The 61,764-nt window shown below is 39.2% G+C and overlaps 3 protein-coding genes across 3 annotated transcripts in view; 1 reads left to right on the top strand and 2 right to left on the bottom strand.

Annotated features, from left to right (window-relative positions):
• Nucleotides 1-2,116: 2,116 nt before the first annotated feature.
• LOC137274476 (kinase D-interacting substrate of 220 kDa B-like) lies at nucleotides 2,117-30,102 on the bottom strand. Its single transcript, XM_067807678.1, has 24 exons — nucleotides 30,043-30,102; nucleotides 27,255-27,519; nucleotides 26,698-26,796; nucleotides 26,249-26,347; nucleotides 24,202-24,300; nucleotides 23,280-23,378; nucleotides 22,567-22,665; nucleotides 22,083-22,181; nucleotides 21,266-21,364; nucleotides 19,129-19,227; nucleotides 18,690-18,788; nucleotides 18,254-18,352; nucleotides 17,921-18,098; nucleotides 17,434-17,595; nucleotides 16,830-17,009; nucleotides 15,555-15,723; nucleotides 15,083-15,231; nucleotides 14,400-14,656; nucleotides 13,586-14,023; nucleotides 12,912-13,122; nucleotides 12,538-12,700; nucleotides 11,868-12,055; nucleotides 10,942-11,264; nucleotides 2,117-6,309 (listed from the first exon to the last, which is right to left on the bottom strand). Exons 2-24 carry the CDS (start codon nucleotides 27,363-27,365, stop codon nucleotides 4,966-4,968), a joined length of 4,863 nt encoding a protein of 1,620 aa, XP_067663779.1. The 5' UTR covers nucleotides 27,366-27,519; nucleotides 30,043-30,102; the 3' UTR covers nucleotides 2,117-4,965.
• A 229-nt stretch (nucleotides 30,103-30,331) lies between these two features.
• LOC137272945 (protein POLR1D-like) lies at nucleotides 30,332-33,459 on the top strand. The gene is made up of 3 exons (XM_067805371.1): nucleotides 30,332-30,508; nucleotides 31,507-31,581; nucleotides 31,963-33,459. Exons 1-3 carry the CDS (start codon nucleotides 30,486-30,488, stop codon nucleotides 32,342-32,344), a joined length of 480 nt encoding a protein of 159 aa, XP_067661472.1. The 5' UTR covers nucleotides 30,332-30,485; the 3' UTR covers nucleotides 32,345-33,459.
• Nucleotides 33,460-61,067: 27,608 nt separating this feature from the next.
• The window catches only part of LOC137274475 (uncharacterized), a 9,774-nt gene continuing 9,077 nt past the window's right edge, over nucleotides 61,068-61,764 (bottom strand). Inside the window, exon 4 of the mRNA XM_067807677.1 lies at nucleotides 61,068-61,764. This exon is cut by the window's right edge and continues 289 nt beyond it. The gene's annotated coding sequence lies outside the window, so the exon portion shown is untranslated.

The raw sequence follows: 61,764 nt of genomic DNA, 5'->3' as shown, positions 1-61,764 counted from the left end.
CCAACATATGAACTTGGGTTTAACTTGGGTTTAACTTAGTATCATCCAAAAATGGAACAACTGTTCCACTGCCAACACCACACGAAGTGGGTCTTGGCCTCTGCCCTGTCCCATCTTTCCACCCTCCAATATATTACTCCATGCCAGCTGACCCTGGTGTGTGCTGGTTTAATACATAGAAATATATTGCTTTGTGAATGTCATCAGAGACCACATTCATTGGTAAATGCTCACAATCACCGGATAATCTGGTCCATCCCTGATTGTATGTAGGCTACCACCATACAGCTGGAATACTGCTCATTGTAGCTTAAACAAATGAAATACCTGAATGTCTTTGTCAAATGTATAGGCAGTATAGCATCATAGCATGCAGTACACTGGATTGGGTGGTCAGACTCGCTGACTTGGTTGACAGTTGTCATTGGTTCCCAACAGCGCAGACTGATGCTCTGATCCTGATTATTTACAGACAACAGCATATAGCAGGAATGTTGCTGAGTACTCATTCACTCAAAATAGAATAACCTAGACATTTATGATAACAAGCCGGTTACTGCAGAGAATTGTTCTCAGGAGGCTATTTATCATGTACACAAAACTTAGGAAAAATGAAGAATGACGAAATATGTTTCTGAGGGAGTCCAAAAAAGAGTGCAAAGCTTTGTTTTCAGCAAACTATACAAAAGTAGTTGTAAAAGATTTAACACTGTGGTTATGGACACAAACTGCTGTCAACTGCCAGGCTCCTGTCAAAGTGAACCATGACAATCATTACTCCCATCTTTGTTAACTGGCTTCAAATAGTTATTGTGCTAAGGTGGCTTTGTGCATGTGGGCTCATCTCCTATCAATCTCAGAACCTGACAAGCAAACTTGCAATGATACCTTATTGTATAATACACACCAGTCTTAGAGCAACAGTTATTGTAAGGTTGTTTTGCAGGCAAAGTGGGTGTGCTGTCAAAGGCGCCAGGCTAATAATCCAGCGAGCTTGGAGGTGCCAGTTTCGAGCCCACCTGTGACATGATGCATATGGCTTACGTACAACCATGACAACAGCGAGTAAACAGTCGCTGAAAATAGTGTTTTGGGCAATATTCAAGGATGTTGTCTTGCGGAAATATTAGTTAATGGTAACCATGTCAACAGAAACCCCAAAGCATATATACTGCAGGTCAAATAAATGTTATATGCGGATTTTTGTTTGTGGAGAGATCTGTGTCAGTGACACTGAATATTTTGAAAGTACCTCCGATCCCAAAAATGTAGCGTTGTCTGATTGGTTAAATCTATTTAACCGTCTCCCGTTTGATTGGACAGTTATTGGTTGCTCAAAGGTTACCTGACGCGACCTCCTACTAGGTTTAGTTAGACTCAGTGGTGGAGTGTAACGAAATATACTGAGACTAAGATTACTTAGACTGTGTTCCAGTACACATGACTGTTAGTAGGTACCACATAAGGATGGGACAGCCACATTAAGCTGGTGTGCCTAGTAGACTGCAAGAGTTGTATGATCCCCAGGGAGTTAAGATTGACCATATGATGAGCCATTGTGATGGACATCCAAAGATTGGGGGCAAACAAAGCATCAAGTGCTCTGTTGTGGCAGGTATAATTGAAGAAAATCTTAGCTCCTCCTTTGATGATTTTGATCATAGTGCAAAACCTTTAATGCAAGGTCCATAACACTGCCAAGAGCTGTTAAAAATAGTAAATCAATGAATGACCAATTTTTCAATGTCTCAGCTGTACAAAGCAACTCCAGATGACAGAACAGTCCACATACAGAAGGCAATATAACCAGCTGATGCCTAGCTATTAAAGTATACCATTCCCCAAAATAGGGAATATTCCATTTTCCGAGCATACCACTAGCCAGGGACTATGCGAAAATGAAACATTTCAGATGAAACATTTCAGATGAAACATTTCCAAAGCAATGGAATGATTGGTCACATAATTTCTCTTCATCATCTGTTTCCTCCTTGGCTTCATTATTTGCATTATATTAATCTTGTACATCCAATATCCCTACTTTTTGTGGAATGGTATAGTACAAGTCTTGACAACAATATACCAAATCCAGCATCAAACAACATACAGATGAATGTTTCAATGTTTTCACTTCTGTTTATTCATACATAGGCAGAGATACTTCTTGGGTTAGCTCAAGGGTACTTCACATGGACAATTGACCATTTTATCTGGTTTGCTGTTCGAGCAGCAATACTAACACAGGGCAACTGTATACCAAGGATTACCTCCTTTGGAATACCTATTCAGGAACAACCCATGGCAATTCTGGGAAGAAATCGGTCCCCAGCAACCTGTGCTGGTCAGTGAGGAGACTGAATGTTGGCTTGACAACTTTGCTCATGACATGTCAGTTCACACATGATTGTTTAACAAGGATATTATTGAGGGCGAAGCTGAACACACACTCAGAAATACTGGAATGTCTTGACAAACACATCAACAAAAATCCTCCTGTGCATCATCATCATCATCATCATCATCATCATCATCCACAACAACAACAACGAAACTACCACACTTCACACTGTCTTACACATGCTTACACTGAAAAATAAAGACTTTGAATCTGAGGTTGAAAATATCCAACAATTCTCAGTTTATGACACATAAATGTTGGAGTTTCTGAGATCTTGTTCCTTCAATGAATAATAACAATAAGAGCTATTCTTGAGTCAGAATACTAAAAACAAAATGCTAAGGTCGTATTGACAAAGATGTCTCAGCAATAACATTGTGTTCAAGCTTCAGAGAGACAATTCTTACCTCAGTCTATTCCAGAGGTTGTCTTGGTATGGAGATGCTTAAAATTTAACACAGTGCAGGACCTGTCATAGAAACACAGCCAAAGTGGCTTTGAACTAACCCTTTTTCGAAGTATATTTAGTTCCAAAAGAGCTCTATGTCTTTGCTTGGTGGTTCAAGTTATAAAACGTATAAACAAATTTAAGAATAGCTCTGATGACCATCAAAACTATTTTCCTAAAAACACTGGTGTTTCAACAAACAACCTTGTCAATAGGTTTTTACATCTACAGTGTTCTGGCACAATTCCATGTTGAACTCTCCTATATTCCATTGTACTTCAGCCTTTTACATCCTGCATATCCATCTTTGTATCGCACAAGACTGGAGACCTATCGATGCACTGTACCTGCCATAAGTTACTATGTCTGCCTAAATAGAACTTTTGATCTGCAATCAAATTAATTATGTACAATTAATATAATTAGTAAACTAGTATAACAAACATTTCTCTGAAGTCACACTTTTGTAGATTAAAAATTAGACAGAGGAGATCAGAACAAGAAGTCAGGGATGACTACCTGCAAATGTAAATAATGTACACTGCACTCAGTCTACTTCAGACCAGCTTGGGACCGACTAAAATGTCAGCATTAGACAGCAGTCCAAGTTACACAGAAATTTCTAATATCGATACCTGAAGGCTTGGGCTGTAAGTTCAGTCCAGTTTATACAGCATGCCAAAAAACACATATTCCGAGTTGGACAGAGTTCACTATACCTTGAAATATAAGTTCACAAATAAATAAAACAAAAGGACATGCACATTCATATTAGATATACTTTTCGACATAGAAGGAAGCCCCACAATAACTGGTTTAGTCTCAAAATTACCTTCAAATATTTGATAGCATAAAAGGTTAGTCTTCTACAATAAGAATCATTTTAAGACAATGTTGGGGTTGGTTTTTTTTGTAAAGTTCTCTGGGTGTTTGCTAAAATCTGAACAAAGCAATCTATTGTGAAATGTAAACAATAAAGAACACAAGATAGAAAAACAATCATTTCATCAGCTCAATATGGATAAGTATAAGATAAACAAATCTAATTAAATGGAATTCCAATTAAAAGCATGAATAAATTGTATAAACATTTAACAATACTTGATACAAACAAAACTTATCTCAATATATTACTTGTCATGATAGAGATAACAAGCGACTAACAAACAAAATCTGTCAATTTTAAAACACAAAAAACATTATGCAATAAAAATTTAAAACAAGTTCATACAGTAACACAACTATTCAAACAGACTGAAACATGTGAGATTGCATCAACTTTGATGGAAAAAAATGAACACAGCTTTTGATGAAATATACTAGTAGTATACTGCTACTTCATGTGCATCGCAAATAAGTCATGAGTTCTCATTGTGATAGATCATATTTTTCTCATAAAATGGACATAAAAACACTAACAGTCTTTAGTGTAAGTTGGCCAAAAAGGGCGTAATTTTTTATCATTATTTTGTTATATTTGTAGCACAGATGTTGCTGCAGTGGTGTTGATAGCTCTTCTGCTTAAATAATTGAGGGCTTTAGATGGTTAACACAACCATCTGAAGAGTAACATAATCTATACTTCAAGTTAATTTATGAAACAATGAAACTGCATTACAATCATCAGCAGACAGTCAGAATGTCATTAGCATGATCAGTTACCATAACATTACAGAGAAATGATTTTCACTGGATGGCATATTGAACCTAGACAGAGGCACTGTTTACCTTGTAGGCATTGTTCATTACAGTTTATTACCTCAATTGTAAGAAGAAAGATTTACAGGATATTAGAATCTAACCTATGTCTCTTCCAAGCTCCAATACTTGTTGATAAAAGTATACTCAAAATATCTGTAACAGTTAACAAATAAACTTAAATTTCAACCAAGTCCTGTGTAAGGCAAAAACATTGAGATTTGAAAAAAAAAAATGGTAAGCACTATGTAATAAGATCTGGGATGAAGTAAACATCTGGTTAATGTTCCGACATAATACACTATACAGATCCTACAGAGCCATCAAGGCACTGAATCCATTATAGATACACAAGTCATGTATTTAGGAGATAGTCATTACATTGGAAGTTGCCACAGGAACCTATCCTATCGCTTTGTTCTCACACAAAGGATTCCTTGTCCTCATCAGGCTTTATTCTGTCAGGATGAGAGGCACTTTTAACAATATATGATCCAGAAGACATCTCCGCCGGAACTTCAGATGGGGGGGACTCCAAACTCTTCTTTGCTTTGACTTGTTCTGATGCAGGTGGTGAAGTACGGAAATACTGAATAACACTGTCCTCGAACGACCGTTTCCTAGGTTCTGGGCGACGGGATGGGGCTGTTGGACTTCCCATGGTGTTGTCTGAGGAATCCTCGGATTCGATGCAGAAAGTGGCAATGCGGGGCTCTGACAGGGTAGATTCTTCATGATCCGAATCAGACTTTGATTTATGCTTTGAGGTGTTATTTTGCAAGAGATGGCTCTCAAGTGGAGGGCCTCCTTCGACTGCCGATGACCAAGCAGTTGCTCCTTCAATGACATTATCTGTAGGTATGGTGATGAGAGGGACCCTGTCAGTTTCACTACTGTAGCCCATGGGATGCTCCAAAACTTGAATGAATGGTTTTGCAAGCTTTTCCAAGCTGGAAGACAGTGTCTGTACGTGTCCATGGTCTTGGTTAGGGTGGTGGGCATCATCTTTTTTGTCAATCACAGGATACAACCTCTCACCACCCATGGCTCCCTCTACAGATCTATCAATGGAAGATGGAGTCTCTATTGTTGCAGTGAAAGTTTGGGAGGTGTCTCTCTTGGAGTTATCTATACTGTAACCAGCAGATTCCTCAGACATGGATCTGTTGTACTGAATCGGATAAGCAGTCTCATCATTTCTCTGGTCCATCTCTTCAACATCTGACGTCTCCTCAGTAAATTCCTCCAAAGCTTCCCTCAAGATGGCAGTCTCATAGCTTAGTTGCTGTACTATACTGTCTGTACGTTTGAAGCGCCCCCTTCGCATGATTTCTGCCTCTGAGTGAGCGTTACGATCTGGCATTGACGTGGAGCTATCTTTGCTTCTACTGGATGCTGCAAACTTCTTACTGGATTCCCCAAGGTTTGGTGCTGACTCTCTCTGGTCCATGTACTTGTTGTTGAAAGAACTGCTGTTTACTCCACGGACATCGTTGCTGGTGTTGCTTGAAGCTAGTGATGCTTCTGAATCTATCAAAGACAAGATGGCCACTTTGAAAAGCTGCCAGTCTCCAAACTTCATGCCCATGACTTTGCCCAACTCATCCATATCACAGTTGGCAAGAACTAAACCACTGATGTTGTTGTCACGGATACTGTCGATGTATATTGGAAGCATCTGCTGGTTGACTCCTTGCAGTTTATGGAGCAGGTTGCACACAGAATCAACATCTAGCTGACTCAAACAAACATCTTTTCCAAGGTCCTGAAAAACAGTGAACACAGCTTTGAACAACATTTAATTTATATCATGGCATTGACAAAATGACATCAGACAACACAATAAAGCATGGTACTGTAGTGGAAAACCTAGAACCTTCATCTGAGAGTCTAACCCATCACATTTCATTCATGCCCTAGGCATGCAACTCCACACAGAACATGAGATTAATATTTTCTTACGAATACTGTACCTTGTTTTTTTAAAACATAGATATCAGTTTGTGTCTTAACTGACACCATATCAGCCAAAGCCATGATGAAGTGATTGTGAGAAGATAATGGTACAGAGATGGACAACTTGCTGTTGCAATATTATTATACAGTTGAGAAAGCAAGTGATATAATCATGTTGTAGTTTTGTCTTAACTCTACATCAAGATTTTAGTCGACATATTCTTTGGCAAACAATCATTGTTATGAGGGTGGAAAAAGGAAAAGAAGAAACATTTTTCTGGCGAAAATGTTACAAAACAAAGTTTGTCTCATTAAACATGTTTTCTTGCAACTGATCAGTTTTGCTAAAATCTAAATATTTTAGACATTTAAATACTTACCTTACCATAGGTATATGCATGTTACCTCAAGCTTCGCTTAAAAGAGATGAGACAGTCTTTGATCCGCCATTCCCTTGAATGGCTACCTCATGTACTGACGAGTGTATAGGCACAGAAGTGGCATGATCTCACCCGCGCAAGCATAAATCATCAAAATATCACTTTTACTGGAGAGCTGGTCTGAAGAGCCCAGAGCTGGGAGGAGTGTCCAGCATTGGGAGGGAATCTCAGCCCTATGGTAAGGTAAGTATTTTAATATCTAAAATATTTAGATTTCAGGTTGTTCTAGTTCCTCAATGGGAACTGGGACCATTTTCACCCTAGCCAGTAGGAATGACCCAAGTCAGACCAAGCATTGTCATCTGTTTATCCTTCGGATAGCTTCTGGTAGGAAAACTAGAGGTGGGAACACATAAGCGTTGATTCCTTCAAATAAGATGCATAGAGCAACTGTCGTCTATGCAAATGGATCTGGTACTAGAGAAACGAATGTAGGCATCTGTTGAACCTGGTGGCAAACAGGTCTATTCGCCATGATCTGAATGTCTGACTGATGAGACGAAACACCAATCTGATGTATCCACTTTGTTGGAGATGCTTGTGAAGGACTCAAGACAACGTCTGCCAAGATATTGCATGCACCTTAGACAGGCATGCTTCATGTAGAAGCTACAGTAGTCAACAAAGTCACAGAGTTGAAAGACTAACAGTAGCAGCCTGGGAGATCATGTTGATCCTAGACTGTTTAGGCAAGTGGTGTGGTGTAGACCAACAGTAGCCTGTTCCTCAAAGCAGTCAACCAATGTCGCACTATGCCGATTACAACTTTCATCTCCAGGTGGTAGACATGCAAAGTACGTGCATTGCTTGCCCAAATCCCCCCCTGCAACCTTGTTGTCTGGATGGGCACCCCAACCTTGTAGCAACATATCTACATAGAGATGAATGTTGCAGTTAGTAGTGTCAGATAAGTCTCAGTAACGTAGCAATGGGCGTGATTGAAAACTTATCCGATGGTTCAAATGCTGAGGTGAGTAGGCCAAGAGGACACTGCCACTGTCGTAGTGGTAACATAGAGAGCAGAGCTTACGGTATCATGGCTTGAATCTTGTCTCAATACCATGTGTTGCGATTATTTTCCTTCCCCGGAATGCATCTAATGTGTGTCACATTCAAGTCTGACTTTGTCAATCTACTGGCAATGTGACGCCGTTCTGTGTACGCCACAGTCGTTGCTGCAGGAATGTTTCAGTCAGTTGACTATTCATGAAGAGATAATATGAACAGGTACACTCCTCATCTGTAATGAAGACGTTGGTACCTAAAACACTTCGTCATCAGATCGTTAACATAGTAAGATGTGAAGTCTCCTTACAGCTGACTGTCATAATTATGTTGCTGTTGACACCCAGAAACATGTACAACGCTGAATCAGCTGTGGAAGACCTCTTTGCCTCGTGAAGACAATCAAATGCCGGTTTAGACTGCAGCCTGTCATGCAACCTATCCAACGTTGAAAAGATTGTTTACATCTGTAGATGACTCCCTGACATGCGGCACTAGCATCATTCTGCACAGGGCGTTGACTTCAAGGATCAATCACATTGTAGATGGAGCCAAGAGATCATTGTGAAATCTTGTGCAGTTGGTGATTCCCTCGTTAGCATTCGGTTCTATCCAAACTTTGTCACTGTTCACAAGAGTGAGTATGAGTATAGAAGACTCATTAAAACCGCGCAAATTCTTCTGCCACTTAATACTGCCGTATGTTGACTGCTCTTCAGGTAGTTGTATCAGTGATCTTCCACAGAAGATAACACCATGGTCATTTAATACAGGAGCTGTGAAGCAAATGCCCCGTTTCCCCACATTGATACAGGTTGACTGTACTACACGAGCTTAATGAAGCCTCATAAATAATGTTGTTGAATTCTGGTACATGGGGACCTAATGTTAGTGCCTTGTCGCTAAGAGGATGCAGCCGGTGCTGAACATTGTACCAAAGCCAGTTGACTGTCTTCCCTAACGTTGTAAGAAGTATCTGGAGAACGTGAGCAGTGAAGGTGAGGTGACATCAGGGAGATCTAGGCCTGGATTTATGATGGCATCTCCCACATGTGAGGCACATAGAATGTCTCTCTTTATCTGTAGAGTGTTGAGTAGAACGGGATTTGGACCTCGAGCCACAGCGATGGCTATGACAAGGACTCCGAGAGCAACAGCGCCTGGGGGAGCTGGATTGCCGGGAGTGTTCGGCTTCTACAAACCAAGCATGCTCCTCCACAAGCTGGCACTGTAAGTCTTCCTCCCGAGAGAGGGTATGAGATGAAGACACTCGAGGTATGCAGTAGCCCGAGCTCTGACATCCAGACGGCATAGGCATCGGTGTTGCGTAGGTAGAAGAGGCATCGGCACTGGTACTGGCGCTGGATCCAACAAGTTCAACGCCGTAGTAGGGAGAGGTGTACAGGCGTTGACGCTTATGACACGATGGCTGAAGCAAGGGTCAGTGCTGGCGTCGGTGTTGTGGTCAGTGCTGGCGTCGGTGTCAGTGCAGACATCAGCATACATAGTGGAGACATGAGCATTGGTGTACAAATGCCAGCGCTTATGACACAATGACTGAAACAAGGTCAGCGCCTTTATCGGTGCTTGTACCAGTGCTTGCACCGGCACTGGACCCAACAACAACATCACCGCTGTAGTAGGGGAAGTGCAGGCACTGTCAAATAAGACACAATGACTGAAGCAAGGGACAACGCTGGCATCAGCATCAGGGTGGTGCTGGGCAAGGCAGAACCTGATGACTGCTTCAACAAGAACCGCTTCTGCACCTCCAGGTGACTAAGAACGTCGGGGTGAGAAAAGTCCACATGAGTGTCTGAATACTGTGGCTTCGGTTAATGACTAACAGGTGTAGACTCCTCCTGGTTCAGTACTTACTGGTACAAAAAGAGGACGATGGTCAAGAGTTTCTGGTAGGGATGACTGTGAACCCAACGATGATGCCAGGGGGACATCATCTGTCTTCGCTGTGTGAACTGCTTCTCAAGCCAACAAGGAAAGCCTTGAAAACGGCGACGGATATCAGTGCACAGTGATGATAGCGCTCCTTGACTGTACACACAATCCAGGCACCAAGGGAGAAGGTCCTTGGCTGATATCTGCACTCAGCACACAGTACAAACTGTCAAGTCATACACAAAAAACTGCAACACTTCTTGAGATAAGCAAAATGTAAAGTACGTTAAGCCCAGCAATAAGAAAAAACCCTACACAAAAATGGGAAACACCCCTATAAAACAATAAGCATGCCAAAATAGGCGTGACAGGGACAGTGACAACCAAGATGGAGGCCCCTACAAAACCCCAACATGGGTAGAAAAATAGAAAATAATTAGCAATCATATCAACAAATATGGTGAAAACAAGGCATAATGGTGCAAGAAACTACAACTAATACACCAAGACATACACATGCAGGGAAAATTACGATGAAGGAAACACCCGACATTTAAAAGGAAAAAGACACAAGAGGTAGCCAGGTAAGTGAAGACTGAAGTAAATATATCTTTTCTTAAACTTAAACCCAAACTTAAATAAACCATTCCTACCAAACCATTCCTACCAAATATGAACCAACCTAAAGCAAGAGAAAAAAACCCAAAACAGTAGGTATATTACTAGTGAATCAGAAACACGTCCACACTCGAGGACACTTGAAGTAAAAGTGATTTTTGAATGATCCGCGCTTGCACGGGTGAGGAGATCACGCCACTTCTGTGCCTATACACTCCTCGATACCTGAGGTAGCCATTTGAGGGAATGGCGGATCAACAACTGTCTGATCTCTCTTAAGCAAAGCTTGAGGTAATATGCATAGACCTATGGTAAGGTAAGCTAAAATTCTTTTATCTTCATATTTTGTTGGTTTTGCTGGATTTACAATTCAATAAAGAAAAGATCCCCAACCCTGACCTGATGGTCCATCCGCAACTGCCCCCTCCTACCCCTTCATCACAATAATCAGTCCTGCTGCTTGTGCACAGCACAATACTTACATGAAAGAACACCTGTGGCTGTGATCTTGAACCCTGTGCTGGAGGGTTCACCATGCTCTGAGTCATCTGACTTGGATGGGCCATGTACTGCATCGGCATCATACCCTGCATCCCCATTGGTCCATACTGCATCAAGTGACCAGGCATCATACCAGTGAAGGATGTAGCAGACGGAACTCTCTGCTGTAGACCAACAAAGCTCCCTCTGGTGGGCAGAGTGGAGTCGCTATCTCTCACTCCCAGCAAGGGAGTTGATTGAGGAGGGGGGTACACAGGACCTAGACCAAACTCTGTCCTCTGAATGTCAGCATTGTGTTGCATCTCTAAAGGGAAGGAGAATTTTTTGTTTCAGTTTTATTGCTTGTTTGATCTTTTACAGTTTAACCCTGTTCTCAGGCATATTTCAACTATATGGCAACAGCCTGTAAATAATTGAATCTGGATGAAAGCTGTGATTGATATGGTGAGTATCAGTCCATGACTCTGGAGAACATTAACAAGCAATGAAGTAGTAACCTAGCCTGGTCACCTGATCCACTCAATCACCCTTCATGACAAGAATAAGTTGTAGATGATCAGTTCTAACTAAAATCATATTTATATCATTTGCCCATTTTCATTGGTAAATGAATTGAACCATTCTGACATGTGGTTCCCCAAACAGCATCAATCAGTACTGTTCATATAAGTCTATTACATTATGCCTCTCACAAACACTGTTCAGGACAGAATGGTGCACAACATCCCAGTTGTCAAACCTGACCCACAGCTAATCGGGTCTTACAAGCATATGTCATAACTGTGAAACCTATGGCCAAATTATAATTCATCTGTTAATATACTGTCACCTGTTATTAAACTGTTATTATTGTATGTCTCTATGTTTCTATGAATCACAAATTTCTTATTGCCTACGAAAGAATTACCTCTAATGAGTTTTCGAAGGTAAGGGTCAAGGTTGATTGTACATGGAAGAAACTTCCTCAGATCACCGACGTTGAGAAGTGGTGTGTTTCCAGACTTGCTGGCTAAAAATGCCTCCAGCTTGCGAACATTTCTATCTATCTCTACAAGAGGGTCAACATCCTTTGAAGCAGGCACTCTTGGTGCAATTCTGAAAAATATCATATATGCAGAGTATAATAAAATGTCTCAGTAGCAAGTGGCGGGAGTCAAACAACAGCCTTTTTGTAAACATGACCTGGCAGGTTAACCCTGTCAACAAGCTGACAAATTATGGATTCCACTTGCAAGGAATTAAGTTCAGTTCTGTATTTAAGGTTCCCTTGGATTCACACCAAAGTCTACTTAAACAACGATTAGATACTGGAGAATTATTCTGACCCAAGATCCTAAGACTTGCAAGACGTACTAACAATCTATTCTGCCCTGATGTCTCCAAAAGGGGACAAGTACTGTAGAGACATGACACCTTAAGGCAAGACTATCAAGGTACATGGTATCTATTTTGCAATGTAAATATCCCTAAGGGAGACAAGCAAATGTTACTCGGGACATATTCTGACAAAGTTAGAACACTGTATCAAACACTGATGGGCCACGGCAAGAACTAGACAAAGACTAGAGGAAACTTACTTCTGATAGACAGAGTGCAGGGACTGGGATCTGTCAAGACAGTCGCTCTCCTCAAAATAGTAGATGATCCAGGAGACACGATATGGCCACTGTTCAATGATGTTGATCCATGCCATAAGACGATGCCAGTTGAAGTCGATGTTGTACGCCCGGAGGAGTCGAGCTGGAGACAGAAATTATTACTGTCACTGAAAAACATCTCAAAACTCATCTCTAGCACACCGCATGTTACCATGGTTACCAGAAGAACCAAAAATTCTGAATAAACTGAGGGGATTCACAAACAGATCCATATTTCAATTAACTTAATGGATAATTTAGTTTCATCATCCATCCATTTCAGCATCTATCTTTCAAAGCTAAGGCTTCCATACCTGTGACAGCCACGATGTTCATCAATCTCCTCATACTCCGCGGATTGATGTCACTGAAGTAGTCATTCTTCACAACCTGAGAGGAAAGGTCGAAGGATGATGTGTTGACCCCTCCCTGGGACCCAGTCAAACTCCCGAACTTGGCAGATTTGCTTCTCTTTCTGGGATACTTGGAGGTCTCACTTGATGTGGACAAGATGGAATCCTGGTGCTGAAACAGACCCACCATTACACAGCATTCTGTGTTCACACCATGCTGAAAGGAGGCTTAAATACTGACACTCAATGCACTTAGAAAACACTGTGCATCTATGTGTGTGTGTTACTGCCTCTACTAGTCTGGACTTATGCAGATTTGATACAGTGGGACCCCTGAAAAACCAAGGCAAAATGAAACACAGATACCTACACTGACAATACCTAATCCATCTTTGAACATTAGTATCAGGTGGCCATGTGATTGTACCAATAAGGTCCCTCTCTCTGAACACCACAAGGGTTGTTGTGCTAGAGGAGCGAGCCAAGAAACTACACTGTAAGACATGCCATGGAGTGTGTCTTAGTTCACATGAAACCATTGTCATGGACTTTCTCAGACCTACCAAGACTCTTGTACTTAGCCCCTAGTCTTCAGTAAACTTTCTAGGCTACAACTTTTTTCAAATGCTGCTCACCTTGTACAGTTTGCCTGGGGACTCAGCTTGATTCTCTTGAGAAGAATTACTTGGCCCAACTGATTCCTGTCTCTGAACTCTCACACCCTGACTCTGAAGGTAAAACGGTAGATGTACAACATTCCGCAGGTAATCAAATCCATTGACATTGGTGTCCAGGAACGTTGACTTCAGATTTTGCTCAATGCCCTTGATGATGATATGTGGATCCACAGCAAGGATGGTGATGAATGGAGCATTGTCATCAGAGAACAGTGCTTTGACAGTGTCGAGGACCTGAAGAACCTTATCTTGCTCACAGCTGTCCAGACCATCCACGATGACCACAAGCCGGGTCTGCCGCTTGGTGAAGTTGTCCATGCAGTTAACCATACGTGACATCAGGTCCACCTCCAGCTTCAGCTGCTGCATGAAGCCATCCATCTTCAGCATATCAAGCTACATAAAGAAGATTAAAATGTCTGAGCATTTTCAACAGTCTGATCGGCATTCTAAAAGTTGCTAAGTCCATCAAGTTGTATGCTTCCATCATTATTAATACTATCAGTTATATTACTAGATATCAACAGTGTTTACATGATTTGCACCTTGAAGTTTACTGTGTCAACAATGACCATGGTCACATACAGATGCATGAAAATATATTAATAATTAATAATAAAGATTCACAGTCACAACAATAAGACACTATCAGTCAGGTCATGCATTGTAATAACCTGATCCTAGTGACCAACAGGGGTTGCTGAGGACCTATCCTGACCTGAAATTCCAACAGGGGCAACAAAAGCAAAAGCTCACAACAACACATCCTTACATTATCAGCTGCTTTGAGGACTCGCTTCTTCTGAGAGATAAGCAGTGCCATTGTAGCCTGGGCAATGGTGTAGATATTGCTGATGAGGGTGAGCCCAATGATTGACACAATCGCAATGAGAACAGCATTGACTGCTGTGTTGTTGGAGATGTTGTAGACAACAACCATTGCGATACCGACTGCCACCACCAACAGGAAGATGATGACAAAGATGAAGTTTGGGATACAACAGATGGACTTGAACCTGCCCTTTGAGGCTGCAGAGGACAGAGTTTGTTAAAACTAAAAATGTCTGTTATGCATTATTCACTTGATTGACTGATTGATTGACTATTCAAATAGTCCTAACAACACAATAGTCAAGATGCTATATTTTCGCATAAAATCAAAGCGAAGGTAAATGACTTGACATTACCTAGCACTCAGCATAACCAGGAATCTTTGATGCATTAGGTCTACGAAATACTTTTAACTTTGGCATGTATTAATAGTCAAAAGCACTTTTGGAAACATGTCCATCCATCTTCTCAGGTGCACTCAGTGCTTTATGAAATGTTTCTACAACTGGCATATGCAGTGAGTAATTAAGTGATTATTATGACAGTTAAACAAACCAACTCCATATAACCATCATGTCTAACAAAAGTCTCAGAATGGGTGACAAAGAGTAATTCACAACTTACGATCAGTACGAGGTTTGAAGACACGAAAAAGTCGGGACACCAAGATACCATACTCATTCTCTACAGCCTCACACAAAGTTGCTATCATGGCTGCCAGGGACTTCTCTCCTCCCACACTGGTCAGTCGAGTGCATTCAGAAAACAGAAACCTGTGTGAAGGAAGAAACCTGATTATTTAGTTTCCCATGCAGTGTTTACATTAGCCCACAAGGTACAGATCCATAAAGATCCACATTAGAATTAGGCTTCAGCACCCTATGCTGAAGCTTGCCATGTCAGAAGCAACTTACAGAATTAGGTAGCTACTGACTTGGTTGATGCATTTCACTGTATCATGATCATGTTCATTTTTGCTCATGATATCAATCACTGAATTGACTGGTCCACTCTCGATTATTTACAGACTGTTGTCATATAGCTGCAGCGTTAAACAAACAAAAAACCAAACACAATGTAAACTTAAAATTTTTACCTGACAGAAAAGACAGAGGCAGCCATCTTCTCTGTGGAGGAGCGTCTCTTTTGGTTACAGAACAGCATCTTTATCAGCAACGTGATGAGGTGCTGCTTCTCCCCTAGGGCCTGACTCAGACTTACAGCAAAGTTCATGTCATATCTCTGAGCACAGATGTTCAGGATACCTGACGGACAAAATACAGACTTTTCATGACTATCAAACTCTGACGGGGAAGGTATACAGTGCTTCTTATACATCCTCCGCAATCACATAATGTAATTTTCTGAATAAAATTTCCATTTCATACTTATCATGACTCATGCTTGTTTGCTTGTCTCCCTCTTCTATTCAAACGTTTGTGGAACACTTGAAATTCAATCTTCAAAAGAGGGCATTTAATCACACTCACCCATGGTTAGCCTCCCTTCTATGTTTTTGCACCAATATTGGCCACATGACCAGCCATATTTGCCACTCTCTCCTTCTTTGCCAGTAGGAAGGTTGCATGGGTGACTTGGGGTCCCTATACGGCACTTTCTCTCTTGTTCTGTCAGATTATCATCTAAATTTGGCTGTATATGGTTTTCGGTCTGTATATTTCATTATTTGATTTAATAATACGAGTTATGTATATAATTTACGTATTATATATGTGTTTTCAACTTGTAATCATGGTTCATTACATTTTGATGAAAATTTGTTTGAGATGTAGATGGTTTCTTCTTCCAAAGTCTGCTGTGATCTTTGTCATTATTTGTCAGCTGAAGAATTTAATCAATATCTGTTTCCATTCTTAGAGGCGCAAGGGACAAAGTAAGAACAGAAGATCTTAAGGGGGAGACAAGCAGTATGTTGCGGTTAATTTTTTGCAAACCGGTTCATCTGATAGAATCAGAAATTTTACTGACCATGAGGTAGAGGCAAATACGCATTTTGAGAGAACTGAAAGATAATAACAAGGCCAAAACTTTAAAAAAGGTACAACATAACTTCTGTGCTGTACAGCTACAAAGAGTGGGCAGTTTGATACTTAATGGTTAAATGCGTTCGTTCATCACGCCAAAAACCCAGGTTCAATTCCCCACATTGGCACAATGTGTGAAGCCCATTTTTGGTGTCCCCAACCGTGATATTGTTGAAATATTGCTAAAAGCCACATAAAAGTACACTCACACTCTCACTACAGATAGCTGGTTGAGATGAATACATGTGCATCTTTCTGTAGCACATGTTGAGAACATTTCACAGAGAACAGAGACCATGCTGAGGAAGATATTCAGCATCACTCACCCAGGAATCCATACTCCAGTGGGAAGAGTCCAAGCCCCACTCCAAGGCCAACCTCGAATCTCACTGCCAGACCTAACACTTCTCCAATGATGGCGTTGATCAGGAACAGTATGATGAATAAAACCCAGTTGAAAGAGAAAGGCTCCTGCACATTCTGCATTGTGAATGACTTCATCTCACCTAAAAATAGTTATATCAGACAACTGTTTTCATTCTGATCAATTCTGGTTGATACAGATAAGAGGTTAGGATTATAAACATGACAAAAGCAATGGTTAAAAACAAAGAAAAATTATGAAAGATCAAAACATAAGACTGAAAATGACCAAATACTTAGAAAATAGCTTCCGGTGCTAAACTTTGTTTTCAATGTTATCTAAAACAAGAGTTTGATCAGAAGACCATTTTGAATTGCAATCAAATACTGTAGAATTTGGTTCTTTTATAGTGTTCAAAGGATTCATATTCAAACCATAAGCTTTAGCATTTGTCCTACACAAGGTAATCTCCTATCTTCTCATCAGTGTCATATACTTTTATCGATAATGTACCACAACACTAACAAGTCTATTCAGTAAGGTAACAGTACTGCCACCATTGCTACCTTTCAGTCTGCCAAGAAGGAAGGACTTGCCGCTGCCCCACTTGGCGTACAGACCAGCGGTGATGGGGGTGACGAGTCCTGGCTCACTGAGGATGTCAGCCAGGGCGCTGCTGTAGATTTCATAACCCAACAGATTCTCAGCATCAGTGGCATTCAGATTCCCTGAAACGAGCAGAAACATTAACCTTCTGTAGGACAACCTATACTCATTCCTGAATACTGACGTGATTCCAATAAATGCATATCAATCCCTGAAGTATTAAAACTTATGAAAGCTGTGCTAAAACATTTTGAAAGAGATTAAGAAATTCACATTTAGCAAATGAGAAAAAAAAAAAAATATATCAGGTAGTGCTAAGTGAAGACTGGATCCCACATCAAAATCTACTCTGCAGTGTACATGCTTCAGGAAAATCACAGTGTTGTGATGTGATGGCAAGGAATGCCCTATTCTGATTATTAATGGCCTGAGTAACGTTTGTCTTACTCTGTCCTAAGATCTGGGTAAGTATGCCTCGCTGGTGATACGTGTCCATGTTGTATGGTGTCTCCCCTGACTTGTTGGCCCGGTACAGGAGGCGTCCATTACGGGGATTCCGTAGAAGGAGCTCAGTGATACGCTTGCTCCTTGCACGGATGGCAATGTGCAGAGCTGTGTCACCTCTCTTAGAAACATACAAATGTATAAGTGATAACAACTGATTCTTACATGGATATAGACTGAGTTAAAATTTACTGTCACATCAAAAGTAATATGGCATTGTCGTGACCAAATAAAACATGAACACCAATGAACATCACTGGCAAAAATCTACTGTACCTTATCTGTGGCCGACACCTTAGATCCCTTATTTAGAAGTAACTTGACTATCTCCTCATTCCGGTTACGGACAGCTCTCAGTAGAGGGGTATCACCATCCTGAAACAGTTCAACTTATCACTTGTACTAACACAAATAGTTTCTTTTCTGGTGAATATATAGTTGCAAAGTGTATGCAACCAAACAGTTTTACTCAACTCAAGATGAAAACTACAGACTACACTACAATATTTAAAATTAGATTTAATACTATCATGTAAGGTTTAGGTCTGTTTGTAAGACATTTCCTACAATCCTTTTAAATCAGATTTTCAAACATGTAATGAACAGCTGTTAATGAATCAGAGCTATTTCTCTTAGGGAATTACTGATTTGAACATTTACTTGCAAAATTAAAAAGAATATAGTGACAAAATGGACAATGTATGACCCTGACCTTTGTGCTGATCTCCAGGTCAGGCTGGCTCTCCAGGAGCTGATTGACAATGTCAGTGTGACCTTTTTCCACTGACCAGTACAGTGCTGTCTTCCCCTCCTGTCACAGACACAAAGATGAATGTATGGACGTACTGAAAAAGCTCATATACCAATCCCATTCAGTGTTGTAACTTATTCATTGCTGCCCCCGACACAAAATGAATACAGATCACTAATACCAGTAGTCCTCTGGTTCAAGTTCACAACACAATGTAGTTAAGATTAATGTCTTAAAAGACATTGAGATGTTGATGACAAAAGTTTATTACTTCATATTTGATAGCCTTGGCAACAGATCTGATTTATAATGATGTTATCAAAATATTTTATTTCATGCCTAATTAAGCTGGTACATAATCCAGACCTGCCTAAATGGTCAGTGACAGTGTTCAACTTACTGATCCTTCAACATCAACGTCAGCATACTTCTGCAGCAGAATGCGCACCACCTCAGAGTGTCCTCCTTTAACAGCATGGATGAGCACCGTGTCCCCAGCCTACACATACAGTTCACATTGTAACACTGGCAGCACACACACATACACGCATATTAAAATAGTACCACTTGCAGGACACACAAATGCACACACAGGTAACAGTTCACACTGTAACACTGGCAGTACACACACAATAGTACACACTGTAACAATGGCAGCACACACACATGCACACATGCACACACATGCAAGCACACATTTCACATGAACACTGGCAGAAAATACATACACAGAGTACTGTTTACACACACACGGTTCACACTACAACACTGGCAACACACACACTCACATGCATACTTGACTTGACTGACTTGACTTGCACAGTAGTGTCGGCTACCCATTGGTCAAAACCAGTCACGTGCTGTAGGCATATTTTTCTATGTCAGACTGGACCATGCGCATCCGTAGTAGCATGTCACCAACTGTTATTTCTTGTTTGCATAGTTTGTAAACAAACACTAGACAACGCAGTTTGGTGATGCAACATTTCCATTCTTGGCAGTACTCTCCAGAAACCCAAGCCATCATTAAGCAAGAGAGACAGTCTATCCACAGTGTACACAAGTCATTCTATCTGTGCCACTAGGTCACAGTATTGTTGAGGTGTCACCGGTGCAGCTCAAATTATGGTCATCACTGACCACGAGAGTGTACACATATTGTCTCTCTGTATTTACCCACGGGTTGGCAATTTATTTATCATGTGTCTGAGTTAAAAATCAAACTTGAACTTCATTCTTGTTTGATACTTAACTCAATATTAAACTTGAACTTCGTTCTCATTTGATATTTAACTCAGACACATGATAAATCGAACTTGCGAACACATAGTAATTTATAATACACTTACACCACTGGCATTACACCTACATGCATTTCACAATTCAACACTGGCACAACACATATACACACAGTTTACACTATACCATTGGCAACACACAGAGTTTGAAGAAAACACTGAGATAACATAGATCTCTAGTGACACACAACACAATCATATGGTCAGTAAGCATCCTAGACTTGTGCAGTGGTTAGTAACAGACTAGAAATAAACAATACTTAATAACACCTAGAAATGTACAAAGTTAAGAAATAGACTAGAAATAAACAATGCTTAATAACACCTAGAAATGTACAAAGATAAGAAATAGACTAGAAATAAACAATGCTTAATAACACCTAGAAATGTACAAAGTTAAGAAATAGACTATAAATAAACAATGCTTAATAACACCTTGAAATGTACAAAGTTAAGAAATAGACTAGAAATAAACAATGCTTAATAACACCTTGAAATGTACAAAGTTAAGAAATAGACTAGAAATAAACAATGCTTAATAACACCTAGAAATATACAAAGTTAAGAAATAGACTAGAAATAAACAATGCTTAATAACACCTTGAAATGCACAAAGTTAAGAAATAGACTAGAAATGAACAATGCTTAATAACACCTAGAAATGTACAAAGTTAGGAAATAGACTAGAAATAAACAATGCTTAATAACACCTTGAAATGCACAAAGTTAAGAAATAGACTATAAATAAACAATGCTTAATAACACCTAGAAATGTACAAAGTTAAGAAATAGACTAGAAATAAACAATGCTTAATAACACCTTGAAATGCACAAAGTTAAGAAATAGACTAGAAATGAACAATGCTTAATAACACCTAGAAATGTACAAAGTTAAGAAATAGACTAGAAATAAACAATGCTTAATAACACCTTGAAATGCACAAAGTTAAGAAATAGACTAGAAATGAACAATGCTTAATAACACCTTGAAATGTACAAAGTTTAGTAATAGACCAGAAATACACACTGCTAGTAACAGCCTAGAAATGTTGGGAGAGGAGAAATCAAGTGCTTGTGTGACACTGTTTGGCTTGTATGGGAAACTACAATTGTGTTTGTTTCACTTTCCATGTCTTCACAATTGTATTTGGTATCAGATATGAAAGGGTTCTGGTCAATAACAATAACATTGAGTACAGAATGTAATAGTATGCATCAATTATACAAGACAATAATTACCCGATCTGCTACATTCACATAGGCTCCTTTGGTCATGAGGTCATGTACGATATCCACAAACCCCTCCTTGGCAGCAATAGCCAGAGCTGTCAGCGCATCCTGAAATCACGCCATATGGTAGTTACCTCCCTTCATGTGTCACAAGCCTTTAAAAAGTTGTCACTTTGGTAAATCATGGCAACTTCTTGTCATTTCATGACAAAGTGGTCCCTATAATAGCCCCTCATCCTAAAATTATTTCCAGTGCTCCAAATACTCTACATGCAAACAGTATTGCGTTTTTGCTCACCACCCCATTAATTGTGTGTCAGTGAGTGTGCGTGGTTTTATGTCACTTTAAGTCATAATTCTTAGCATTATCATAGTGAGGGCCCCTGAAATGGCCCTACGGTTCATTACATATGGACATGTGTTCCCTGATGCATAATATTCAAGATTGTTTTACAGATTTTTAACTTCCAATAGAAACATAAATACAGATACAATCTTATCATGAAAAAACCCCCAAAAAACATTAACTGACGTAATCACATGCAACACACCATTATCAGGTTATTGTTAATATAGAACTAAATTACTCCACAACTAATTAAAATATACTTTAATATTGTTCCATATACTCTGCATGCATATTCCCAACAGTTTATGATCCATTTCAGTACAAAGCAAACAAAACAGAAATTAGTTGACACAGTAATGAACATGATGAATGAATCAAAAGTGTGTAAAACACTGTTACCATGGTAGCACACTGCTTTAGAAATACTGTTATATTTGGTCATCAGTTGAGATGGCAACAGAGAAGCGCAACACTCACCTTATCCACTGCATTTACATTGGGGTCGTGTTCCAGAATAGCACGCACAACGTCAAGGAAGCCACCTTGAGTAGCTACAAGCAGCGGTGTCCATGAGTTCTGAATAAACAACAGCACATTGTACCATTATGTTCAAATAAAGAAGTATACATTCTGTGGACAAAAACAATAGTTTTAAGTATTCCTTAACTTCATCTACTTAAATACAGCATGGCACTGTTACCACGGTGACATTAATACAATCTTTCTGGGAAATCAGTAGGCGTCATTTTGAAGTTAATACTTCATCACTACCAAGCATCAGTCATGTTTCTTAGAACACTTATGACATGGAATTGTTTTGGCTTTTTTTTATCTAATGGCTTTCATTTGATACATATTTTCTTGTTAAATGGGCACTTTCAAAGGTAAACTGGTAGGCATATCTAGTCATTAAAGAATGTACATTGATACATAGTTCTGTTTCCTTTGCTGATAGGCTTACCATTCCTGATGAATCCACATTGGCACCTTCGGCTAACAGACATTCTGTTATCTCAAGATATCCCTTCCTGGAAGCCCAGATGAGTGGTGTTGTTCCATACTGTGACAAAATTACAGTAGGCATTAGCCTTACCTACATTCATTAAGAACTCACTCTATTGTTTGTTGTGTTTATGGAGGAGGCCTAAACTTAATAACCTGAGTCCACATTGTGCACTACGTGCACTGGAAATATGCAACATGTGCACACCATTTCTGTGTTCCAAACTCTTAAACAACAAACTGATATTGAAGTCAATGCTCCCAAATGTTTAAAAAATATAACCATGGTAACATCAAACCACTAGTCACTAACAAAAAACCAAGTACATGACTGATATGAAATCCTGGACACTTTTCATCACAAACCACAATACACAGCAAGCCCTGTACACCCTGTTATCAGCCAGTCAACAACAGGGAAGCAGCATTCCCTTTGGCTTGGTCTAATTTAATTTCTTGGTAAACCAATCAAATATCACAGACTCACATGCTTCATTGCTTCTATCTCTGCAGCTTACTGAGTGCCTCTCTCATCTCTCAATTTTGCCTGACTTGCAGTCAATGTACATGCCTGATGATCAAAGTTAAATTAAAAATTGAAACTGATAAAGTCCTGTCTGTCCTCCTTGTGAAATCATAATCTGTCCAAGATAACCTTCATATAGGTATTACCTTGTCTGTGGCATTGACCTTGGCACCACACTCCAGTAGCTTCTTGACGACCTCAGTGTGACCTCTGCCACTGGCCCAGGCTAGACATGTCATGTTGTGCTGCAAAAAACATGGCAGACTTCTCTAAAAACTGTCCATGTCCTGTCATGCTTTCAGCAATTCATTACCACAAAACATGTCTCAAAACATATCACACTACTAATAAACAGTCAGTCATTAAGAAAATTTTTCTGTGGTTCAGTTCATGGTAATGAAGTATCATATGTCTGAACTTTTCCAGTTGCCCAACTGCTTCATCAAGGAATGAGACAAAGACATACCACCAAAATCTAACTTAAGTAAACAGATTATGTAACTTATCAAATACATTAAGAATTAAAGTATGTGGAATCAAATATCTTAGCTTGAATACAATTCCATTTAATAAAAACAATACAGAGGAACACAATACAATAATAACACAGTGAGAGCATCTGTTGATCATATTGATAACATTCACATAGAATCACAATGCTACAATGACACACAGTAAGCAAGATTAAATAATGCAACAATACAATTGTCTTTGCTAGCAAACATAGGGTACAAAGGACCTGCTTTCCCTGGAATCCCACATGGAACGAAGTTGATATTTTCAGTTGTCGTCCTATATGAGTTTGTTTGTTGTTTAACACCACACCCTCCAAATTTGACAAATATCTCAACTGCATGATGATGGTTGTAAATAACAAAGACTGGAGTAAACAATCCACTGATTGATATTATGAGCAGTTCAAGCTGACAAGTTAACATGACATGCAATTAACCAAAAGACAAAGCCTGACCACCCAGTACATTTCAAAACCTCCTTACAATGCAGTGTTGGTTGCTGGGACCAATTTTAACCTGGATGCTCCCCTGGGCTATCCCACATAAAACTTACCTCTGCCTTCACATTAGCATTAGAACCTCTGTCTAGGAGTTCCTGTACCACCATGGAGTGCCCCTTGTAACTGGCCCACATTAGGGCCGTCCACCCACACTGTAACATAGACAGCATGGTCAGTTAAACTAGGGGCTTGTGGATGTTCTGGAGTTTATGAGTAATGTGTATACTAGTCATGCAAAGAGCATATTTTTTTTAAAAATTCTATGAAACTGTGCAAACTCACATTGTGTTAAATCAGCTGTTGGTCGATGGCAGAACTTGTTATTATTAGTTCCAGTATGTATGTGAAGAAGATTAACATGTTGAACTGTCTCCAACATGACATTTTAATCATTACTTGCAATACGATGAAAGGTTAAATTGTTTTAGAATAATAAATTTACCAAAAGAAAACAGAACCAAACTATAATATACAAGAGTCACCAGAAGACGACAAATTCCCCTTGGCCCCATAAATTGGAAAGAACAATTCATCTGACCAATATTTAAAGTTCAACTTGATTTTTTTTCTGACAAAATCTAAATCGTTTCCATGGATATCATGAAAAACATAAATGCCAAAACTGCGCAAATAGCAAAAGGCACTTCAAGATCTGTTTGATATATCTACCAAGTGCTGTAGAAACATACTGAATGGTTTTTGAGTTCTGCGGAAACGAAGCCCACCCCTCCCTTCTAAGACTAAGTCCAAAACATTTCTCTAGAAAACAAGAAAAATAAAAAGAAGACAAAGTCATCAATATCCCCTGCAAAAGCAAAATCCTCTTCATGAATATGTCTACTAATTATGATTACATATAACAGAGTGGGAGTACACTACCACCAAATTCTGTCAAGGTCAAACTTGTTGTCATGGAAACAGAAAAAATATATCAGTCAGATATCCAAACCTACCAAAAGGCACCACTAAAACACCAGATCTACCTATGTGCCAAGTTTGGTGATGAAACAGTGAATGGTTTCAAAGTTCTGCTCCCTAAAAGAGCACAACAACCAATTTAAGTCAAAGTCACACTTGTTGTTATGGAAGCCACAAAAAGTAAAATTCCCATACTGGTGTAACCCCCAAAAGGCACTTCTAGGGATCATGGTGAACATGGTAATAATGTGTACCAAGTTTGATAAAGCTTAAGTTTGCTTAAGATCTGCTCTGGACATCCCCATCATCCTAACATCGTCAAAGCCACATCCTAAGACATGTTGCCATAGAAACCACAAAAAAATAAAATTCATATCTGGATCTAATAAAAAAAAGCATATCTAGGGATGATGGTAGATATGTGTACCAAGTTCGAGGAAGATCTGCTCCAGACAAGATGCTACCCTCTTACTCACAGTGTAAGTCATGTTTCCATGGAAAACACAAAAAGTAAATTCACATCTGGGTCTAATCCCAAAAAGACACATTTAGGGATCATGCTTGACATATATAACAAGTTTGATGAGGCTAGCATGCATAGTTTGGAAGATCTGCTTATGGTCACAGCCAATTCATGTTTCCATGGAAACCATAAAAAATAAAATTTGTATCTGAGTGTAAACCCCAAAAGGAACATCTAGGGATCATGCTTGATATCTGTACCAAGTTTGATGACGCTAGCATGTATAGTTCAGGAAATCTGCTCTGGACAAGGTGACATCCTCACAGACACAGTCTAAGTCATGTTTCCATGGAAACCACAAAGAATAAAATTCACATCTGGGTCTAATCCCAAAAGGGCACATCTAAGGATCATGCCTGACATGTGTACCAAGTTTGGTTAACACCTGTAGTTTTTTTTATAGGAGATATGTTTTGGACAAAGTATTGTGGACACATGGACGGAACTCATTTCTATATCCCCTGCAACTTCGTTTCTATATCCCCCACAACTGCTATGACATTGCTTCACAGTAGATACACCATTGTAGCACCATGAGATACCTTTCACACTCTAAGCTGTGTCTTTTCATTAATCATAAGACACAAAAATATATTTAAAAAGAATGAAACCAGACATTAAGATGGAGCATGACTGATGTGCCACAAGCAGGTACTGACCATGTCTCTATGTTCTATGGAAGCCTTCTTCTCCAGGAGGACTATGACAATCTCCAGGTGCCCCTCCTTGGCAGCACAGAGCAATGCACTCCAGTTGTCCTGGGGAAATCATTCATATACTGTCACTTCATCAACATGGTAAAAGGGGTGGTGCTGTAGCCTAGTGGTTAAAGCTTTCACGGCACACCACAGATTTGTTTGATTCTCCCCACCTGCCATGATAGTTCTTGCTTAAAGCTGCATAAAATTATTCTCACACACTTAAAGTGCATAACATGAGCTGTCTGTTACTTCGCAGAATCTGCAGCAATGTAGATTAATTTTACAGATGTTACACATGTTTGAAATAGTTTAAGAACATCCCAATTGAAAGGATTTTACAGATGAATTCTATTAACATAAATAAATCAGTAGTTCTTTAAGTTCTTTCAAGTATTATATATACTCACATTATCTACAGCATTAGGGTCTACTCCTGCATCCAGTAGTTCTCGCACAATGTGTAGTTCCCCCTTCTCACTAGCTAGCATCAGGTATGTCTGACCATTCTGGAAACAGGATCAAAATGTAGCACAAACTCACTTCTTTGACCTGTTTTTGCCAACTTGTTATTAAGAACTGAAACATGTCATGTTATTTTCACTTATGTTTGTTGTCCCCATTCAAGAAAGTGAGCTTAGCACAAGATTATGTTAACTCATACGTTAAAACATGGACTTATGACAACAATCAAAGGACTATTATCTTTTTAACACGCAGGTCCATGGTAAAACAGATAACCTCCGTCATTCACTGCAGGTTCACCAGGTGATACATGGTCTTGTGCATAGACAGACTAACATGATCACAATTAAAATGAAGTTCAGCACTGAACTTAAATATGGTTTAACAAATGGCCATCACTGTTAATTTTCTAAGAGCCCAAAGCACTTATTAAGGCATAAATGGTAGCTGAAATGAAAGTAGGAATGCAATGTTCTCTTTGTGAAACATGCCATGACGATACCTCATCTCTCTCTTCCAGGTTGATGTTTCCACTCTCTAGCAGTCCATGTACAGCAGACAGGTCCCCCTTCTCAATGTTGTCCCATAGCATCTGAGCCTTGAACTTAGCCATGGTGCAATCTGACTAGCCACAGTTATCACAGATGGATACTTTAACTAACAAATGGGCAGCGGTAGAGTATGATTGTGTCCTAAATGTCCTTATTTACACAGGTAATATCCTTAATTTGACATGATTGTCCAAGGTTGGAATGTATCAGTTGACTCTGGAAACAAGAGAAAAGTAGCTTAGGCTTCGAGTGAGTGAGTGAGTGAGTGAGTGAGTGAGTGAGTGAGTGAGTGAGTGAGTGAGTGAGTGAGTGAGTGAGTGAGTGAGTGAGTGAGAGTGAGTGAGAGTGAGTGAGACCACTTTTAACAATATTTCAGCAATATCACAGTGGGGTCACCAGAAATGGGCTTCACATATTGTATCTATATGGGGAATTGAACCCAGATCTTTGGTGAGACAGGTGAATGCTTGGACTACTATGTTACCCCACTGGTCTCAGTACGAAAAGTAACCATAGGAACAAGTGCATGGTGAATACGAATATGATGACGATAACTGTTTAATTTCAGGAATATCACAATTCATAATGACAACAACAGTGAATATCATAATCAAGTGAGTGTGCTTGTAGCTACATGCTATACTCAGCAATATTCCAACTATGTGATTACACCAGTTTTCACATCAGTGTCTTGCTACAGAAAAAAGCCCTAATAATCACCTCTAACTTTAATGGATAGTGAGTTGGGTGTTACAGTTTCAGCAATATTTCAGCTATGTTATACCAGGAATAAGCTTCATGTTGTACATACTATGTGGGCAACTGACACCAGACTTTCTGATTCATGAACAAATGCTTTAACCTCTAGGCCACACCACTGCCCTAGATAATCATTATTCACAGTTAAAATAATCATGTACCACAAAAACTCTGGTCATGCAAGCAAAATTTGCAAAACGGCAACAACAATATTTTCCGCTAGAATTGTTTTCTGAATCAATTACAGGTAGAAAAAAACATCAGAAATGTTTAGCTAAATTTCCAATGCCAAACGTTTACACTTTATTTCATCGTGGGATTCATCAACTTTTCAGACATGCTGCTTGACAATTAACTGCCTGATCTCAAGAGTATATACCAACCATCATGTCATGATGTACTGAATTGTGTACAGATAGTTAACTGCTGGATGGATTTAGATAAAAGAACAGGATTAGACTAGCCATGATACACAATATACATTGCAATAACAATGGACTAGAATTAGTAGTATCACCAACAAACTAGGTTTGGAAGTATTGTTCCAAGGTATTCCCTCAGGGTAAACAATATAAACAAATAAGATAAACTTAATCTTATTAGGTCAAACTACTACAAGTCTTGGGTACATTGAAGGCTTGTGTAAACAGAGTAACCACAGTAAACATGTAAGTGATAACAGATTTAATATTTGTAAAAGCAGGTCACACATCTTCACAGCGTAACTATGATTATGAATGTCCTACTTCTGTAAAGTTCTCCACATTCTGAATCCAATCTGTCAAATTTGCAGCTTAGCACGACAGGAAAATCCATGTTAAAAATGATGAACATGTTACACTTACAAAGTAATAGTTTGTCACATTCTTTTTGTCATCATGACTTTTGAGAGATGTTTCTAAAACCTAAACCTGCACACTGACTTGACACACTTTGTGTAAATATCACCATGGTAGAAGCACTGAGCGGTACAAAAAGTCATATTTTGATTTACTATATGCAGAGACTTACTTGAACACACTGATAACACTGATAATCACCAACAACTACTTCAATTTTTACAAAAGAAACCATGAATTTGAACTTGCATACATGGGTTGCAGGAAATTGTTGAAATTAGTAAAACTTAAAGGTTTTCATCACATGCACTACGTCAGCTGTGTGTGCACAATAGTAAATTAAGGGTTACATTCACTTGCCAAAGACTTATCTGGCACACAGTATTCTTTCCTAGAATAATACCTGGCAAAACATATCACGTAAGAAGTATTTTTGTTAGTAGTATGTTTTCTGGAATGTTTGGGAGTGTACCACATGACATAGATATTTCAGTTTTGAGGTTTAAATTAATCAATCCTTAGACAAGTACAAAGATAGGGGAACATATCATGTTATCAAGTGTGATCATGGTGATATGCATGACATTTACCATGGTTACAGAAGTTAATAGACTTTTAACATGCACCATTAATAATAAGTCTCATAAAGCAGTACTTCTGAGAAGTATCATTTAAAAAAAACTTGATAAGTACTATGGTGCAGTTCTACTGTCAAATAATCTAAACAAAGAAATGTCAATGAAATTATTTGGCCGATTATTCTTTGAAACCAAGTTCACTTTATAAAGTGCATTACATTTTCAACATACATATTATTCTCCTCTGCATCGGCAAATGTTTGATGTACTCGTTTGGCATTTGTGAACAACTGAATCGTCCCTGAATGGAGCCTAAATGGAGCGATGATTACTGCGTATATCAGATAGGGACTGACATTATTACTGGGACTGAGAGGATACGAGAACTCCCTCTTCTAATATAATCCGAACTTGCATTTATCATGACAAGTTTGAAAGTCATGCAGTCATATCACATACTAAAGAAAAAATCTGTACAACCATGCAAAATATATTAACAACAATTCGTCAAGAAAAACAATCATGTTCAACGGCTAATAAGTCAGAGAATGATGAATTGTTACCATTTCTTCCAACGACAACGTTGTTTAGCATCATCAGCGCTCAGCTGACATCTTCTCGTTATGCTGCGCGAGATTTTGCGAGAGGTTATGAAGCCGGTGCAAAGGAAGGTTATTCCCATGGAATAAATTTTAGTTATACACATTTAAAATTACACGATGAAGCAGTGTTATATAACAACCAAGTATTTCTTGAATATATAGACGGTGAGATGGAAATGGTCATACATATGCAAGCGAGACGTACATTTACGAATATCTTTATTAACCGTTGTTAAATATAATGGGCAACAAACCAAGTAATCACCGATGGCAGCGAGCAAGACCATTGACAAGCACTTGTTTACAGTTGTGCTCTTTTCGACCTTACTGTTTAATATTGTTAGATTAAATAAATACACGCTGGAGCTGAGCTGACCTGGAAAGGTGTTTCATTGGCATGCAAAATGGATGACGAAGAATTGGAAAAGTATGATGATTTTCAAAGTTTGTTTATGCAAAACAGGTTTGATTTCAAGTCTGAATTTCTGATCAGCGATGAGTGATTGTTAATCAATAGTCATCATTGTTTGCATTACCTGCCATCATCAAAATTTATTTGTTCATCACATTTGCAATACTGCATATCGTTGAAGTATATATCCATGTGAGACGCACTGTTCGTTTTCCTCTTTGGAGTGGTGTTTTTTTATGATTTTAATTTTATGTTGGCAGATTGTTTGGATTTATGAAAGTTTATAAGTAATGCTGACGAAGAATGATGTTTGGTATTTCAATGTGATACCTCTATCCAGTATATGATGCATTTCACAAATCATTGAAGCATCATTTGAATCACATAAACGTTTGAAATAGTACTCACTCTATCAGTTGCCAATGCACGCTAGCATGAAAAAGAAGGAGGCAAGCATGGAATCATGAATCTATTTGCTAAATTTCCTTACCCAAATCTGCCCATAAAGTATGATCAAGGCTCCATTTTTGACACCATAATGTAGTTGCTGATGTCCCAATCTGTCAATGTGGTCAGTAGAGCTGAAACTTCTGTCAGGTTCATGGGCCGTATACCAAGCAGATTAGAGTAAGCCCAGGGTTGATTGGCTGTTGTTTGCATACAATGCTTCACAGTTCTGAAACAGGAGTACTGCAGGGTGTTGAGCCCATTGTCAGTTGGACCTGTTAACTCAAGTTACATGTCAGTGAATATGAAGAGAAAATATTTTATGCTTAGGACCTGTTATTTTTCAATCTACATTTCTTTCAATGTTGTTATGATTGGGTGGCAAGTAAAACATTAAGTGTCCTGAAGGCTTCTGGATTAGATAACTAAACAACAAACATACCACTTGTGGTGGTATTGTATGTTAAACCTCCCGAGGCTGATTGTAGAGATGCTAACGCTTAACTGTCAATAGTATACCTAATTATTCAGGACATTACAAGTAGCATTATCTAATTCTCCTTCAGGCTGGCCATGGAAGAGATCCTAAAGGAAACTAAGCGTGGCGCGGAACGTGCAAAGGAACATGGTGCTCTTGGATGGTGAGGCTATTCAGTAATGATCATTGTTGGATAAATCCATGTGTGAAATGCTCTCCAGCAACCTTATGGTTGTTGTAAGAAGGTTAAGAAAGGCCATGGTATCAATGCTCCTGATGTTGATCACTGGATTGTCTGTCCAGACTTGATTATTTACAAACCACTGCCATATAGCTGGAACATTGCTGTGTGTGGCTTTAAATAACAAACACATTGTTGGAGTGGGATGTACCTGTGACCATAATATTTCTATTTTGTCACAGTTTAACTTTAAGTCCAAGGAAAAGAATTTTTTAAGCTTCAAACTTCAAACTTAGCAGTTCAGACAGTATTATTTCCCTCTCTGAAAGTTCTTTTTACAAGAAAAGTCTTCATGTTTTGCAGGCAAAAGTGTCCACTGCCTGCCACAAATAAAAGGTTTCTGAAAAATATGCTCGTTGGAACTCTTCGTAACCTTGATGACCGAAAGCGGAGACACAGTGACTATGAATATGACAAACAGAGAGATCAATGGAAGGCAAGACGTAGAGATTCTGATTACGACTATGATCGGGAGGAAAGATCTGTGAGAAACCACAGAGACACTTCAGAATATCGACGCAAGAAAAACCGCCATCGCTCACATGGTGGTGAAACCAAAGAACACAAGAAGAATAAACATCATGGTAAACACAAGAAAGATGGAAGTAAAAAGGATAAACATAGAAGCAGGAAAAAGTCATCGAAAAAACATAAGAAAAAAGATCTAGATAAAGCAAAGTCTTGATTTGTAATATTTATGCATTCGGTTTTTTGTAGGATTTTTATCAGTTTTGTTAACAAGCTATTTTTTCTGTTTTTGTATTTGTGTTTCAAGAATGTGTCAAATGTGAAGATTTATTCTTGTGTGTTGAAAACATCAAGAGATACTTATGCCAGACAACAAAATATGACTTATAAATGTAATTATTCTGACATATTTTCTAACCCAAAAATCAAGTCTGAAAATATTACTGTGGCAATAATTGATTGCATACTCATTTATGGCATATGTACTTTTTGTTCATGAAATTTGGGGGATGAAATATGGAGGCCAGAGAAAATATGACATTGTCTTTTTGAAGGTCATGAAAACTAGAGGTTTGTTCACAGTCATTGTAAAATGGACACTTCATATCAAAGTGAGTCTCGAATTCAGTACATCATATACCTGTGACCAATCCATCCCTTTCATAAATGTCAGGAAGGTTGGTTGTTCATCGCCACAAGTCTGCTTATTTCAACACAATCAAAAATCTGGATTTATTGATTTTCACCAAAATCAATTTACTTTGCTTTAACTGCTTATAAAAAGATGAACTGCAAACCAGATGGATTTATTCAAAATTGTCTCATGCAGATGTGTAGGGCTTGCTTACCGGGCGGTACAGTAGCCTAGTGGTATTAGTGTTTGCTTGTCACACCAAAAGAAACCAGTTTGGGTTCCGGGGTACAATTTGAGAAGCCCATATCTGGTGTCTCCCACTATGATATCGCTAGAATATTGCTAGAAGCAACATAAAACGTAACTCGCTGTCTGTAGTGCTTACTTAACCTTTGATAAATCTGAGAGCAGTTTTCCCAGTTTCTTGGGGCAATATTCAATTACAGGTATACTGTATGAACAATAGTCAGTGCCATCAGAGTGGTCAATATTGACCGATAATGAAGTACTGAAGACAATTTAATTTTTATAAGCACACATCTACATCAAGACCAATTCATATACGAAAATAGCTGATTATTAGCTGAGTGTGTTTCCCTATCAGTGTTTGATGTCACATTTTAGGAATACAGATTTACCTATTTTCCATAGGGATGATTAGCAATGTACCTAATGTCAGTCCATTTTCAATAAATAGAGAAGAGAAATAACTTTGAGAGAAAAGGTCAAAAAGGTCCAAAAGAAATCAGGGCCATTTCACATCTCTGATGAATGGGGTTACGCATTTATACAGAGGTTATAAAAGACAGCAATATGGACATAGTTTTGAAGTGGCCCAGGCATAAAAATGTGGCCTTTGGTACTGTATATGTATTTTATAATTTTACGTCATGATAATAGTGTATTTTCGATATTATAAATGATATAATTCGATATCAGTATTTGGTGATAGTTCTTCCCATTTACAATATTTCCAATTAGCGGCCATTGAATATGTTAAAAGGTCATTGCTGTGTGGCTTCATTTGCATATTTATTACATCATGGCACCAAGTCTGTGAGGCTGGTTTATTGCATCGATAATCCCGTCCTTTGCACAGGAGAATATCTCTGCTGAGAGACTAAACAAGCACTAAGTACTACAAGGCTGGAAGATACATGGAAAGTAGTTCTCAGTTTCATTTTTTTTATCAAAAGGTGTATTTGTGCACTTGCCTTTTTTTATTTAAGATCACTACACTGGTTTAGTAATTATTGTTGTTCATTTGCTCATCAACATTATTTTGTAGTAACTTTATATTTTATAATGAGAGATGGTTTTTGATTGGACAGCGCTGAGGATTGCCCTCAGCTACCATTGGGGTAGCCAAGTGGTTGCAAGCGTTAGGCTGTCATACCTAACACTGAGGTTTCCTTTACTACTTAGGTACAGTACAAGCAACCCATTTCTGGCTTCGCCTAAAGTGATATTTATATGATATCTAACAGTGGAATGAAACTATTAGCACTCACTCTGTGTGCAGCAGAATGTTACTATGACAGTCCTCATTCAATAGAATCTTATCCTTTCTGCCGTAAAAGCCAAACTGATACCTTACAAATCCACCCACTGATTGAAAATCTAGTAACTAACCCATTTTTTACATTTGATCACTTTCTAAATGGCATTGTGGGTGTACCAATTTACACCCATTGGAGGGGTACACAAAGTCTGTGGTCTGGACGACCAGTTGTCTGACTTCATTTTATATCAGTTGCAGTGGCTGAGTGGGTTAGATGGCTGACTTTGTGTGCTAGTGAATAGGTGCCTGACTTTGAGGGTGTGGGTTCGAATACCAGATGTGACTCATCCCAACAAAAGTACTAGAATCTGTACTTTACTAAGGAAGTATAATCCTAGATATAACATTTATTACATCTGTCTGTTTTCCAAATGGCATTCATAACCCATGACCCAGACCATCACCTTGGTCTGTGTATATCAGCAACACTGATCATGAACCCAGATGACTTGGGTTTTGTGAACTGTTACAAATCACTGGAGGTGTATTGATCAAGGTATAGGATCTTTGAGGCATAATGTGAACTGATGGACAACTGTCATTAAACTGTCACATTATGGTGACTTACTTGCATTCACCTCCCATCCTTGCAAATTGTGTTTTTGAGTGTAATTTCATAATATGAATGATGTTTCTTAAAGAGGCTGTGTCAGTGTTGTGAAAGGTAACGTTTCATCTTGCTGCTTTTCCCTTAAGAGAAAAACTGTATGTCTTGAAATGCTTCTTTCTCAAGTAAAACTACCAGGCCAGCCTGATAATTGCTTTGTTAGAAATCTATATTAAGATAAGGAATGATTGGCTCCATGGGTTAAGGCAGAGTTTGCTGTGGGGAGTTGTGTCCCTTACTCCCTTACTGTGGATTTTAGTCCCATCTCAGTTACAATTCTCAGCACCCCGCCCATGTTCGTGGGTTTCATTAGAGTGGTGAATGTCTGACAACGACATCACTTGTGGCTTTCATCCCACATTATCCTGGCACAATATCACATTGCTGTTATACTGTTCAAACTGATGGCAGTTTTATCATGTTTTTTTAATGGGAAAGAAGGGTGGACTTGCATGATTTGAGTGTTCAAATGTTTTTAATTCAGCAAGTGTATGTCTACTTCGTGAAAACATACTAAGAGCATTCCATATACATATAAGTAAAGCACAAAAAATACTCCCATCAATGCAGGCAACTCAGGGCTCTTATGTGCACTATGCAGAGTGGTGTCCCTTGGCTTTGCTAGGATATGCATGTGCTAGTCTTGTGTTAAAAATCTTGAATTTGCCTTGATTACTTAAATTGGTCTATCAGCAGGTGGCTTATTGTGATATGACTGAAATACTTCTGTCCAAAGTTGTGTTAAACTTAACTTCACTCACTCATTCACTCATTCACTCATTCACTCACTCACTCACTCACTCACTCACTTGTGGTGCTTAATACATTGACTAACGTAACTGAAGCATATGTCACTGTTCCACCTTGCTCAAAACATGACTCATTTCATCAAATCTGTTTTCTTAGCTATGTTGACAGTATACCAGGTACATGTACCTCTGTCCTGGAAATTAAATCTTTTTAATCAAGTTAGTGTTATTGAAGGTTCATGATAATCTCCAGTAGTTTAATGGTGAAATAGGTTATATACTACTACAGCTGAACCCCATCAGGCTTTAACATATTGAACATACTTGTGGTTTTAGATGCTGCTGGGCTAGTAGTGAACTACTTAATGTGTAACTGTATAAAATCACTGAAGCATGCAATTACTGACAACAAGTGGCAATAACTAAAACTGTCACTTAACAAGTACACAAATTGGCAATCTCCTCCTTTTTAGTGAACTCATTCAAAATGGTTCAGATGTTATACGACACGGATCTTCATAAACAGATTGATACTGCTGCAGTGATGGCTTGTTGTATATGATCATATTGTGTTTTTATTCTTTTGGCACCAGAGAGTTACTGGAGGCATAAACTAATATTAAGTGATTTTGTTTTTGTGGGACAATGGAGAAAAAGGTAATATGGTAACATATGGTTGATGGATTTTCACATGTTAAACTTCAACCTTACACCAATCCTTTCCATCATAAGCAGATAAACAAACCATTATCCTACACAAAGTAAACATAGAAAAAACAGAAAACTGCATGTATGCATATTTATAGTCTAATTTGGGGCACTGGCTCAATATTAGTGTAGCAATTCACAGTGCAGAGTTATTCCCCTTAGATTTCAGTATCATGGAGTGTGTCAAATACCACTACAACTTGTACCACAATTTTTCATATGACACCAGTGAATCCAGAGTTTTGGCCATGAAATATTGATATCATTGATATAAAAATATCTGTTGCACTTGTATTTCTGTTTTGCAGTATATAACTTATTCAGTTCAAAACTGGAACAGTTTCTGAAATAAAAAAAGTGTATCATGTTATATTATGATGCTATTTTATATAGGACTTAAACTGCATTTGTTCTGATCTGTCTAAACAAGAAGTAGTAGATTTGGAATGACATGCTTCAAATGTGTTTTGGTAGTGTAGAACATTGTTAAATATTGTCTTGTCTAATAACAAGGCAATTGTGTTCAGTTACAGAGCAAATGTTTAAGGTCCAGTATGAAATCTGAACCTAAAATTTAGATTCTTCAGCTTTCAAGTTAGTTTTCAGTGCAGTATCACAGTGAAAGAAAGTCCAGGAAATTATGTAATGTTATGTAATTTTAACACATGATTCTGTCAGTCAGAATAGGAAGTTTGTACTTACTATTGACTCCCCTCTGCCAAAGCAAAAGTAATGATTCACAGTTTGATTGAGAAGTTTTATGTCATATATATGTCTTACTTTATGAAAAAAAAACGTTTCAGGAATTTTTTTCAGCTGTGCTAGGAAAGCCTAAGTCAAAGACCGCTAGATTCCATGGTGATTGTCTTGCAATGATTGCTCCCTGCTGTAAGCAACACGCAGTCACCGGGAGAACAGGATGTTGAGCCTAGTCTATGATAGCTGCCTTGTACTCTTCAGGTACATTGGTTGTTGCAAGGAACGGGGAATGGAGAATGTGAAACTATGCAAGGTCTCATTACATTCGTTGACTTCAGCACTTACGATAACTAAAAATTTAACTTATTGAATTTAATTATATTGCATGTCTGTTATTCCCCTCCCTTTTGATCATTTTTGTGCTATAAATGCAAAATTTTGAAATAATACTGATCATAATGTGTTTGATTAAAGGGAGGCAACTTTTGGTCACCAATCACATGAAATGGTCAGTCACAAAAATGCTCACTCACTTCCACACAATGGAAAACAGTGAGTGAACGCACAGTGGCTACATAAATGGACAATTAAATGCACAATGGCTGAATTGGCACACAGTGGCTACAAATGGTGTTGAACATGGAGGTTTGATATTCATCTGAGTAAAGCTTTGCTTAGTTTCAATTTCTTCCCTCAAAGTTTCTTTGTTGTTTAAATATTTAAAACTGTTATATTCCCTTTTGGGTATAGAGTACGGAGTGTTGAATGTTGTTGCTGGAGTTGTTGATGTTACCCTGGTTACCGTTCTTCATATTTCTCCTGTTACTACAGTTACCCGGTGATTGTATAACCGGTGATACCGTTCTGGGTTATAAAGTCTGCTATACTCATTGTCATCTTTAATGGGATAATTGAATATTCATGAACAAGTGCATTCATTAATGTCAGCATTGAAGAGATTCATATAGAGGATACACCATATATGAATGTACTCTATATACATGTACCTATCTGTTGAAAGAAACAGGGATCTAAATGTTCCATCCGTCTGTGGATGATTGGAGTCATTCTTGTGAATCATTTAAACTTGCAGCCCCAAAGACCCCGGCTCCTTTACCTCTTTTTTCACTCATACCCATATTCATCCCTGAAGAAACAATTAGAAATATATGCATATATTTACCTACATGGCCCTCATGTGAGAGTTTGTTAAGTATATGTTCATATATTCATGGACCTTTCTTTGTAAAGGGATCATTGAGTATGTATGTGTATTCATGGCCCTTAAGATGTTTGATTGAGCAGACATATGCAAAACTATCTTTATAGTTGTTTATCCATATATATATGATAGTCTTCGGGGTTGTTTGTTATACATCTTGTAATTTTGTAGATTTGTTATACGCATACTTGTGATGTTTAAAGGGACCCTCTTAATAGTTCCCTAATCCTTGATGTAATATCTCACTGTTGTGCATTTGGGACTGTATGCATGCTGTCATTGCTGTAAAAGGAGTATTCACGGATGCACTCTAGTAAAAGGAGCACCTACATGTCTTCAATATGTCCCACCTGTGTGTTTGACCAGAAAAGTAGCACTTGGTTAAATGTCCATGTATCATTATGCATGTTGTACAAGACCATAATGCAGCCCTTCTTATTTGATGTATGTGTGTATACTATCATTAAAGAGGCATTTTGTTAAGATTCTTTCAGTGTGTGAGATAGCTGTAGACGTGGTGTCTAATTTAAATATTTTGGAACATTGTGAACAGTTATTTATGAATGTAATTGTTGTCAGAAGTGATTCTGGTTTCTTTTCCATGCTTTTCTCCAGTACTTATCTTACACAAACCCAAAATATGACACTGGTCTGGAATGGTCCAAATGGTTTGTGAGTTAAGACATATGCAAATCGTTTTACACAGACACTGTTTCAGGAGATTTAGGTAATAAGTGGTGAGCAAGAATTTCTGGCCTAGTATACCATGATGAGTAGCTAAAATGTGAGCAAACTTATGGATAATAGCTTCTATTTTTTGTGAGTGCGACATTTTGACTGTTGTCACAAAGGAAATCAGTATTATGGAAAGAACATTGCCATACCATTGCCAATAACTAGCTTGTACAGATGTGTATGAAAACACTTGATTATGTACATGTATTTTATCTCTGTCAGAAAATTCTATAACTGGTAACTTTGTCTGAACACACAGCAACAAGGGTCAGCAGCATGGCAGTGAATGTATATGTTTAGCCATTTACCTGAGACACGGTCATCTTGGCTTAATAGACCCAGTTTCAAACTTTCCCATAAAGAAAGATACTCTCTCCTCCATCAACAGCCAATCACAACCTCTCCACTTCTTGGCCTAACTACTTTCCAACTCACCAATTGAAAAAACCCTCTCCACTTACCAATACTCAACTCTAATCATCTCAATCCAAAACCCCTCACCCATCAACATTTAATCCTACCCCTCTCCAACCACCAGCTGTCAGCCACACCTCTCTCAACCCACCAACATTAAGCCTCATCATCAACATTTAACCCCAGCCCCAACACTTGGCCTCACCCATCTCCATCCACCAACACTCAGCCCCACCAGTTTCCACCCAGCAACATTTAGCCTCACCCCTCTACACCCACTAACATTTATCCCCACCTCTCTTCACCCAGCAAGATTTAACTCCACGCATCTCCACCCACCAACATTTAGCTACACCCCTCTCCACCCATTTACATTTAACCCCACCTGTCTCCACCTGCCTGTGTTCATCTCCAACCATCACCATTTTGCACATCCCCTTCTACCCACCAATACCAATCACCATTTTGTCCATCCCTCTCTACCCACCAATACTGAACCCTATTTTCTCTCCACCCATCAATGCTCATCCCCATCCCCAACTCTCAGTCAACCCTTTGACCCACCCCACACCCACCTACACTCATTTTCATTTTATCCAGCCATTCAAAGTCTAGTGAATTAACCGTGTTGTATGTGTTCATTTGTCTTGTACTCAGTCTGATTGTGTGTTACATCCATATATATGTGTGTTCTATACATGTGCATTGTCTGTCGACATGAAGCTTTAGCTTGAAATGGTCTGCAACTTATCAGCATTATTTTTGTGAGTTTCACCTTATTGAAAAGCATTAAAATCATTTGTCTTTCCTATTTACCATGTATTCTTTGCATTGTATAAACCCAGCCCATGTAAAACATGGGCTGATGCTTATCGTTCAGTTTTAGTCATGTCATGGTTGTGTGATTGACATATTTTATCATCATATCAGCAGTGATGTCACTGAAATTTTGGTTGCTAGGCAACTTTTTACAATCTATAATTTGCATTGTTTCATTGAATGGATTTTTTTCTTAAATAATCATTATTGACTTGTTTGAGTGAACCAAGATGAGGTGTAGCTTTGCAATCCCTAAACATGATATGGAGTATGTTTATTCAACTCTCACATGCTATAATCAGTAGCTGGAAAACAAATAAGGCCTTTTAGTTTTAATTTGTTGGTTCACAATATTGATGGACTAGAATTCAATGAAAACTGGAGGTCAGTTGCAACAATACAACAAGTCGTGAAACAGATTATTACTACTGTCAATGAATACAGATGCTGTACATCATCAAAAGATAACTGATTATGCTTCGTTTTTGAATAAAGATTTTTAATTGTAGTATTCATCATTTTGGTTGTGATTTTCTTTTCTCCTTAAAATGTTTTGTCAAAAGTTACCCATGAAAAACAATAGGTATCTTGTAAACCAACAAATATTTTATAAAAGGTTGCTTATTTGTAACAACATGTATTAGGGAAATGTTTCTTCAAGATGCACAATCTGTTGTCACCCTACAAATGTAAAGGGGAATTTATTGCCAAAATAGAAGTCATTTTCATCGTTTTTATTGAATAGATTAAAATTTTACTGGTTCCAATTGAAAAATGTTTTGATGACAACTGAAAAATATGTTGATTCCTAGGCTCAGCTGACAGTGATGTGTTGACCCAGAGGAGATGGCAAGTGAGGAAAGAGGTGATGGTCATTAGAATCAGCTCTTTACTCTGTTACAATATGCCCCACGCTTATGCAGTGGTGACCTGTATCTGTTAAGATCTGATTCTAAAGGCTGTACAGAGTTGCCTCCCTTGGACACTCCAAACCCTGCTGTTGGTATGTCACCTCCATACCAGTTTGTAGTATCAGGCTGGGTTTTCCTCCCACCTCAAACTGACATTACCTGGTATGACTGGAATACTGTTCAAAACGGTGTTAAATCCAATACTCTAACTGGAAATATTAGTCTCTAAGCTGAAGAAAATATTGCCATTCTCACAAATTTGACACCAGGAATTAACATAAGGGTAGGGTGGGGTAATAGGGTCGGGTGCCTGGGTAGAAAATTTGGACCCGTCCCAGCCCTATTCCATTGAACAGGAACAATAGGACAGGAGTGCCCCAGTCTCCATTGCTAAAACAAAACATTTGACAGCAGATGAAAGACATTTGTTATGCCACCCATGGTCCATGGTATCAACAATTTTCAAAGTTGTTTTTTTTTTTTCGTTTCTTTTTTTCTCCTTGATGGTCAGTTGCATGGTGTCATTGTAATGTTCTACACTGGACCTTGTGAAGTGCTTGTTTTCAACTTCACCCTAGATAAATACTTAGTCATGTGATGTTCTCAGGTAATGATTGACCTATCCTATATGTAGGGCATTCTCACTGGTATCACTGCCACTGTTGATTGTTCTGTAAAAATGTATGATAATAAACTGTTGGATTGCCATGTGTTTGTTGAATTCAAAGAGGCATTTGAAAGCAAGTCAGTAACCTTTTAAAAAGGGTGGGGATAAATGGTCTTCTCCAGATTTGATTCCAAACATGGGTAGATTGTCTGAAGCCCATTTCTGGTGTCCCCTACCATATTTATAATTGCTTTAGTTTTGCTAAACGTGATGTAAAACCATACTTTTCCGGTACCTTATTTTATTTTGGGATGTGTGTGGTTGTTACTTAAATGAAGGTTAAAATGCGTCACTTGAATTCCCAAATCACATCCTATTCGTTGCTAGCATCTTTGAATAATCAGATTCATTCCCCAACATGGAGACTTACCAAAGATGAAGACTTCTCGAACAAAATAGTGATCAGTGAACGATAATAGGACAGATTTGGGGAAATGTCACGAGATCAGATGCTGTGACATGCAAATGTCAGACTCCCACTGTGTGGTGTTAGGCGGGTTGTGCACCCACTGGCATTTCAGTTGGCAGAGAAACATACAGAGAAGCATCTGGTGTGAAGAATTTGGGTTCAACACTATTACCACTTGTAATGAGTTCAGACGAGTGGCTTACAAACCATGTCAAGCTGAATGTCTTTTATTGGAGCCAAACATGTCGCCTGAATAGCTTGCGGTAGTATTTATGTCCCTCTACTCTGCGACGAGACACGTGGCCATCACCACCAGAGTAAATATAATCCTTTCTCCCATACGAAACAAGTGACCAAATCACAGTGGAATCGTATATAGGCCTTTCTACCATGGGCAAGATATTTGGTTAGATAACCATGAGATTGCATATTAACTTTCCGTCAAACCAAATACAACGTAAAAAGATAAAAATGGAATCGTATACAAGCCCTTCTCCTATGTGACAAAATTCATGGCCAGATCAAGATAAGATTAATTGTGTATAATTCTGTATTCCATGCGACAAAACACATGTCCAGATCCCAATCAGACTGTTTATAAGCCCTTCCACCATGTGACAAAATACGTGGCCAGATCCCAATTCGACTGTGTTTAAGCTCTTCCACCATGTGACAAAACACGTGTCCAGATCCCAATCAGACTGTCTATAAGCCCTTCCACCATGTGACAAAATACGTGGCCAGATCCCAATTCGACTGTGTTTAAGCTCTTCCACCATGTGACAAAACACGTGTCCAGATCCCAATTAGATTGTGTTTAAGCTCTTCCACCATGTGACAAAACACGTGGCCATATCCCCATTAGACTGTTAATAAGCCATTCCACCATGTGACAAAACACGTGGCCAGATCCCCATTACACTGTTGATAAGGACTTCAACCATGTGACAAAACGCGTGACCAGATCCCCATGGGACTGTTTATAGGCCATTCCACCATGTGACAAAACACGTGGCCAGATCCCCATTAGACTGCTGATAAGCCCTTCCACCATGTGACAAACACGTGACCAGATCCAAATTAGACTGTTTATAAGACCTTCCACCATGCGATAAAACACGTGGCCAGGTCCCCATTTAACTGTCTATAAGCCGTTATATCACGCTACAGCACAAGAGGACAGATGCTTATTTGGTTATATTTAAGCCTCTTTACCATGCGACAAAACGCGTGGCCAAATCATTATGTAATTTCACCTGCTTAAAATGCGACAAAACATCCTGGAACGATACGAGATTCTCCTTAAGCCTCTCTACTATACAATGAAATATATGGTCCTATCAAATGTCCATTTGTAAAAGTTAAACTACCCACCATGCGACGAAACACGTTGCTAAACCCCAACAAAATACGCAAGCACGCCTGATAAGTAAATTTTAATATTCATCACTGACAGCCTCTATTCACGTTTGTCCTCTATACTTCACGTGACCAGCAGTAGGCATGCAATTTGTGGAGCATTGGTGCAACATGATTACTGTTTCGTCAGCGCTGCCGGAGTCGATAGGAACCAATTATTCTGCAGGTCATTCATTTATTAAGTCAGCATAGTTAAAGAAAATAGCTATCAACATCAACAAAAATAAAGAAGAAAAGCGAAATTGATGTATGTTGACATCTAAATCTTGAGATGGTCACACCACTTGTGAGAACACATTGAAGTTCTACATGATAAAGCGTGAGTGAGTGAGTGAGTGAGTGAGTTGGGCTTTAAGCAACATTCCACCAGTGTCACGGCGGCGGACACCACAAGTCGATGTCCTTGCATGTAAGAATGATAAGGTAAAGACTAGCATACCACTTGTGGGGTGAGTGAAGGTACGTGTGGAAATGCTGCTTGTGGGGTGAGTAAGGGTACGTGTGGAAATGCTGCTTGTGGGGTGAGTAAGGGTACGTGTGGAAATGCTGCTTGTGGAGTGAGTGAAGGTACGTGTGGTAATGCTGCTTGTGGAGTTAGTGAAGGTACGTGTGGAAATGCTGTTTGTGGGGTGAGTGAAGGTACGTGTTGTAATGCTGCTTGTGGGGTGAGTGAAGGTGCGTGTGGAAATGCTGCTTGTGGGGTGAGTAAGGGTACGTGTGGAAATGCTGCTTGTGGGGTGAGTAAGGGTACGTGTGGAAATGCTGCTTGTGGAGTGAGTGAAGGTACGTGTGGAAATGCTGTTTGGGGAGTGAGTGAAGGTACGTGTGGAAATGCTGCTTGTGGAGTGAGTGAAGGTACGTGTTGTAATGCTGCTTGTGGAGTGAGTGAAGGTTCGTGTGGAAATGCTGCTTGTGGGGTGAGTGAAAGTACGTGTGGAAATGCTGCTTGTGGGGTGAGTGAAGGTTCGTGTGGTAATGCTGCTTGTGGAGTGAGTGAAGGTACGTGTGGAAATGCTGCTTGCGGAGTGAGTGAAGGTACCCTGTGGAAATGCTGCTTGTGGAGTGAGTGAAGGTTCGTGTGGAAATGCTGCTTGTGGGGTGAGTGAAGGTACGTGTGGAAATGCTGCTTGTGGAGTGAGCGAAGGTTCGTGTGGAAATGCTGCTTGTGGGGTGAGTAAGGGTACGTGTGGAAATGCTGCTTGTGGAGTGAGTGAAGGTACGTGTGGTAATGGTGCTTGTGGAGTTAGTGAAGGTACGTGTGGAAATGCTGCTTGTGGGGTGAGTGAAGGTTCGTGTGGAAATGCTACTTGTGGGGTGAGTAAGGGTACGTGTGGAAATGCTGCTTGTGGAGTGAGTGAAGGTACGTGTGGAAATGCTGCTTGTGGAGTGAGTGAAGGTACGTGTGGAAATGCTGCTTGGGGAGTGAGTGAAGGTTCGTGTGGAAATGCTGCTTGTGGAGTGAGTGAAGGTACGTGTGGAAATGCTGCTTGTGGGGTGAGTGAAGGTTCGTTTGGTAATGCTGCTTGTGGGGTGAGTGAAGGTACGTGTGGAAATGCTGCTTGTGAAGCCATGAATGTTAAGTGCGGTATGCTGTATGTAAGGCCGTGGCAGTTAAGTATGGTATACTGTTTATGAAGCCGTAAACGTTGAATATGGTATACTGTTTCTGACGCCGTGATAGTTAAGTGTGGTGAACTGCTTATGAGTCCGTGAAAGTTAAGTATAATATGCTGACTTTTGGGAAGTCGTGAAAGTTCAGTATGGTATATCGATTGTGAAGATGTGAAAGGTAAGTGTAGTATATCGTTTGTCACCTAACTTGTCAATTAAGTTCAGTGGTATTCTGGTTGTCAGACCGTAAAAGTTAGGTATGATATACAGTTTGTGAGGTCGTGAACGTTGAAAGTCTTCCCAGCAATGCTGCATGTTGTCCATGGATAGACTCTTTGTTTCCATTGGCCATGGCCATTTCTTTAATGCTGAAACATAGACTGTGGTGGGTCGCTGTAGTATTTGCATGTGAATGTCATCTTAATTATTTTCGTGCAACAGAAAGGATTTATGAAATGCCAGCCATTTCTGTCGTTCTTGTTCCGAGCACCGCGATGATAACGATGTTAGCCATAACTGATTATCTCACATCAAGCCGTGCTTCCTGCACAGACACAAGCAGGCATTGTGGCCTCCTTTACCAAGCCCTCTTCCAAACCCAGCTGGTGTCACTATATGTACATACATTATACATTACATGCAACATACATGTGGTGTAAACGTAAATGCGTTCGAACAGTGGAAATGTAATACTTTTATGTGAAAATTGGTATATATCAGTAGCTGGGGTAACACTGAGAAACACTGGGGTGCAACTTTCAGATCATAATGTCTCATTTGTTGTGTTTGTTTGTTTGTGTTTTCTCTTAGCCTGCTTTTGTGGGTGCTGGTTTGATATCCAGCAAAAATGATGTCTGTTAATCCACGAAACAGGTTCTCCTGTTGATTGAAGCCTTGAAAAGATTATTAATGTAACTTCACAGTCACTAGCCTCGAGGCATAAGCCATTTCTCAAAACATGGCCTACCTGCTCTAGACACCGAGTTAGACTTCCCAACACCCGAGCTTGTCATTTACACGAACACCTAGTGTCAACACTGTCATTCCGTGATCAATTCATCTTATTTTGAGTCCATTTTTGTCAGCAGAATCGCAGTGGATAATCGAAACTGGTTATTCTGGAACGTTGAGGTTTTATATTTGGTCAACATAAACGACTGCAGTGGGTCCTGCAGAGTGAACTGGATAATCACATCAGTCGTCTAAGTCAGCTTATTAATATGCAAGTCTAAATATATCCAAGCAGCAGCTACACAGTGCATCGGTTCCACGATTTAAGCCTGTAGGGATCACCTGGAAATGGGCATTAGGTCACAGCGAATTAATCGACAATAATCTTACTCACCTTGCCGTGGAGCATGAAAGAGTAACTGCGTAGCTACCCAATGCTTCAAGTATTTGACAAAATTTATGGGATATTGCCCTGCCAAGGATCAAAGTTGGGACAGGAACGGGTGGTAGATAAAACTAGGTATATTTACATGAAGGGGGTGTTATCTTACTGTAGTCCGCTTGGCTCAAACGCGGACCGACGACTTGCAATCTAACTCTAATCTAACTAAATCCAGGTGTACCAGTGAGGATGGAGAAAGCACAGCACAGGTTAATGAATAAATAATTTTGTCGGGACTTGTGCACATGCTTCCCAAACACCTGCTGTCTTTTTGTCTGCACTCCTCCTTCGTAACAAACAGTGAACAGTGTTAATAGTTTAATGACAGATTGCTAAACAACTTATTTTTTCTTCTAACAACTAGACTACGTCTTATCTCTGGTGCTCTCAGTATGTTGTCATTGTTGTTTTTTACAGCTAACTATACATTTTCAACCAGATCATACATTTATGAAGGCAGAAATTGCATCTACCCAAATGTGCATGTTTCGTCTTAATAATCTGCAATCCTTTTTTAGCAATACCCGGTGGCCAGGCCTGGCCAGATTTTTCTTGGTCCGACTTTTAAGCCATCCCAATGACTCTACAGATTCTGTTGGCTGTTTACCTCGAAGATAGGAAATGGATTCAGTTCATCGTGATTTAGTAAGGAAGAATCACTGAGAGCTACATAGCGTGTAGAAGATGTGGTCGACAAACTGTTACAGTTTGAAGTCCTTACTATCTTCATGAAGGCTGACATTACTGAAAAACCACAAAACTCTTTTGACCCTGTCAGGGAATTGTTGTCCACCATACCTAGACAAGGACCACCAAGCTTACACCTCTCTGTAAAGATTTGAGGAATGTGAAGAGATACAAACCATGACATTGTTGGGACCTGAGATTGTGACTGAGCTACAGGGTCCTCACTGTCATTTGGACTTGGAGCTGATGTATGCGGACACCGAGACTAGTGTATGAACAATACCCATTTTCAAACCTTCAGTAAGAGGTGAATAATTGGATCGGGTGGTGGACAAAAGGATTGTCCACACAAATGTATTGTTCATCATGGTTTATTCATAGAATTCATTGTTTTGTTTATCAGACAGTTTATTTCGTTTCAGTTTGTGTACTTGCGAACAGTTCGCGAAAACACACCTGACAACACCTTACTCCGCGGAGCGCTCGAGCATGAAAAAGGCGTGCATTTTCGCCACGTGCGGGGATCGGAGTGAAATTGTAGTTAGTTTGTTTCGGTACATTGATTAGGCAGCACGCCTTGAGATTGTCAGACAGGGGTTCGTTTGACAGAGGTTGAATGTTACAGAAAGTTATCAAGGTAAGATAGTGTAATGTAATTAAAGATAAATTAAACCAAACACAGTGTATTAGAGTTTGATTTAGTACTTTCGATTTTTATATTACAACTAGTACAGTTCCTGCTGACCGGGTGGTCAGACTCGATGCTTCGGTTGACAAATGCCATTGGTTCCTTATTGCACAGGTCGATGCTCATGCTGTTGATCACTGGATTGTGCGCTCCCATCTCATGTATTTACAGAGCTCCGCCATATCACTGAAATATTGCTGAGTGCGGTGTAAACCTAAACTCAATCACTTACTTCATGTATTGCTGGATTGACATGAAACAGCTGTACAATTCCTGATTTTATAGTACCAGTTTCAACCATATTTCACTGAATCCACAGAATACACATTCATAACCCCCTCATACCCCTCTGAATACTGTAACGGGCGGTTTACCCCAGTGAATGAACATTTATGGTTCATTACAGATCAAACATCATAACAACATACCAATTTAATTAACTACAAATCTACTATAAAGATATTCATATAGAAACCATCATTTAAATTTGTAAGGTATTCTTACAAAGGTATGTTCTTGTAATATGAGCTGTTTTGGTCTTCAAACCGTTTTGGACCTGTAACGGGTTTGATTCAGAACCGTTTGCGAACTAGTTTTACAGAACCGGTTTCAAGTCTGGGCTATTGGCGCCAAACTTTAATGGTCTTTGTTAATGTGAGAGCATGATGTGCAGACGTCCTCGTTGTTTGAAGTGTGTTCATGACTTAAAACAACATAAAATGTCAAGTGTTTGTGCGATGGATCATTCTTTATCATCCAAAACTGTGTTCCACAGGAGGAGATGTCGCTTTCTCAGAAGATTTTGCAAAATGTCCTGACAATGCTATGACGTCATGAACTTGATGACTTCACAATGCTATGACATTTGCACTGCACATCTAATGCCAGTGCTGTGTTCAGAGATGTACATTATGCATTGAAAACTAATGAAGAATGGTTTTTGGATAAATAGAATCTCACTCTCGTGTCTACTGATATCAATTATATCAACACTCGTTGATAAAGGTAAACATATCCTCGGCAAGCCTCGGCTATTTGTTACTTTATCAACTCGTGTTGATATATTTGATATCAGTAGACACTTGGGTGAGAGTCTCTATATATTCCGATGTGATATTCTGAATCTTGTGCATTGAACAGGTCAAGAACATAATGGGTGGGATTTAAAGTAGATTCATGAGATAAGCCAGTAATGTTTCATTATAGCAGGGTCAACGTAGGCATAAACTGCCAACACTCTGCTGAGGTGAGGTAAACGACACCCTGTAACATAAAATGCAATAATATAACATGCATCACACATAATTCATGCTAAACACATGATTCCATACACGGGTCAACACATAGTGATAATTACCAAGAATACTGGAGTAACTCAAAGCACGAATAACATTACCTATTACACATAAAATATTGGACTGACAACGTTATGATAATAACGTAATGATAATACATGCAATACACACATACAATACACATATACAATACACACAGGACAGGTAATAATACATTATCATACATACAATACACACAATACATACACACATACAATACACATATACAATACACACAGGACAGGTAATAATACATTATCATACATACAATACACACAATACATACACACATACAATACACATATACAATACACACAGGACAGGTAATAATACATTATCATACATACAATACATACACACATACAATACACATACAATATACACACAGGATAGGTAATAATACATGATCATACACACACATACACACATATACACACACATACATACATGCACACATACATACACATTCACACATGCACACATTCACACATACACACATTCACACATACATACATGCACACATACACACATACACATACATACATACAATACACACAGGAGAAGTAATGATACATTATTACGCATAGTCGTAATACTAACATACATGATTCGTCATTCATTGCGTGCTGATACCATATATAGTCTGGTTCATAATTATTGAGAATTTTTCTTCTTACTTTGAGCTATCCTAACACCTCAACTGATTCACTGATACTTAAAACTAAGTAATGGTATAAGGGAGGTAACTCATCTTGGCCTACTGAGTATAGTACAATTAGAGTTACCTCCCCTGAATTTGTAGCAGACGTCATTTTCCTCAGCACTGTCAACAATGTCTGCTGAAGATAAAAGAAGGTTGATTTTCGAGTTGTGTAATCAAGGAATTGATGATGTAAACACATTGGCAGAGAGAACAGGAACTCCTCTTTCTACTGTGTATAGGATTAGGAAGAATTTTAAAGAGGGAAATGATTTGGGGCACCAGAAAGGAGCAGGGAGACCCAGAAAATTGGACTTCTCAGATCGCGTCCGGCTGGGAATTTTAGCGTCTAAAAAGCAAAGGGCAAGCATCTCCAACATCAGGTATGAAATGATAGAAAGGGGATCAACAGTTGTATCAAAATCTACAGTTAGAAGAAATTTGATTGATCTTAGATGGGAGAAAAAGACTGGAATTCCTTCTCCTCTCATGAAACAAGAACATAAAGACAGGCGTGTTGAGTGGTGTTTGGCACATGAAAACTTTGACTGGGAAAAATGTGATTTTTACTGATGAAAGCTCAATATGGGTATATCCCAATAATGTGAAAATATGGACAAAGTCTGCGTCAGCACTGTTGTATCGACGACCTAAATACAGCCCAAAGTTTCATGTATGGGGAGGGATATCCTTATTAGGAACGACCCCGCTGTGTGTGTTTGAGGGAAATCTGACAAGTCAACGCTACACTAACATATTAGATAATTTTCTCCTTCCAAGTGCACATGTGTTTTATGGAAATGACTGAATTTGCAGCAGGATAATGATCCTAAACACACCGCAAAACATGCCAAGCAGTGGTTTCAGGAGAAAAATGTGACTGCATTACCATTTCCTGCATATAGTCCTGACTTAAATCCCATTGAGAACATTTGGGGGATGATGAAGGAATGTGTGAATCAAAAGGGGTTGACAAAAATTAAAGACATGAAGAGAGAAGTGGTCCGATACTGGGACAGCATAACTCACGAGACACTAACCTCTCTGATAGGAAGTATGCCTACCCGTCTTAGACTGTGCCGTGAAGCTCAAGGAGACTTGATAAGATATTAAATTGTTACCTACACAACATGAAAAGGTCAGTTCACTTTCACAATACATTCAGTTTTATCTGATTTGTTCTCGTTTAATAATATGAAATGCTTTAGCTATTCTCAATAATTTTGAACCATACTGTACATGTACGACACAGATAAAATAAACATCGTGGTAGAGTTGTGTATATACTGATTAGGTTTCATCATTTAGCTGTTTTACTTTAACATGTTCAAAATAATGTCATGTGTATGTTTCAGGCAATACAATGATTAATAACCATTTATTGTATTGATTTCAGACATATGAACCAGTCATCACTGATTTATAGACAATCTATAGTAAATATACTAGTATCTATGTCAGATAAATATTATGTTTCAACATGTCACATATACTCTCTCTGTGCGTGCGTGCGTGTGTACGTGCGTGCGTGTGTGCGTGCGTGCGTGCGCGTGTGCGTGTGTGCGTGCGTGCGCGTGTGTGATACCATATTTGATCGTGTGTGGTTGTGTTGATTTGGTAGTAACTTGTATTGTTTATCACTGAATTGATAATAGTTTAGATGAAATATTTAGATGTGTATATACATTAGTACTGTTTTAGATTGGCTAGATATGTTTTATATCAGGAACATTTTGATACAAGTGTATTAGTCACGTGCCAGGACAACCCCCTCTATGGGAATCATAGGGTACATATGATTATCTGTTTGTACAGTATATAGTACAGTATGGTTCAAAATTATTGAGAATAGCTAAAGCATTTCATATTATTAAATGAGAACAAATCAGATAAAATTGAATGTATTGTGAAAGTGAACTGACCTTTTCATGTTGTGTAGGTAACAATTTAATATTTTATCAAGTCTCCTTGAGCTTCACGGCACAGTCTAAGACGGGTAGGCATACTTCCTATCAGAGAGGTTAGTGTCTCGTGAGTTATGCTGTCCCAGTATCGGACCACTTCTCTCTTCATGTCTTCAATTTTTGTCAACCCCTTTTGATTCACACATTCCTTCATCATCCCCCAAATGTTCTCAATGGGATTTAAGTCAGGACTATATGCAGGAAATGGTAATGCAGTCACATTTTTCTCCTGAAACCACTGCTTGGCATGTTTTGCGGTGTGTTTAGGATCATTATCTTGCTGCAAAATCCAGTCATTTCCATAAAACACATGTGCACTTGGAAGGAGCAAATTATCTAATATGTTAGTGTAGCGTTGACTTGTCAGATTTCCCTCAAACACACACAGCGGGGTCGTTCCTAATAAGGATATCCCTCCCCATACATGAAACTTTGGGCTGTATTTAGGTCGTCGATACAACGGTGCTGACGCAGACTTTGTCCATATTTTCACATTATTGGGATATACCCATATTGAGCTTTCATCAGTAAAAAACACATTTTCCCAGTCAAAGTTTTCATGTGCCAAACACCACTCAACACGCCTGTCTTTATGTTCTTGTTTCATGAGAGGAGAAGGAATTCCAGTCTTTTTCTCCCATCCAAGATCAATCAAATTTCTTCTAACTGTAGATTTTGATACAACTGTTGATCCCCTTTCTATCATTTCATACCTGATGTTGGAGATGCTTGCCCTTTGCTTTTTAGACGCTAAAATTCCCAGCCGGACGCGATCTGAGAAGTCCAATTTTCTGGGTCTCCCTGCTCCTTTCTGGTGCCCCAAATCCTTTCCCTCTTTAAACTTCTTCCTAATCCTATACACAGTAGAAAGAGGAGTTCCTGTTCTCTCTGCCAATGTATTTACATCATCAATTCCTTGATTACACAACTCAAAAATCAACCTTCTTTTATCTTCAGCAGACATTGTTGACAGTGCTGAGGAAAATGACGTCTGCTACAAGTTCAGGGGAGGTAACTCTAATTGTACTATACTCAGTAGGCCAAGATGAGTTACCTCCCTTATACCATTACTTAGTTTTAAGTATCAGTGAATCAGTTGAGGTGTTAGGATAGCTCAAAGTAAGAAGAAAAATTCTCAATAATTATGAACCAGACTATATAAACATGCATGTATACATGACCCTTATTGCATAAAACACATTCCAACTGAGTATAATATGCACGTGACGATGCCACATTCCTATTGCATGTATAACAGCAATGATCGTGATATGCTAAGCTTATATTTGTATCACTTATGATTATGCATTCTCTTCCTACAGTGGTTACTTGTCATATCTTACGTAACCTCTGTTCTAATACGACCCTTTCGTGGTGCGAGTGTTCAAGACTCGAGATTGGAGGCAATCAGATTTAGTAGTGCAATCAGCGACCTTGTTTCAAAAGTGATCGTTCGCAAGATCTTGGTAATTTCCGGATGCATCGTGAAAACTAGAACCTCTTCCCGAGCGCGATACTCAAATGTTTCTTCTAGACAGAACTCAGTCATGTCATATTTGTTTCTCCACATTGCTTGCATTTTGTCAAGTTGAATATAAGTCAGTGTAACATGTGTTCTATTTGGACAGAAAAAAAGAGGTAAATCTGCTGCCATTTATTTTGCGGCGAGGTGATTTCATGAGAACCGCGAAATATGGCCGTATTAGAACAGGTTCGTAGGAATATGACAAGCAACCTCTGTGGGAAGGGAATGATGATTATGTAAAGTGTTGCTTTTATATGACAACATATGAGATGAGTTGTATTCCTAATATTCCATTCATTGTTACAGGGAGTCAGTTTGTCATCAGTTTGTCGTTAACAGTAATAAAAAATTCTACCCGAGATGGTGTTATCGTGCCTATTTCAAGAACACAAGAACACCTTGATGACTGTTACAATATACACATATCCAGTGGGTGGCACCAATCGAGCACAGCACCAGTCATAAGGGACTTATCTGTTGTAAATATTAGATTCGAAAAAATATAGTTTAATGTTGTAGTGTAACGGGTTTGGGGTGGAGGAACGTGGCTGTCAGGATTGTTTACGGTTTGGTCCTCTGGTTATTTCGAAGTTGTTATATACTGCTTCTGTTTCTTGTAGTGTAAGGCTACTCGTGTTGACAATGGCATTATTTTAACTCTGAATGCCTTCACGTTTTGAAGCCGTGCAGTCTTACATAAGTTTTCATATTCAAATAATTCAGTTAGCATAAACTTATCAACGCAAAGCTAAAGAGATGACTCACGCAGTTTAATCCTTACAAGTGTATTATGATTTATATGTAAGGTTCAAATATAGCATAAGATATATATATATTTTTTGTATTTTTGTGAGATATATATTTTTGTAATGTTTTTCTTTTAAAAAATGTAATATTTTGAATTATTTATTTTAACTATATGTTTTCTTTATAGAACATGGTCAAACACATTTCACAACAGTGTCTTCCATCAACCACTACACTGGACGACAAGACAGTCCCTGTGTGGGAAAGAAATATAGTTTCAGTTGCAAGTTAAACAGTTGATACACAATTTGGATTTATCAAAGGACATGGATATTAACAATCAATCTAACAGACACCGATGACTTTTGAGTGAAATGGATTCAACACCACCGAGAAAACATCTTCAACATCAGGGGAAGGACCCAGTAAGAATGAAAAATATAAGGCACTGGTGCCTTAGTTTTCTAGTTCCTGGACAATTTAATGCAGGACGGTCTGTTTCAAGGGGATATTGATTATAATATGTATCTAGCTAGTCTATTTAAGCCAAAATGAACCAAATATTCATTCGCACCGCCCAAACTGTCAACAAGCAGCTTGAAATAACAGTTTCAACCTGCCAATGAATTCTGGCTTGGAAATCAAAACACTTTTGCAAAACACACGGCCATAGAAAGTGTAAGATTTGAGATTTAATGATGAATGGAAAGGACAAAATTTGAAACATTTACATGACATTTACATGTCATGTTTGATGACGTGTTAAGAGAAGCCAGAGGGGCTTTGCAACATGACCTAGGTCGGATAGTACTACACCAAGACAAGTTAGAAGTCACATTGTGGTCCCACTAAGATCACTGGAGGAACTTTGTGCAGATGTCAGTTTAAGTCATGTAGAAAATGTGTTGAAACTTTACCACAATTTGGCCTTGCATGACGCTTTGACATAAGTATGGAATGCTAAGGGAGGTAAAAAAAAACCCCATAACATCAGTAAAGTGTCTGAAAGTGTCAAGCTGAAACGTGCTACTGTGGAAATAAAGAAAGATCACTTCTGTACCGCTTGTGCTCTGGCAGTCGTTTTTGCAAAGTGTCACATGACCTCTAAATCCAAATGGGCGGATCTCCTCAAAACCCATCCTTTTGATCAGTGTATGTCATGTCTACCAGTGACAAGAAAAATACTCAGGTGACACATTTGGCTTTAGAACACAAGATATGCCCACACATTGTAATAAGCATGAAAGATTAAACGTGTATACAACACTCTTTGCTCATCTCCTCCGCAACGAAGCAGGTGTAATAAAGGACCGGCCTGCAATTGACAGATATTCCAAAATTTGAAGCTGTCTATGATGTCAAATTTCGGTCATCAGTGTTGAGTCAGGAAATACATTCATCACTGAAGGACACAATGATGACAGAAAACAACTGCTCGTATACTTGATCAATAACAATCATTTTCATGCCATCCCAAACATTGTTTTTTTTCATCCAAAGTTATTTTTGTTACCACTGTCTCGCCCAATTCCAAAACAAACGCGAGCATACATATGGCAATGTAGGATCTGTAAGAGGACATCGTGTAAGACCAGTGACACAACAAGGACGTGCCCTGACCGTCACATGCAGGGCCGATCAGAATCGTGTTTTGTGACTCATAATCAACCCAAAAGGTCCACAGAGTGTCAGACCCACTGACGATGCCCTCAGGGTGTCAAAGTTCCGAACATTTGGCAGAACAAAGATGGTCAAATGACTGTGACAACTTCATGCGTCAACCTTGTGGTAAGAGCCCATGGATCATAAATTGCGATCATACAGTAATACCTGTGGATGACAAACACAAGGTCAAGACGTTCATTATGTTTGATTTTGAAAGTTCCCAAGATCAAGTTTCTACTTGTGTAGAAGGTTATCTACCTTCCCCTTGTTCATATATGGACCTGATGACTACACATCATACCCCATGTGCCAACTGCCCTCAATCTGGTGTAGACACCAGGAACATAAATCAAACTTGATCGTTTGTCTGGGCAGTTTTGAATACCTATTATCACGTAAACCGTTGGGTATTATGATATTATGACGCCGCATGCTTCACTACATGTTGTGTTATATGTTGATGCTGATGCAATGCTGATATAGGTTGTAAAGCTTGTTCACCAAACCCTATTCATTTTCATGAATACAAATAAGTTTAAACGATAAACCTAACTTTGTCATAGACCAATCTGTCTGTGATGTTTGTGAAGATGAACCTTTGGCACCAGGGGCCACATGTTATAGTTGTGGTTCCCGTTGTGATCATTGTAAATCACACACCAAATTCAATTGTTTCAAGTTGTCTCCATGCCCAGACACTTGTGGTCATCGAGAAGTTAAATTCAAAGGTCCAAACCCTACCTCCCATTGATTTTTATGTTGCTGTCAAATTGTCGAGCTTGAATCGTGCTTAAATCTAATTTACAATCTATGTCGAAACGTCGCCTGTACAGAATAAAGTAGCTGTACAGCCATAAAATTGTCCTCATTCCTGCTCTCCTCAACTTCTAGATCCTATACAGTAGCTGCGATGTGTTGCCTTTTTAGGATCATACACCCCAGCGGATATCATGGTCATCCTCTAAGGACGCTTGCACATGTCCTGCCCTCGAGTGACCTTGACATTACGTGCAAAACCAAACGTGCATGCCTGGCCATTTTCCTCATGGCAAATTTAGGAATTATGTTTATTTAAAAGTCGTGCCATATATATTATTAATTGACCGTCGTTAATACGTTCAAATCGCCCCTACAAGAGAAGCACCCGAGGGCGAATATCAGATTTGAACGGGCCAATGTTGTTACGCGTCATTACTCATGCATGACAATCGCATCAAGAGGGTAGACTCCTGTAATCACACTCAGAGAGTTCAGATCCTGTTTTCTAATAACAGTTCAGTTTTCCTTGATCTGGGTTGGTAGAACTTTAAACATACAGTTTCTGTTGTCACAATGCCATGTTTTCCTTGTAAGCGATCCCCATCCGTCATGTCGGGCCACTTTTCAGTACAGCCTGCCTCGGGCCAATACGGTGACCTTGACCTGTGACAAGGCAAATGTGAAACACGTACACGTGTATACATACTTATCTGTTGTATTGGTTTTAAGTCGGTTTGTCCACGTCACATTAGCCCATTACTTTCATCTAGTTGTCTTTCATCTAGATGATCTTGAATTATGGTGTACTGAAATTCCAATCCATAACTATGAGGGTTAAGGTGCAAAGACATCATTCACCGTCAGACCCGTAAAGGTCCCGGGGTAGAATAAAAGGCGACTGTGCTTGTCGTAAGAGGCCACTAACTGGATCGGGTGGTCAGGCTCACTGACTTCGATGACACGTCATCGATTCCCAATTGCGCAGATCAATGCTCATGTTGTTGATCACTGGATTGTCTTGTCCAGACTCGATTATTTACAAACCGCCGCCAAATAGCTGGAATACTGCTGAGTGCGGCGTAAAACTAACCTCACCCGCCCACTCACTCATTCACTACTGTCTACCTATCACTGTATGACAGAGCGGTCTCCCATTTCATATCAGTTGTCAACACTCGGTCGTTTCCGTAACGTTTCCGATGACACACGAGTTGGTCACAGATGTTTCTTATAGATTACGGAAGATGCATTTGGCGACAAGCCTTTCAGTATGTCTCACAGTCCCTGAACGACTATATTTTCTCTGCCTCCAAGCGATAATTTATCTGCAGCGTTAATGTTATAAATGGAGCAAATCTAATTTTTAGGCCTACCAAAGAAAGTTTTTCCACAATGCAGAAAACGTAGAGGAACCCACATTAATCCTGGAAATAGCAACAAAAACATAATACCTCCTACTGAAACCGTGAAAGAGGCAGCGAAAAATTTTGAGACCGGCAGCATTTTTACATCAGCGACTCTCTACTGCGCATGCGCCTTACGTTCCGCATTTTGAATATATCGAAATAATAACTATCAATCATTTCATATGAATGGAAAGAAAACTAAAAACGTGTACACACAGGTTTCCTGGTGATAAATGGCAAATAACGCAACAGAAATATTTTGCAAGTGAATGTAACTATTGTTCAAACTGTACTATGGATACAAGCAGGCGAAACTTCCTCTTTCGTGTGCGCATGCGCAAAATCGAAGATGCAGATTTTTTCATATTTTGCTCCAGATTTAGCGATTTAAAGTTGCCGTTTTTACTGTTTCAGTAACGAGGTATTATGTTTATGTTGCTATTTCCACGATTAATGTGGGCATTTCTGCATTATTGTGGGATCATTTTCTTTGGTAGGCCAGGTTTTGCTCAGGTTTTGAATCTCACAAGGGCTCCGCTTCACTTTAAATGGAATTATTTTTTTCTAAGAAAAGTGTATATATTTAAAGACCATGGATCAGTCTAACAAACGAAACCGTGATCAACACTTCGGGTAGGTTACGGAGAGGGAAGAGTGGTGACGAATGGTCATCGTACATATCAGAAAGCCATTCGGCTATTCCCAAATGTCACGCACTCCTGACGAATGAAGCCGAATGCAATTTCCCTGGGACACTGCTTGTGAATGTTTAAATGCTTAAACAACCTGTTTGTTACGTAATCATTCGCTGTACATGCAGCAAATGAATTGTAATATCTGTGGATGGGATTAATGCTGACGTCGTTGATATCGGGCAGTCGGGGTCAACGTCTGGTCACCTATACGGAAGGAATGTACGATAGTGGTGGACTGTTGTAGAGCTTGAGCAATCATTTATTTCCTGTCAAATGTACAGCAAGCTGCGGTAATGTTCAGGACAGAACTGTTTGATAATTACGAAACTGTAGTTGACTCAAACAAAGGCATAGGCGGTCCATTTGTCTCAAGAGTGGATCTGGTTTTACGTCATTTTAGCAATAAAATAGGTGGGGGTGGGCGGGTGTGATGCCAGAAAATTGTACCAATGTGTGGAATCAAACCCGGGCTTAGGCGTGACAAACGAACGCTTTGACCGCTGGGCTACCCCACCGATCTTCATTCTCAGTATATGTGCTGAGCAAAGTTTAGTCTCTCAACTATGACTGCCAGTTGAAATCCAAGTTTCGCCTTGATCAAAGGTGTTTCGCGGGTTCCACAAAGTGTAAACGTCTACAGTCTGTCACCTCGGGCTTTCATCAAACTGATCTAGCTGAATATCCGTTGAATCTCCTCACAAACCTGTGAAAAGGTTTCAGTATGCTGATAGTGTTAAATATTGGGAATATGTCAGTATCTAGCGTAGATTCACAGATCAACAGTGATTAGACTGGGTTCGGTATGTGTCCAGTGTTAAACTTGAATGCAACAGATGTGCTTGTGAACTATTCCATATACATTTCTTATGCCCTGGTGTGTTCCGAATGCAAAAAGAATATTAGGACAGTATCATATTAGGATATTAATATCCAACATTGTTTGTGAACTTTTTTCTGAGTGCTGTAACATAATATGTACATATTGTTATATTTTGGTGAGAGATGGGCAATTACGAAACCTTGAGAAATGGACAAAAACTATTCTACAATGGACACAAGTCTTCCAAATATTTCCATTATTCCCATGGACATCTTGGCCATTGTGTAGTTAGATACGGACTATAGGCCATTTGTCAACGGCGGCTGTGAATAATTTAGAAAATGACTGCATTATAGTCCTGCACTTTGCATTAAATTGCGCCTTTCTGTACAATAGCCGTGTTAGCATATATTACAGTTGTCAAGTCAGATGTTCAGACGGATGAGTTGATGTAACCTGTGTACGAAATAGTTTCCAAATTTTGCTAGCCAGTCGGGCTAGCTATGGAAGTTGCTAGCCCACAAACTATTTCACTAGTCTGGATTTGAATGTAGACACTAATTTCATCAGTAACCTACTAACATGGTGTATCACTAACAGATTGTATCAATCTTGCGTGACTCTTATGTGTGTTATAACTTAACAAGTCTGAGAGAATGGTGACTAAATGACCCCCCTATAGAGTCGGTCCAGTGACTGTGGAGATTTACTCTCTTTACCAACTAACCAAGCCCTTTCAATGAACGGAGATACAATATTACTTATCGAGGGTGTGTTTCTTAACTCGTTGTCATGATGGCAATGCGTCACGGACCCCACACTCCTGTCCCCTTGGCATGTTTAAGCCTGTACCTCTATATAACCTCCGGGCAGAATGTGGCCCAACAGAGCACAACCCCAGAATGCCAAATATTAATGCAACCTTAAGTGCATAATCGGAGTGTAATGAGTTCATCCATCAACCAAGTGACTGTCAAACGTAATTTTACAAATCGAAAGTACCCTGATGCAATATCTTATGGAGGAAATTAGTATTAGGTAACAGCTTCATTAGCAGCGGGCATTGTGCAATATAACATTTACCATCTTACCAAGGGAGGTCAAGGTAACAGCTTGCCACGCAGGGAGACTTTGTATAACGTCACTGGGCTGTTTATTAGGTATTAGGTATATAGCGCAGCTGTTGTAACAATATCCGCTTGCACATTTTGTATAGTTTCTTTGTGAAACGTTCCGAACTTCTCGCATCACGATCAGGAAAAATACCACATGAGGTCGTTGTTGTAGCGACCTTTTCAAACATCCTTGAAAATACGATTCAGCAAGAGAGTATAGGAATAATAATTTATTGAAAAAGTACTATCCTTGAAAATACGATTCAGCAAGAGAGTATAGGAATAATAATTTATTGAAAAACTATGTACATGGGAATGTGTGGTTGGAATGTGAAGGTTGTGAAGTTACAGTTGTAGATCTAAACAATTGTTTAACGTTGATTTCGGGGAAATGTTTTTTTGTACATTTTGATGTATTGATAAAATCACAGCTGTGGCGATATGGCAAGTGTACACGTGAAGTCTATAAGGATGAAGCTAGATGATCTAGTCCACTAGAAACAGTCTGTGCATAAAGATGGCCTTTTGGTGAAGGTTCTCGAACAAGGCACTCATCGGGTATGGATAATGAAACGAAATTTGACCTGGTGATTAGATAGAGCTGACTGAATCATTCTCAATTTCTTTATCTGTGTAAGACAAAGTCAAGCCCAGCCTATTCTCACGTGATGAATTCACCGTATCTGCGGCAGAGCACGCAGTTATGTCGCGTCATGTCCGTCGATGTTTGATCACGAACACCTCCAAGAAAGGCATGGATATTTTGGAAATGTTGAGTAAAGATTATTTCCAAACGTTTAGGTCCGAAATACATTGTAATAGCACCTCGAGTGACGACTGTGACGGTATTCCCACACACCTATATGTACATTAGCACTGTCAGCTTCAAAACCGTCCTGAGCGAAGTCTGTACACAATAGCCTCCAAGGTCCAGTGTTTGTATCCAAAATTGTCCAAATTGTGAAAACATGATT

Source organism: Haliotis asinina, chromosome 2 (assembly GCF_037392515.1).
Source record: "Haliotis asinina isolate JCU_RB_2024 chromosome 2, JCU_Hal_asi_v2, whole genome shotgun sequence".
Taxonomy (NCBI): Eukaryota; Metazoa; Mollusca; class Gastropoda; order Lepetellida; family Haliotidae; genus Haliotis; species Haliotis asinina.
Note: the sequence above shows the minus strand (reverse complement) of the source record. Positions and strands in the feature narration are given on the sequence as shown.

Coding starts and splice junctions, on each gene's coding strand:
- LOC137274476 (XM_067807678.1), bottom strand. CDS start 27,365: ATGGCTAAGTTCAAGGCTCAGATGCTATGGGACAACATTGAGAAGGGG. Junction 18,353..18,689: donor ACCTGGAGATCAGCACAAAG/GTCAGGGTCATA, acceptor GAACTGTTTCAG/GATGGTGATACCCCTCTACT. Junction 15,232..15,554: donor GCCTCTGTCTTTTCTGTCAG/GTAAAAATTTTA, acceptor TCCTTCACACAG/GTTTCTGTTTTCTGAATGCA.
- LOC137272945 (XM_067805371.1), top strand. CDS start 30,486: ATGGATGACGAAGAATTGGAAAA. Junction 30,509..31,506: donor GATGACGAAGAATTGGAAAA/GTATGATGATTT, acceptor ATTCTCCTTCAG/GCTGGCCATGGAAGAGATCC. Junction 31,582..31,962: donor GAACATGGTGCTCTTGGATG/GTGAGGCTATTC, acceptor CATGTTTTGCAG/GCAAAAGTGTCCACTGCCTG.